Genomic DNA, 72,089 nt, shown 5'->3' on the forward strand with positions numbered 1-72,089 from the left:
TGACTATGTCCAGCTAATCGCTCTAGCATTTGGTCGATAAAAGGAAGGGGAAAGTGATCCTTCCTTGTGACCTTGTTCAATTTACTATAGTCAATACACACACGCCATCCCATGGTCACTCGGGTTGGGATTAATTCATTATTATCATTCTGGACTACAGTGATACCTGATTTCTCGGGGATAACCTGAACAGGGCTGACCCATTTATTGTCTGAAATTGGGTAAATAATACCCGCATCTAACAACTTAAGCACCTCTTTTCGAACTACCTCTTTCATGTTAGGGTTCAGTCGACGTTGCATCTCCCTAGAAGGTTTGGAGTCTTCCTCTAAATGAATCTGATGCATACAAACAGTAGGACTTATACCCTTAATGTTTGCTACAGTCCACCCTAAAGATTCCTTGTTGTGTTGAAGTACATTTACTAGCCTAATTTCCTGATCACTATCCAAATCGGAAGCTACAATCACAGGTAAAGTCTCAGATGGGCCTAAAAACACATACTTTGGAGTATCGGGTAGTAGTTTAAGGTCCAACTTTGAGGGCTCTTCTAAAGAAGGAATTAGGGTAGTCTCAGAAACTGGTAACGGTTCGAACCTAGCTTTCCATCTATCAGTGTCTAACACAGGGGTAAAATATAATAGAGCATTCACCTGTTCAATAGTGCTATCGTCGTTAAAATCTAAACCAAAATGGGATAAACAACTTTCTAACGGGTCTTCAGACAAGATGTTTGGTAATGACTCCTGAACTAAGGCTTCTATCATGTTCACCTCTTCAACACATATGTCATCTAGCTCATGAGGTTGCTTACTGACATTAAAAATGTTCATCTCCATAGTCATATTACCAAAAGATAAACTCATCACACCATTTCGATAGTTAATGATCGCATTAAACGTAGCTAAAAATGGGCGACCTAAAATCACAGGTATCTGGTTCTCTGGGTCAGGGGCAGGTTGGGTATCTAGGACCACGAAATCCACTGGATAAATAAACTTGTCGACCTTAATAAGAACATCCTCGATAACACCTCGAGGGATTTTAACAGGCCTATCAGATAACTGCAGTGTCATCTGAGTAGGTTTCATTTCACCAAGTCCTAGTTGCAAGTATACATGGAATGGCAGTAAGTTCAGATTGGCTCCTAAGTCAAGTAAAGCTTTTTCTACCCGGAAGTTACCTATTGTGCAAGCAATGGTAGGAGAACCTGGGTCTTTGTACTTTGGAGTTGTGGTGTTCTGAATGATTGAACTTACGTGACTAGCTAAAAAGGCTTTCTTATGGATGCTAAGTTTTTTCTTTCGCGTACACATATGCTTAAGGAACTTGTCATAAGCAGGAATTTGCCTAATTGCATCTAATAATGGAAGGTTTATGGTAACTTGCTTAAAAACCTCCGCTATGTCATTAAAGTTCGATTCCTTCTTTGTTGGTATTAATAGCTGAGGAAATGGGGCTCTAGGCCTAAAATCATACCTTTCAGGAACCGAATTCACATCATCAGAAACTTTATCAGTCTCCTCAGCTACTAGTCCTAAGAGGTGAGATACTGAGGGGTGAACTACAGTATGTTCACTATCGGGCATGGTTACCTTATTGTCTACAACTCTACCACTTATAAGGGTTCTAACAGCATTCAATTGATTCGATGGTTTTGCACCTAATTCATAAAATCCTCTAGGGTTGGGTTGTGTTTGACTAGGAAACTTACCTTTTTCTCTCAAAGAATCACTTATCATACCAACCTGGGTTTTTAACTCGGAAATAGCCTGACTATTTTCTTGTCCTATCCAGTAACTCGCTGACAGGGGATTCACGAGTGTTTAGAATCTTACCTCCCGTTCCAGACGGGGGATGAATCGGTTGTAGTCGACTCGGGCCACTGACTCCGATGTCTAGTGTACGAACCCAAGGTGCATAGACAATATCGTAATTGTCCTCCTTCTCTGCAAATAGTTTATATTTAAAGTACCCTTCCGTAGGGTGATAAAAAAATAATTTCCCAAAGTCCAAAAGTTCAAAAAACAAAATTACAAAAATAATAAACCCTAATACAGTTTTTTTTTTTAAAGAAATAAACAAACCCTAAACTAAAATTGTCTTCTTTTCTGTTTTTTTTCTTTAATCTTTAGCTCCAAGTCTTTATGAAATCACCAAGCTCTTTGGCTCAATTTTCTTTATGATCCAGAACCTGTAGACACAAGATAAATACCCAAAAACATAAAAAAGGACAAAAATAATAGAAAAAATTAAATAATAAAAATAAAATAAATCTAAAACCTTAAAAACAAGTCCGCGTCGGCGGCGCCAAAAATTGATGTGATTTATAGATAGTGGTAAAAGTGGTTCGATTCTCAGACTTGTGAAGGATATTAATTAGACTTAAATTCTAATATTAAAATAGAAAACTCACAAAAAATTATAGCAAACTCAATCAAAGTTGATATCAATATTAAAAGAACACTGAGGCTAAGATTCCACTATTTTCCAAATTCAAAGTGATTTAATCCAATATTTATATTCATGCAATTTTCTTGTTCAATTTGATTCTTACTATTGCAACAAGTAGATTTTCAAAAGCAATAATTGTAAATACCAAGCATGATGCATCAAGAGTCTATAAACTAAGCATACTCCATCAAAATAGATCACAATCACTCAAATAAAAATCATATTCAATAATAGTCCAAGGCAAATAATCATAATAATAATTGCAATAAATTAAATTAAATAGATTCTACTGGTTTTTGTTGGAAAAAGAGCTTCCTCTATCGCCTCAGCAATGGGGTTTAGCTCCTCATATCAAAAACAGGTTCAAAATAATAAATCATGGCTCAAAAGATGGTTTTATTGAAGAGAAAATTGAAAACAGCAGATCTCCAACGGTGTATAGATGTTACAGAAGTCACCGTTACAGTTGGTGTTGCAATACTGAAGATATACGTTACTAATCAACTGTTACAGGATCAGAAATTTAAGACCCTAGAATACGACTGTCCTGCACAGCTTAATGTTCTTCAGCTGTTAAACAACGACACTGTTCTTCGACTTTTTCCCGTGTGTCAATGTACTTCGCGTTCTTCCTCTTCAGCAGCAGCAGCAGAAACAGAGTTTGATAAAACTCTGATTTCTTCTTCTCTGGATCTCCTTAGGTCCCCAAACTCTCGACACCCCTTCTATATGACCCAAACCATCTATTTATATCAAAAGTACCGATTAAATCTCTCCCAAATCTTCCAAAATCTCTTTCTTTCTCTTCACGTCCAAGTTGCGACAATTTCTTGTTTTAGAATTTCTACGCGTTTCCGAGCTTTCCTTTTTATTCTAAAATCTTCCTTAGATAGATATAAATATTTGGGAAGGTTTACAGCACTTTAATCTCTTTAAAATTCCCTAAAACAGGTCACACACGTGACTTTCCATATTTTCTGTTGTGATAAAAATCCGTCGATTGAGCCAAGTCTAATCGATTTCAACACCCATATCAGATTCCTAGACCCATAAGGAGTCTATCCTATGAAAATCAGAGGTTTAATCGACCTCACACTCCTCCGAATCAGGAACCCTAAAATCTGTTCTTCACTGCACCTATTTTCCCACCAAAACCTGGTTTTTGAAATGTTGAAGATGGTTGCCCCTTATCCAGGGTAGGGGTGCAATTAGCAGCTGCCTGGAAATGGGATACCCCTTAGTAATTAGGTTACCCCTTATCCAAAGTGAGAGTCCGAATAGCAAATGTCCTCCGGGTGCTTTCCGACAACTTTTCGAGCCAATTTTTTCCAAAAATGTTTATTGGCCAAAAATATCTACAAATAAATAAAACACCATAATAAGTACAAAAATGAGCCCTAACAATATATAGAATCGAGAAAAATCGGACACAAAAATGTGTCTATCAAATACCCCCAAACTTATTATTTGCTAGTCCTCGAGCAAAAATAAAATAGAAATAAAATCCTAACTCACTTTCGCAGGCATCGCGATTGGATTTAGCGTATGCAATAAGCCTTTAAACCCCTAGGTGTCCCTAGTGGCAGAGTGTTGTCTCCGGAGGGCTTACCAGAGGTATACCCACAAAACCTTTATACTCCAGACCCTAGCTATCTACACAGAACCTTGGAAGGCACTAAAGAATCTCCTTGGTTGGCATACTTATTGACTACAGGAGGAAGTACCCTGATGCGAAATTCCAATTGTTATACACGAGTTTGCACTCAAGCATACTAAAATTCATATATAAGTGACAGAGCTCTACTCAGATAGTTGCACTATGGACATCAATATCTGGAGTCGAAACTAATCATATGGATAGATCAAGAAGATGTGTATAGAGAAAAACACAGATGGTTTTGATGTTTACTAGGTGAACGGTGTTTCTCATATCTGTCTGAAGGCCTCCGCCAAAATGAACCTATCCTAATGGATTGAAATACCGGTCTGACTAATATCAACACACTGGCATATACAAGGGTTCCAGTGGTCGAATTTATTGAATTTATTCCAGATGGTCTGATGGTCTGGTCTCTCTTTTTTTTTATATATATATATATCTTAATCACCCTAATTCACCCTAGCATTGGTAACAACTTGAATCGTGAGCCCCACCTAATCACTTAGAGAAACATAGTTTAAAAACAAAACAAAATAAAAATAGAAGTGAAAAGGACTCAACGAGATATGGTGAAACTATCATGTTATTTCTAACACCTGAGCTCTGTGTTTTATGAATAGACTCTTTAGATGTTGCCATCTAGTCAGATTGGTTCCTCAACTCCTACAACCAAAATGCTTCCATCCACTTATATTGGGTAGTGCCATCCTTAATAGGGATAACTTTCTAGGCTCTGGAGTTTGTTTATTGCAACGAAAAGGTAACAAAAAGTTCTACCCCACCCCCAAACTTAAATCTAACATTGTCCTCAATGTTTCTAATCAAAGAACAACACCAAAAATATAAGTAACATGAGGAAATAGTAAAGAGAGAAGTCGGAAAGATAGTACCTGGGTGAAGTGTAACCAAAAACCTACAATAATATTATACAACATACAAAATGGCCTCGATGGTCAATCAAGGTAAACAGGGTAGGGCTGTCAACGGGTCCGGGTCCGGTTCCATAATGTGTTGGCCCAGAACCGTACCCAGTAAAGGTCACGGGTAATCACCGGGTCCGGGTACCCATCGGGTAAAAAAACAAACTTATGTGAATTCCCAATTTTATGGCTCCTGAGTACTGAAAAAGGATTATTCAACACCTGAAAAGTGACCATCTTTAACATACATACAAAAGTAGAGTAAACTTGAGCTTAGAATCCTTAGATTAGGAAAATCAAAGTTACTTTCCTAGCTATAAGTAAGAATCTGCCAGTATATATGATAAATATAAAATACAAAAGTTGGCAGACATGTTTTTAGCCGATAACTGCTCCATCAGTAGATTCAGTACCTGCCCTAATGGCTAATATAGTCTGTCGTATTATAACCACAAAAGTTGACAGACATATCATTCTATAAAGTGTAGAAGCCCCAAAAGATAAATGCGTTTCCTTCACAAGTACATATACAAAAAAGAAGGATGTAGTTCGCACTTCGCATGTTCTTTGGCTATGACTATATAATATACATATACCAAAAAGAAGTTTCAACCAGTTCACTAAAGATTTCACCATCATATTTCCAATTGTTCCTGCAAGAGAAACAAAAACAGTTGATCATATTCCCAATTGACCAAAAAGAAGTAACCATAACACAATCAAAGACCTTGCCTGTGATGAAGCAAGAGTTGCTTCCGTGATTGCACTCACCAAATATACAACTAGATAGGGCCAGGACCACAAGCAAACATTAAAATTCCCAAATATACAACTAGCTAGGACAAATATTGTATAGACAGACACAAGTCAAACTTTCTTACGAATGTATTTCCTTATACTGTACTACTACTAATCACATTTGGACAAAGTTTAAGGAAATACAAATTTGTGCATTCCAAGGTTAGCTGGTTATTTTACCTTAAATTGATAGTTAGTCAGTTAGACAATGTGCGATGTTGCATCATCATCGTCTGACTCGAGCTCCTCCATTGCCTCCAAAAGAGTCTGAAGTGAAGTACTACCTAACCCAAATCCCTCATCTAACACAATAAAATAGTTAGTTGACGTACAAGAACCATAGTAAATGAATCACTAACTAAAATTGATATAATAGCAAACATGAATTGAATATGTTACTTACTCTTCAGCGCACTTCTTATCCAATCTTGTGTGCATATCAGAGCTTCAATTGTTTCTGGAAGCATTGAAGAACGAAATTTATCTACAACTCTACCACTGGTGCTGAAAACAGATTCAGAAGCCACCGATGACGCAGGAATTGCTAATATATCACGAGCTATCACTGCTACAATTGGATACATTGGTCCATGAAATTTCCACCACCCCAAAACATCAAAACTAGAATCATTCAGATCAATACCACTTCCTTTTATAATAGGGTGAACATCAGCTGATAGGTATTGCTCTAGATCTGTGCGAACAACGTCATGTTGTGAACTTTCTTCCAGAAATGCCGTCAAACCTTTCCTTCTAGAAGTAAAAGAACTTTGAGAAGATGAAGTACTACCGCTACTACCAACTGAATCTTCCATGTTCACTTGATTTGTCGAAATGTTTGCTGAGTATACATGAGCTGAAGAAGCATAATGTGTTGCATATTCATTATACAATCTTTTCAAGACTTCCATAACTTCTAACTTCTTCTCCTCGCTGTTACCAGGATATATTAATGGGAAATAGTAATCCAATAATTTCATTTTAAACCGAGGATCTAAAATGGAAGTTATTGCAAATGTTTTACTAGTAAGTTGCCAATATCTTTCTAACTTTTTCATCTTATTCACTGCCATTTTTGAGATTAATGCATCATCGGAATCACACCACTCACAAAGTTCTAAATACAAAGAACAAGCAGTATCAAAATAACGATTAACTGTCACGTATGACGTACCTGAAAAGAGAATGGTGACTTCATAAAAGACCTTCAAGCAAATTGAAAGACTACTTGCATTCTTCCAGTCTTCACTCGTTGGAGCAACATTAAGAAAATCATGTTCAATCTTCCCGAACCGGTTAAATGCTTCCCGAAATAGAAGTGATGTTTCAAGCATCAGATAGGTAGAATTCCACCTTGTATCAACGTCTTGAATCAACTTTTTATCAGGAGCATTGACTTGCAAGCAAACTTCTTTAAATTTTTGTTGTCTTTGTGGTGAACCTCTAATAAATTTCACTGAATTTATAATTTTCTGTATTTCTTCTTTAATTTGCAGCATCCCATGATCAACAATAATGGCAACTACATGAGCAGAACATCGAACATGGAATAATTCCCCATCCAAAAGTAATCCATTATCTGGTTTTAGCTGAGCAAGAAGTTCACTTACCACGACTTTGTTAGTTGAAGCATTATCCAGTGTAATTGAAGCTATCTTCCTATCTATATTCCACTTATACAACTGCTCCATCAGTACCTTTGCAATGTTAACTCCAGTGTGTTGCACATCCACAGCGTTAAAAGATAAAATTCTCTTCTGAATCTTCCATTCTTCATCAACATAGTGAGCTGTCAAAGCCATATAACCTCTATTCTGAGTGGTACAAGTCCACATATCAGTAGTAAGGCTTATGCGACTCTGTACCTTACTAAAAATCTCGTACAAATGCTTCTTTTCCATTTGATAAATCTTTATGCAGTCTGACTTCGTAGTGTTCCGCTTCACAAGTTTAATATTGGGTTGTAATGAAGTCAGCACCCTTCTAAAACCAATGTACTCTACAAATGAGAAAGGGAGTTCATGCAAGATAATCATTCTTGCAATACAATCACGAGTTACTTCTTGGTTAAACTTAAAGTTGTAACCAGCTACTGACCCATCTTGTGTTTCACTAGCTTTCAAGAACATTTGGTTAATTTGTTGTAGTGCTCCTTTGTACGCCATACAACTATTTAGATGTTTCCTCAAACTGCTTGTCCCATTTTTGCTCTCCGCGCCAATATTCCTCTTGCAGTGCTTGCATTCTCCGTGTGTTTTCCTTTTTATCAATACCTCTTGAAATTCAGCCCAATACTTTGAGGTTCTTTTGCGTTTACGTGTAGGTGACGGAACCACATCTGTTGTTGCCGCTTCTATATGATCAGAATCAGAATTACCAGAATCACTTGACTCACTGGCTACAGTTTCTACTTCTTTCGGCTCTGCTGAGTTTACAACTTTACTCTTCTTTGCAGCCTTCGAAACGGCAGCTTTAGGAGGCGGCATACACGGGGATTTCGAAACGGTAACTTTAGTCTTCTTTACAGGAACACAATGATCACCAACACTACTTCCTGTTTGACTTTTCATGTTGCCTCTGCAAGGAAAACCCAACAAACATCTGTATCAGCCTATCAGGTGTCATAAAGTATAAACGATAATAAATTTAACAAGCATATACAGTAAGAAAAAGACAAATGTTCCAAGCATATACGCATAAACAGCATACGCATCAACCACACACAAGGAATTAGTAGTTTATGACTTAATTGCCAAAATGGCAGTAGAAGACTTGCTCTTGTGCATGTTTGCTGCAAGCTACTGAAAACACCCAACCTTCGAGTTATCATTGATTTCTCACAAAAACAACAATAGAGTTCACATATCATTGAGATTTGAGATTACAGGGACACCCATTCAAGCATAATAAGTTTGCCTTGTTTGTGCAAGAGAAATCATCAAGAACAAGGAAAAAAAATTAACATATGCAATATAAGAAAGCTTAAAAAATTGTAACAAATTTTCAGAATCATAAAAAATTGCACATTCACCAGTAATTCAAAATCACTAAAGTAACACCCAATACTGCAAATTAAAAAATTCTTTCCTCTTGAGTAAGAAGAAACAAAAGGGGTAAATTCAAAACATCCATTCACCATTCACAGATTCAATAATAACATAAACAAACAAATTAAAACCTAAAATATCCAATTTCATAGACAAAATGTTACCATAATCATCATCATAATAATCCATGTTTTCAAAATCCCCAAATTCATGAAACCCTAAAACGAAAACATAACTCATAACAAAGAAACCCTAAAAACAAGATAATAATAACCTGAAGAGAGGATCAATGAACCACCAATCAATCAATCAACGTTCTGCATAACATCATCAGTAGTAAACTTGGTACCCTTATCTTTATCAGCAGCAGCTCTACCTTTGGCCTTACGATCCAAGAGCGACTTCCTATCCTTATCAAGTCTGAGCTTAGTAATAACACACTTTGATGGATTAACGCCAACATTAACAGTAGATCGGAATGGGTGGTGAGCTTAGTAATAACTACTTCTGCATGCAGAGGAAGGAGAAGAAAGTAGATCGGAATGGGTGGTGAGCTTCTCATCCTTTCCTTTATATATGACCTAATTTTCGCTGGGTATTTTACACAATTAGCCTTTATGAAAAACCCGAATACCCGCGGGTACCCGACGGGTAGGATCCGGATGGACCCGTTCATAAACGGGTATATATGGGTAATTACCCACCGGGTCCAAAGTGGTTAATGGGTCCAATTTAAGGAACCGGAACCGGACCCGAACCCATCGGTTCCGGTTCCGGACCCGGGTAATGGGTACCCATTGACAACCCTAAAACAGGGTCCTCCAGAGGGACCTCCTCAACATCACCTGTAGGAAAAGGCTCTAAAAAGGGCTTCAATCGCTGACCATTAACCTTTGAAGAACTACTACCATCTGGTGTCTTAATCTCAACAGCGCCATGAGGAAAAACAGTACGGACCACAAAAGCACCGGTCCACCGAAAGCGCAACTTCCCGGGGAATAGATGCAAACGAGTGTCATACAGAAGAACTTTTTGACATGGAGAAAATGACTTTCGTAAAATATTCCTATCATGCACAAGTTTCATTTTGTTCTTATCCTCCTTAGAACTATCATATGCATCTCTACGAATCTTGTCCAACTCATTGAGATGGAGCTTTCTTTGAGCTCCTGCCTTGTCAAGTGAAAAGTTTAAGTTCTTAATATCCCAATAGGCTCGATGCTCTAACTCAACAGGCAGGTGACATGCCTTGCCAAACACTAAACGATAAGGTGACATTCCAATGGGTGTCTTAAACGCAGTACGGTAAGCCCATAAGGCATCAGTAAGCCTCGACGGCCAGTCTTTCCTATTTGGATTAACTGTTTCTCTAGAATACGTTTAATTTCCCTATTGGAAACTTCTACCTGACCACTAGTCTGAGGATGATATGGGGTTGCTACTTTATGGGTATTACCGTATTGTTTCATTAAAAGAGCAAATGGTCTATTACAAAAGTGTGAACCTCTATCACTAATTATAGCTCGCGGCGTACCAAAACGTGTAAGTATACTCTCTTTCAAAAACTGGACTACGACCCTGTGGTCATTCGTTTTACACGGAACCGCCTCAACCCACTTACACACATAGTCTACGGCGACAAGTATGTAAAGATAACCAAACGAAACAGGAAATGGACCCATACAATCAATGCCCCACACATCAAAGACCTCAATCACTAAAATAGGGTTCAAAGGCATCATATTTCTACGGGAAATGGTTCCTAACTTCTGGCAACGCTCACAAGAAACACAATGACTATGGGAATCTTTAAACAACGAAGGCCAGTAAAATCCACATTGCAAAATCTTAGCAGCAGTCTTCTTAGCACTAAAATGACCCCCACATGCATGTTCATGACAAAACTAGATAATACTAGACTGGTCACTCTCAGATACACATCTCCTAATAATCTGGTCCGGACAATACTTAAAGAGATAAGGATCGTCCCAAAAGAAATGTTTAACCTCGGCTAAAAACCTAGAACGATCTTGCTTACCCCAATGTTGAGGGGTTCGACCAGTAATAAGATAATTCACTATATTTGCATACCAAGGTGATTGGGAAACAGAGAACAATTGTTCATCACGAAAGCTATCCCTTATAGGAAGGGAATCACTAGGGGAACTAACAACTAGCCTAGACAAGTGGTCTGCTACTACATTTTCTGCACCCTTTTTTTCTCTAATGTCTGGGGAAAATTCCTGTAACAATAGAATCCATATAATCAATCTAGGTTTGGTATCCTTCTTAGATAAAAGGTATTTCAAAGCAGCATGATCTGTATAGATTATGATCTTAGAACCTAATAGGTAGGACCTAAACTTATCCAAGGCAAACACGATGGCTAAAAGTTACTTCTCGGTAGTTGTGTAGTTCATTTGGGCATCATTCATAGTTTTGCTAGCATAATAAATCACATGAAGTAATTTGTTTTCTCGTTGTCCTAAAACGACGCCTATAGCATAATCTGAAGAATCACACATAATCTCAAAGGGTAGGTTCCAGTTAGGTGCCTGGACTATCGGGGCAATAGTGAGTAAACTCTTAAGCTTCTCAAAAGCCTCTAAACAAGCATCATCAAAGACAAACTTAACATCTTTAGCAAGCGAATTGCAAAGAGGTCTAGAAATCAAGCTAAAATCCTTAATGAATCGATGGTAAAAACATGCATGCCCTAGGAATGACCTGATATCTTTTACGGTTTTTGGGACATGTAAAGTCTTAATAAGGTCAACTTTGGCTTTGTCTACCTCTATACCCTTTGAAGAGACGATGTGCCCTAACACAATTCCTGATTTAACCATGAAATGGCATTTTTCCCAATTAAGCACTAAATTTTTTTCCTTACACCTAGTCAACAATAATGTCAAATGATGCAAGCACTCATCGAAAGATGAACCAAACACTGAAAATCATCCATAAAGACCTCTAAGAACCGTTCTACCATATCAGAAAATATGCTCATCATACAACGCTGAAAAGTTGCAGGGGCATTACATAGCCCGAAAGGCATGCGTCTATACGCAAAGGTACCAAAGGGACAGGTAAAAGTGGTTTTCTCTTGGTTTCTGGGGCAATAACGATCTGATTATAACCGGAGTAGCCATCTAAGAAGCAATAGTGACTATGTCCAGCTAATCGCTCTAGCATTTGGTCGATAAAAGGAAGGGGAAAGTGATCCTTCCTTGTGACCTTGTTCAATTTCCTATAGTCAATACACACGCCATGTGGTCACTCGGGTTGGGATTAATTCATTATTATCATTCTGGACTACAGTGATACCTGATTTCTTGGGGACAACCTGAACAGGGCTGACCCACTTACTGTCTGAAATTGGGTAAATAATACCCGCATCTAACAACTTAAGCACCTCTTTTCGAACTACCTCTTTCATGTTAGGGTTCAGTCGACGTTGCATCTCCCTAGAAGGTTTGGAGTCTTCCTCTAAATGAATCTGATGCATACACACAGTAGGACTTATACCCTTAATGTTGCTATAGTCCACCCTAAAGCTTCCTTATTGTCTTGAAGTACATTTACTAGCCTACTTTCCTGATCACTATCCAAATCGGAAGCTACAATCACAGGTAAAGTCTCAGATGGGCCTAAAAACACATACTTTAGAGTATCGGGTAGTGGTTTAAGGTCCAACTTTGGGGGCTCTTCTAAAGAAGGAATTAGGGTAGTCTCAGAAACTGGTAACGGTTCGAACCTAGCTTTCCATCTATCAGTGTCTAACACAGGGGTAGAATCTAATAGAGCATTCACCTGTTCAATAGTGCTATCGTCGTCAAAATCTAAACCAAAATGGGATAGACAACTTTCTAATGGGTCTTCAGACAAGATGTTTGGTAATGACTCCTGAACTAAGGCTTCTATCATGTTCACCTCTCAACACATGTGTCATCTAGCTCATGAGGTTGCTTACTGACATTAAAAATGTTCATCTCCATAGTCATATTACCAAAAGATAAACTCATCACACCATTTCGACAGTTAATGATCGCATTAGACGTAGCTAAAAATGGGCGACCTAAAATCACAGGTATCTGGTTCTCTGGGTCAGGGACAGGTTGGGTATCTAGGACCACGAAATCCACTGGATAAATAAACTTGTCGACCTCAATAAGAACATCCTCGATAACACCTCGAGGGATTTTAACAGACCTATCAGCTAACTGCAGTGTCATCTGAGTAGGTTTCATTTCACCAAGTCCTAGCTGTAAGTATACATGGAATGGCAGTAAGTTCACACTGGCTCCTAAGTCAAGTAAAGCTTTTTCTACCCGGAAGTTACCTATTGTGCAAGCAATGGTAGGAGAACCTGGGTCTTTGTACTTTGGAGTTGTGGTGTTCTGAATGATTGAACTTACGTGACTAGCTAAAAAGGCTTTCTTATGGACGCTAAGTTTTCGCTTTCGCGTACACATATCCTTAAGGAACTTGGCATAAGCAGGAATTTCCTAATTGCATCTAATAAGGGAAGGTTTATGGTAACTTGCTTAAAAACCTCCACTATGTCATTAAAGTTCGATTCCTTCTTTGTTGGTACTAATAGCTGAGGAAATGGGGCTCTAGGCCTAAAATCAGACCTTTCAGGAACCGAATTCACATCATCAGAAACTTTATCAGTCTCTTCAGCTACTGGTCCTGAGAGGTGAGATCCTGAGGGTGAACTACAGTATGTTCACTATCGGGCATGGTTACCTTATTGTCTACAACTCTACCACTTCTAAGGGTTCTAAAGCATTCAATTGATTCGATGGTTTTGCACCTAATTCATGAACTCCTCTAGGGTTGGGTTGTGTTTGACTAGGAAACTTACCTTTTTCTCTCAAAGAATCACTTATCAGACCAACCTGGGTTTTTAACTCGGAAATAGCCTGACTATTTTCTTGTCCTATCCTGTTACTAGCTTGTAGACTCTGTTCTACGGATAACTGAAATTTTGCAGTTTGCTGAGTTAACAAGGCGAGAGATTCCTCTAAACTTAGGATTTTCTTATCTGACTGATTCTGAAACTGAGCTAGTCCTGAAGGATTCTTAGTATAGCCAAAACCTGGGGGAGCATTAGAATTACTAAACTGACCTTGACTTTGGCCCTTAGACCACGAAAGGTTCGGATGGTTTCTCCAACCAGGATTATAGGTTTCTGAATATGGGTCAATCTTTTGACGGTTATCAAATCTAGTGTATTATAAAGAGCATTGGCCTGCTCTTCAATATTCTGGCCTTCCCAAAAAGGCTCCACTCTACCACTAGTCTGGCCCACTTCTAAGGCTTCTAACCTTTTTGCTATAGCAGCAATTTTGGCATCTGATTCATAGCCTCCTTCTACCCTATTAACGTTTCCTCTACTTAAAAGAATTGTTTTCTGGGGTGCCCTACTATTTTCCCATTGCTGGGTTTTTTCGGCGATTTCATTAAAAAATTCCATCGCCGCATCAACAGTTTGGTTTTCAAATCCACCAGTGCATAGAGACTCAACCATGGTCGTTGTGGAATAATCTAAACCCTCATAAAGGATCTGAACTAGCCTAACCTTTTCTAAACCATGATGAGGACACTGGGATAATAAATCATTGAACCTTTCCAAATACCTATATAAAGATTCTCCCTCTTGTTGTGAAAATGTGCATATTTGCGTCCTAATAGACGATGTTTTGTGCCTAGGGAAAAACTTATTGAAAAAGGCAGATGTAAGTTGTTCATATGTCTCAATTGACTCGGAGTCCAAACTATACAGCCACGACTTGGCCTTATCTTTCAGGGAAAATGGGAATAACCTAAGTTTCAAAGCATCATCATCTAAGCCTCTAATTCTTAGAGTACTACAAATTTCCTCAAAATCCCTAACATGGTAATAAGGTTTTTCATTTTCTTTCCCTAAAAAGATTGGGAGCATCTGTAAGGTCCCAGGTTTCAGTTCACAGGGTGCCTCCGTTTCAGCTAACTTAATACACGAAGGACGAGTAGTCCTAGCTGGATTCAACAAAGCTTTCAAAGTTGCCATTTCTGGCGCTATCGGAGCAGCAGGGATTCTCTCCTCAGTCAAAGGACGTTCAAAAACAGACTCTTCAAAAGTCGGACTTTCTAGATTAAGGTAATTGAGACGCTTCGAACTACTAGGTTTCTCTTTAACAAATCTACCTAGTGCGTCTCTTTTACGTTCAGACATACAATAGAATTTTCTAAATTGGAAGGGTAAGCAAACACAGAACAAGGCCGACTCAACCAAATCAAACCTATTGATTTCTAGCAAACAAAAAGCATGATGGCTCCACTTATATTGTTTCTAGATCAGCTTCAAATCCTTCGAACGGGAATTCGTTACAATTTAAGCAAACCCCTATGGAATCAATCCGAGTTAACGTAAGTTGAATAGAGGCGAGGGAAGCTCGGTGGAGCTTTGATACCCAAGGCCTCACCGGTATTACAAGGCGGAGCAGTCACGCATTCAACTTACAGAAACCGTCAAGAACTTCAAAGTATGCTTAAAAGAATAACCAATATTTTTCGAATGACTTTCCTGTTAAGCTCGTTACCCTATCGGTCTCGTTCTAGTCAAAATTTTAGGCTTAGGTTCGCGTAGGTTACGTGTTCCTAAAGCGGGCAAGAAGAGAACGGTGATGAAATCTGAACCCTTATCTTGTATGGCCAGGCCTTTCCCTTTACTAGAAAAATAAATGTCCGTATTCAGTCCTCAACATATATGCATACGAAGGAGTCCAGTAACTCGCTGACAGGGGATTCACGAGTGTTTAGAATCTTACCTCCCGTTCCAGACGGGGGATGAATCGGTTGTAGTCGACTCGGGCCACTGACTCCGATGTCTAGTGTACGAACCCAAGGTGCAGAGACAATATCGTAATTGTCCTCCTTCTCTGCAAACAGTTTATATTTAAAGTACCCTTCCGCAGGGTAATAAAAAAATAATGTCCCAAAAGTCCAAAAGTTCAAAACAAAAAAAAATTACAAAAATAATAAACCCTAATACAGTTTTTTTTTTTTTAAAGAAATAAACAAACCCTAAACTAAAATTGTCTTCTTTTCTGTTCTTTTTGCTTTAATCTTTAGCTCCAAGTCTTTATGAAATCACCAAGATCTTTGGCTCAATTTTCTTTATGATCCATAACCTGTAGACACAAGATAAATACCCAAAAACATAAAAAAGGACAAAAATAATAGAAAAAAAAATAAAATAATAAAGATAAAATAAATCTAAAATCCTAAAAACAAGTCCGCGTCGGCGGCGCCAAAAATTGATGTGATTTGTAAATAGTGGTAAAAGTGGTTCGATTCTCAGACTTGTGAAGGATATTAATTAGACTTAAATTCTAATATTAAAATAGAAAACCCACTAAAAATTATAGCAAACTCAATCAAAGTTGATATCAATATTAAAAAAACACTGAGGCTAAGATTCCACTATTTTCCAAATTCAAAGTGATTTAATCCAATATTTATATTCATGCAATTTTCTTGTTCAATTTGATTCTTACTATTGCAATAAGTAGATTTTCAAAAGCAATAATTGTAAATACCAAGCATGAAGCATCAAGAGTCTATAAACTAAGCACACTCCATCAAAATAGATCACAATCACTCAAATAAAAATCATATTCAATAGTATTCCAAGGCAAATAATCATAATAATAATTGCAATAAATTAAATTAAATAGATTGTACCGCTTTTTGTTGGAAAAAATAGCTTCCTCTATCGCCTCAGCAATGGGGTTTAACTCCTCATATCAAAAACAGGTTCAAAATAATAAATCACGGCTCAAAAGGTGGTTTTATTGAAGAGAAAATTGAAAACAGCAGATCTCCAACGGTGTATAGATGTTACAGAAGTCACCGTTACAGTTGGTGTTGCAATACTGAAGATATACGTTACTAATCAACTGTTACAGGATCAGAAATTTAAGACCCTAGAATACGACTGTCCTGCACAGCTTAATGTTCTTCAGCTGTTAAACAACGACACTGTTCTGCGACTGTTTCCGTGCGTCAATGTACTTCGCGTTCTTCCTCTTCAGCAGCAGCAGCAGCAGCAGAAACAGAGTTTGATAAAACTCTGATTTCTTCTTCTCTGGCTCTCCTTAGGTCCCCAAACTCTCGACACCCCTTCTATATGACCCAAACCATCTATTTATATCAAAAATACCGATTAAATCTCTCCCAAATCTTCCAAAATCTCTTTCCTTCTCTTCAAGGCTAAGTTGCGGCAATTTCTTGTTTTAGAATTTCTACGCGTTTCTGAGCTTTCCTTTTTATTCTAAACTCTTCCTTAGATAGATACAAATCTTTGGGAAGGTTTACAACACTTTAATCTCTTTAAAATTCCCTAAAACAGGTCACACACGTGACTTTTCATATTTTCTGTTGTGATAAAAATCCGTCGATTGAGCCCAGTCTAATCGATTTCAACACCCATATCAGATTCCTAGACCCATAAGGAGTCTATCCTATGAAAATCAGAGGTTTAATCGACCTCAAACTCCTCCAAATCAGGAACCCTAAAATCTGTTCTTCACTGCACCTATTTTCCCGCCAAAACCTGGTTTTTGGAATGTTGAAGATGGTTGCCCCTTATCCAGGATAGGGGTGCGATTAGCAGCTGCCTGGAAATGGGATACCCCTTAGTAATTAGGTTACCCCTTATTCAAAGTGAGAGTCCGAATAACAAATGTCCTCCGCGTGCTTTCCGACAACTTTTCGAGCCAATTTTTTTCCAAAAATGTTTATTGGCCAAAAATACCTACAAATAAATAAAACACCATAATAAATACAAAAATGAGCCCTAACAATATATAGAACCGAGACAAATCGGACAAAAATGTGTCTATCACCATGGTCAAGAAATTGGCCCCCCTACCATCTTCTTTACCTTAAGTACAACAGATTTTTAGTAGCCTGAACTGTATGATCTTCTTGACCTTGAAAACACATTGGAAACTCTTAATCTAATGGATACAAGACGAGAAAAAGGAAGGTTTTTGAATGAGAATCCACTTGTTGTGTCCTGGTTCTTCCGGAAAAGGGTACTTTTATTTTTCAAGGAGTATTTGAAGAAGAAATGTTTTGTGGCCGATCATTGGTATATGTTTGTGTGGCGAAATCGAGGGAGTGGCCATGTCCACATTTTATTGTGGTTGTAGGATGGACTAGAGGTTTCTCATATTGCAACGGATGATCAATTACGTCGTTTGATATGCGAATACTTTGGACAATATGATGTGCACAATGACGACAGATCCTACATTCTTTATTGACATATAGAATCATCCTTATGCAAGGAAAGTTTCTCTGGATTCAAATTTAGATGACGATGAAGATGATTATGCATTCTTGTGAATTATGTTATGCGACCCACTCGATGTGGAGACTATTGTTTGCGCATAAGCAAGACAACGAGGAAATAAATGTGTCAGTTTAAGTTTCAATTTGAGATGCTATCAGAATCTAATTAAGCTTGTCGAGGAGCTAGAGAATAGAAATATATACAGATTTGTTAGACGAGAAATGAACTATTGTTAAATTTTCACAACCAGGCAGTTTTACAAACATGGAGGGAAAATATCGATTGGTCAGCCATGACAACAACAAAATCCGTTACTTAGTGTATTGGCAAGTATGCAGCAAAATCTGAACCAGCTTCCAAGAATTTCATTGATACTTTATGTGGAATTATTGATGACCATAGGCAACCTTGTCGCGACTCCACATCTACAATAAAGAGATTGCTCATTAAAAATGCATCGGAAAGGGACATAGATGCCTAAGAAGTTTGCCACCTTTTAATGGATTGCACATTTGCAAGAATCCTCACGAAGAATTGTTGTTTTGAGTTTGAGAGAGACTAGTTTGTTCTCCTTACAACTTCGTTAGAGACGAGATGGTGATGATGGACAACCACATGCTAGCCTAAGTTTCTTTGCCGGTATTTGGAAAGACCACATCAATTTCAAAACGAGTCGTTAATTGAAATGGAAAAGATACATTATTTTGCTCGCAGAAAGAGGTGCAAATATCGTGATGAGGTTGTTGTCAGGATTTTACCTGAATTAGTAGGGAATATCATGCCAAATACTGAGTAATGTGAATATTTTTGTAGACGACAAGTATTGTTTTATAGTTGTTACAGAAGTGCTGAAGAAGCAAAAAGAGATTTTCCGACGTGGTCGGAATGCTATCCTGAACTTAACTGCACCACTGAAAATCAACATATAGATCTTAGCATGGTGATGGATGAGTTTGAAGACGAAAATGATCCAGAAGATGAACCACTGGAGGATCAGATGATGCTGGTAGCAATGACACCTAATTTTGGGCCATCATTGGATACTGATCTCGGCTCACGGTATTTTGATTTCAAGCATAATTGGTCAGAAGGATTGCAACATTACCATTCTATAGCCGATGATATGAGATTTACCCACACGTTGTGACAAGTAGCGCAAGAGGAACATTCAACTACAAGTCCAGATATTCCTCCTATTATTTTGTCAAATCAGCAACATGAGGCTCTTGAGTTGGTTCTACACTCTTTAAGAACTTGTTCAACCATTCGTTTGATTATCAAAGGAGGAGCATGGACTGGAAAATCAGCTCCTATTAATGCCATCCTTCGTTCAACTAGGGATTTTTTTCAGAAATGATAAATCTGTACGGATCATGGCTCCCACCGGTGTAACGACTTTCAACATCGGCGGAGCAACCATTCACCATGAGCTGGCCATAACAGCGGATAATAACCATTCATACAATAAGTTGGAGACAAAACTATGTGGATGTATGCAGGTAAATCATTTATCTCAAGTCCCCTTTTAAATGGTTGCGAAGTTGCATTTACCGGTAGCATCTACACTAATAGCACTGTTACCTATTACTTTGATTATCACATCACCATTTGTTTAAGCTCTTCCCAATAAATATCTGTATTTATGCTTGGACTTTTCAGCATTTTTTGAGTTAATACTTTGAAGTGGTGCTTGCCTGGTAGAATAGTCATAAATACGTATGTCCAACATAAGTACCAGAATCAATAGTCATCTACCCATTTGCATGAAGAATTTTTCAAATACGAAGTGTCTTTATTACATATCCAGTTAAAATTATATTCAGATACTAGAAGTAGAAACAACTGTAAGTGTATGCAGGGTTAAAAAAAAAAAGGAGCTGCCATATCCCAGCTTGGATTTTGGATTAGATGTACTGGTAATCTCGTACCCTTAAAACCAATGCAGACAAGTTAATGTCCAACTTCTGTTTGGCAAGAAGATGCTAAAAATAACATGCTCTGCACTGCACCAAAACTTGCAACTTTGACTTTAGGTACTTTCGATTCAATATTAGGCTCAACAATTTTGGCATGCTTGAGAAATCAAAGTTCAATTATAACTACCACATAAAACGCATCAATGAGAGTTTTTCTGTTTAGCTATCATGTCTGGTAGACTAATTTACATATCATAATGTAAATGAATATAAATAAGTAGGTTTACCCAAAAACAAATTTATTTCAAGGCCATTTAATATTTTTTTGGTATTTATTGGTTATAGCCATGGACGTATCCAGGCAGATTTCAAAGATACAAAGTTGATTATTATTGATGAATACAACATGATTGAAGAAAGATGCTTGCGAAAATTGATCTTCGATTGAGAGACATCTTCGCTAGAAGTGAGCCTTCTGAAAATGGTTCTATTGTGCTCATCTGCGATATACGACAACTGCAACCAGTTTTGACACTTCGGTACATGCTCAAGGTGGGCGAGATTTGCAACTAACATGTTCTTTCTCTTACTTTGTGTTTGAGCAATGAGTCTGACTTGACACGGTATTTCAACAATCGGGGGTTGAAGACTCACTTTTTAGAGATACATTATTAAGATAAGCGATGGTAGATGTACTCTTCATGATTGGCAATGTTTAACACAAGAGATTACACAATGCTAACAATCGAAAAGAAAAACAACTTCAAGCTTGCACTTCATTCATTTCCCAACAAGTCTGATGTTGTTAGCTACAACTTTCAACGTCTTAAAGAACTTTGGGTACCCCGTTGCAAACATTTCTTCGAAGAACAATTATGAAACAACTAAGAGTGCAGATTCTCATGAATCTAAAAGGTTGCAAGACGATGTGTTGTTGTCAGAGGGAGAAACGGTAATGTTTCATAAAATCTTTCCACACAGTATGGTTTGGTTAATGACTCGACGAGAACCGTTGTGGATGTTGTGTGTTTAGATGGGGAAAAATCACCAGTAGATATGCCCGTAGCTGTTATGGTGAAATTTAACAAACACATCGGTCCACAAGTATATGACGGATCAAGTGTAATTCCAATCACAACAAGTTGGATATCATCTTCGGGTGACATGTCAGCAGACGCATTTACTGCTCATTTTATGTTGGGAAATCACGGTGCATAAATGCTAGGGATTAACACTTGACCAGGCAGCGGTGAATATAGGATCTAGAGAGAGTCTTGGTTTGACATTTGTTGCATTATCACAGACAAGAAGATTTTTGGCTCTTGCAGATATGTTGGACAGTTGACGAGCCAAAGTATTGGGCATGTTTTTACTAAACAGAATCCAGATTTATCAAAATTTATTTCTTGACTAGAGTCTAGAAAATATTTATAAAGATAATCTTCAATGGTTTGAATTCATTCATATTGGACTTAGAAAAAAGCAAGCAGTCATCAAGATACAACCTAAGTAGTTTATCAATGTAAGAAGACATGACTTCAGAGGATAATATATAAAAATAAGGAGATAAATGATCTTCTTGTATAAGACCCTCTTTCAGGTTTAATCAAGCCAGTTGGGACACTATTAATGAGAACATAATATGGGACAGTGGCGATACATTGTATAATTAAAGATATTCAACGCTCCCAGAGAGCAATTTGTCTGAGGACCTTTTATATAAACTTCCATTCCATCTTATTATGGATTTGGACATATCAAGTTTTATAGCAGCTAGACCTTCATTAACCTTATAATGGTTAACAGTAAAAAGAACCTCATTCACAATGAGAGTATATTATCTTGTCCAAATCTGAGGAAGAGAAACTCATTCTTATCTTTTCTTCTTCTCTCTTCTCATTATTTCTTTCTCCGTGTTTCTTCTTCCTTCTTTTTTCTTCTTCCATGTTCTTCATCTAGCAGAGATTTTGAGAGATGGAATTTAAGTTATGAGACCGTGAGGATTATGTAGAGATCAAGGCATGTATGATAATAAGGGTGTTGATTCGATTGTGAAATCTAGACTTCAGAGGAAAAGTGAAAAAGAGAATCATAATTAAGGTTTTAGATTTCGTGGTATTAATCATTGTATTGAATTTCTGATAGACGAAGAGTAAAGCGGTTATTGATTGATTGACGAGGTGGTGTTGTTTTGAAGATTAATTTGAGATTAAAGGAGATTAGGGTTTATGTTCTTCCCCAAATTGAAGAATTTAGGGTTTTGGAGTTAACTGAATCACAGAGGATGAAATCGAGGATATAAACGATTGATTTGAAGTGGGTTTAACCTGAATTGGAGTATGATGTTGAAGAGTAACTCAGATTTGAGGATAAAAGTTTGATTCTGATTGATGAAAGATTGTTGGAAGTTGGTTGTGGTGAACTGACAGATAAGGAAGGAGATCGTGATGGATTTCTCAAATAGAATCATTTAGAGGTAATTGTTCTTCTCAGCTAACTTTGTAATGTTATCTACTTTCATTAATGAAGTTTTGAGTTATGAGTTGTTATTGGAGATGTAATGAAATTGAGATTGAGATACTTACAGAATGAAACTGTGAGTATGATGAGAAGATATTGGTTGTCTGAAGTTGATGTTGAAGTTGGTGTAGAATATGGTTGTGTCTAAGGTATGTTTGAAGTTTCAGTTCTCAGGGATGATGATTTTGTAATGGTTGTTTGATGTGTGATGATGTGAACAAAAGAAAGAACTTTTAATGTTGTGGTGATGCTTGGTTGAAGTTATAAAATATGTGGATATAATTTGGCAGAGTTGAGGTAATGGATGAGTAGTATGCTAGGGGTGTTTGAGCTACAAATTATGATATGTAGTGGTTTGTGAAGTTAGAGATGTTGTTGGTACTGAGATGAAGTTGCAGGTGATGTTGGTTTAGTAAGTTTAGGGTCTTGGAGATGCTAAGGGAGTTGAATTGCAGGGTTGCTATTAATTGAGTTGCAGTTAACATAACTAGTAGAGGCTCAGTTTATTGTGCATATATGAGGTGGTTATGGTTTTAGTTACTGCAGATGTAACTTATGGATGTAACGGGATTGTTTGACATTACAGTTTAGAGTTTGAGTTGAAGGTGTTGCCTGTTGTAGTTAGAATTGTGGTTGATGTTTAGAGGAATATGTTAAGTCGAACCTTTTTAGTGAAAGCTTGGAAAAGCTGCAATTGCAGGTAGGCTTAAATCATAGTTGTATTTGTATTTTGATCTTGAAGTTTTTTTTGAATGAATGAAATGTATTATCTTTATATGAACTTATGTTCTTGAGACTTGGACATTTTAGTCATCCCAGTCAGATAATTGACTGATTCAACCTTAGCTGAACCTTTAGTCTTACTGAGTCAATCATGTGCTGATTCAGTGATCCCGATTTGACCCAGTACTGACTCAGTGAACCTTGAATGAGTTAGTTCCTTGACCATTTGACCATGACCTTGACTTGACTTAGACGTTGACTGTTAATTGACCTTTGACCGTTAGTGACTGTTAGTTGACTCAGATGGACTGGATTTTAGTTAATGGACTTGTTTAATGGACTTGGGCTTATGGAAGCTTTCCTAAGTAGACATTTTGGACCTCTTGTGGTCCGAACTAGCTTTTGACTTCTTCTACAAAGATGTAGATATTCATAAGACTTAGATAATGGACTTTAGAACCAACGTAATTCAATTAGTAAACCTTAGATATGTTAAAGATAGATAAATAAAAGATGTAGAATCTTAAATGGGACTAGAATCATTAGAAAGACTTGTATGATTCTTGTGTGAGCCTTTTGGGTAGATTCTTAGAGTTCTTGTGTGATTAATAGTTAGACTATATTAACAACGATCGATTCAGAGGATGAACCAGTGGATCGTGGATCTCGAGGTAGGCGTGGTTTGTCATCAAAAGAGGTGGGAATACATTTGACTCTTTTGTAACCATTGTTGTTTATTTTACATAAGTTTATATTTAACAAACCATGCATTGTCTGTCTATGCATTCCATGCTTTATTTAAATTGCATTATGATAATTCTGTTGATTCTTTTGAATCTTTCCGTTAAATGGAAAGGACTTGTAAGGTATGTCAATATGAATTGTTATGGGAAATAAGAATTTCCACGTGTGGTATATAGGATACGCTCCTTCACATTTATACCTAGAGCTTTTATGATATATTGGTCGACAGTTTGCGAGTTCGGAATTGCCGACCTCCATATTTACGATTAGGTGTGGATTTGCGAGTTCGGAATTGCACAACCATAGTATACATTGTTTGAAGAAGGAGTTTTTCCATATACATGTTTGTTTACTTCTGTGAGGATATGCTCTTTCGCATTTATATCTACATGAATTCAGCTTTTATGCTTATATCGGTCGACAGTTTGCGAGTTCGGAATTGTCAACATCCATATTTACGATTAGGTGTGGATTTGCGAGTTCGGAATTGCACAACCATGGTATACATTGTTTGAAGAAAGAGCCTGTCCATATTCATGTTTGTGAATCTCAGTGACTTGGTCACTATTTAATGTCTGGGAAAATATTATTGTTTTTATTAATCTTGTTTATGATTACTTAGAAGTTAAATGTTAATTATTCCCACTTTCAGTTTTCAGAGACAGATCAGAGTTGCGCAGCGAAAGCCACAAGTGTTGACTCCGTTAATTAGTTAACTTCTGTTATGTTTATTATGTTGTTTATTGCATTTGTAAACTAAATGACTATTGTATATGTATCATTTGAGAGAAGTTCATGTACATGTATTCTGAGCGGGGTTAGTTTTGGAATAAGTTTTGTAGCAGATTTCTTAATTGAATGTTTAAGTATTTGAATTAGATTCGTAGTGCCTCTTTATTTAGTTAATCTCTTGGATTAGTCAGATGCTAGCTTAGGAGGCGCTACAGGCATTTACCTGATTGACGGATCCAACATCGCCGTTAAGTTGAGAATTTATTGATTCATCACTATAATAATTACCTTGAGTAGAGATAACATCCAAAGAGACAACCTCATGAGGATAATTATTATAGACATCATGACTAGACGGAGGGTGGTAAGATGGGTCAAGATCCTGCTCTTTGGGATTGATCAGGCTGTACAAAAGATCTTTCTGATTGTTATTCAAAATTGTAAGAAGGTTCCCAAAATGGGTAATTGATAGAGAAAGGTTGATATAGTGGCTCGGACCATTATCAGCTGATGGTGGAACCACAATGATACTAGCTTAATCATGTATTGCAACTATGGTACGCTTCCCAGCATCATTCGTTGGATTAATTTTCCTTTTAAGATTGACAAGAGCATCAAGTTTAGCAGCTAGAAATATAACTTCTTCTCTGGATAAAGGGGAAGGATGAGTTGATATAACAACTAATTTGAATTTCTTCGCTAATGCTGATTAAGCATACTGAGTTTAACTGACCGAGTTAATGGTTGATACATTCTGAGTTTGGATCGGTTTCGAGATAACCGAGAGATATTTGTCAAAAAATTGTTACAAAATGGTATTAAACATTCCCAACGTCATAGATCTTCAATACTGGGGATCTGGGGTTTTGCTTGCTCATATGAGTTGTATCCGAAGAGAATCAGAATCAGAAGAGTGAGTTGAATCCTCAACCGCAACAATTTTACCTTTGTCAAAATTAGCGTAGATCGGAGTATCCTTCAAAGTATTCATGAAAATATTGTTCCTCATTATGATTAGCATATCTAACAGTAGACATTGAATCTAACACCCTCATTTTTTGTATGGCGCATGCTCAGAGATGCGGCATTGGCTTGAGATGAAGCTTCATCTCAAGCATTCGTTGCGTATTAAGAGGAACATTATCCTGAAGACAATATGGAGCCAAGTATGTCGCACTACTTGAACTATATTGGCAAAGATTCGATGTCGCACCAAATGGTGCATCAGGCCAGTTGGGAGGATGGCCTTGAGCAAAGTAACAGTAACATTGAAAGTTACGCAGATTAATAACATATGGCCAATATTGCACGACAATGGTGTGTCATGCTAGAGAAGGCTGGTCGAGATAATGTAGAACTATCATGACTGTAAATATTAGAGTTGGCCTGTGGTCCAGATCGAAAACAAATCTATCATAGTCGGTTATCCGGGGGTACACGACAATGGCCATGAATAATGAAGCAAACACGTCAAAGTGGTTCCCAAGTTTAAGTTATAGAAATGTCAATAAGACACGTATAGGGAGAGCTAGTTGGTTGAAGGTGTATATGCATACTATGCACAAGTAAGCTTCATAACTAGATGGAATATCATAAATGATGCATTGGCCTCATTTATAGCTGTGTAGCTGCCAATGGGGAATGTGATGTGAAGGCATCACTATGCCATGCCGCGGACTAAATATGCATCACCTTGATGATTTTTGATGGAACGACCTACGAAGACGAGGCCATTCTTGCTTTCCACCACGTGGATGAACTACAGTCAATGCTTGATCCCTTAAGAGTGGGGAAGGTTACGTAGGCATCCGCAATGAGTTGCAGCACTTGCCTTTTATATCATCTGGATAGGTATTGCGATATAAGAGATGATTGTGGCTAAACTTGATGATGAAAATTGCATACCGTTTCCTTGGATGCTTATACTTCATATCAAGTCGTTCGACGTAGGAATGCACCAATAACGAATTGGGCATGGACAAGAAAGTAAGAAAATATCGGTATGCAAGTTAGTGGAGCTTGCATAATCCTAAAGAAAGTATGGCATGAGCCTGATTGATGTACCCTTGGCACGAGCAAAATCAGTGCATGCTTTCAGCAATGCCTAAGCTAGCAAGGAAGCTGGAAATAAGCTTATAATGGCTTATGAGCAAGTTCAAGGCATGTACTATGCCTAGAGAAATGGCTCTAAAGCCAACTATGCATGGAATAATGCATTGACATTAGCCTCTACGGTTTTAAAGCCGTTGCATAATAGGGGTAAGCTGGAACAGTGTGGAAGCTAAGTTAAAGGCAACATGCCTGATAAGAATGTTTGCAAAGGAAAATGGACGTGCATTTGCCTGGCGTGAAGAGGAGTTTTGAGGCCCGGTCAATAGCATCAGAGTGGCGCAGCAGGAAGTTAGGTCCTGCGCGCCCGAGTGCGTTAGGCGTAATTTTTCGGTATATCTCACTGAACTTGAGGAAGATAGAATAGGTTGTGGAGGCATCCACCTTGAAACAATAACACAAGGTGGTGGAATTTTCTAAGTTGATGATTAACTAGAGTATCCTGCAGGTTGAACCTTCTTTTCCTTAGCTCAATGATACGACAAGAGCGACCAAAATACCTTGGAACCATATAGTATCTACACTCAATGAGAAATTATTCAATTCTTCCCTTAGTGACATGAGGAATACCAGCTGGTAAGGGATTTTGAACAGAGATTCTTAACATACACTTTAACATCTTCTTTATAGGGTGATTACCATAAGGATCATTAGCTTCGACTAATTCTCCGAGTCTAAATTAGAGTTTCACGAGATCCTCAAATTTTGTGTACTCTTTAGGAACATTTTGCATTAAATACCAAAAACTGAAGGGGTGTAAATGTGCCCATGGATTCCTCCGACAAATGCAAAAACAACAAACATTTTGCATTATATTTATCCAATATGCAATCACCGCAATATACCTGGGAAGAAAAATGTCACATCTCTTCATAAATTGTCTTTTCGCCAACGAGGTATGGAATGGTTTTTGGGGACCAAACCATGCAGAATTTCAAAATTGCAATAAATTTGGAGACATGCTTAAAATGGTTAAATAACATTATCAATAGGGTGCATGAGATAACCATATGTGATACTGGATGTTGGTTTATATGGAAGGCTCAATGTAACTCTATCTTTAACAACACGAAAATGGATGTATATCAAACTGTCACAAAGATTAAAATCACCTATGTGATTATCACAAAGTTCATAACCTTCAGGATCACATTTTGAACAATGTTAATTATATAGAGAAAAATGATACTCTTCAAAATAGAAATTTCGCTTTCAAGGGGAGGGGAAATTTTGGAACTACTAATAGAGTTTACACTTTGAAACATTCAAATTCCCTTAATACCTATACTGCACTCATTGCTCTAGATTTTATAGGAATCTGCATTAAGGTTAGAGGATATCCCGGACATCATGGACATGATGAATACTAGACATAGAGTAACATTGTCCTTTCACTGGGCAAAAGAGATAGAAATACCGCCATTTGTGTTGAAGATATGAAAATCCTTAAAAACTTCAAACCTTTTTATCAAGATGTTGTGCAAGGAAGATTATAAGTGTGCTTTTATGCTGATTACCAAGGAAACAATGGTGATGTACCTTACATGTTTGCTTGGGCAAAAATTGATCTTCACCTCAAACAATCTCGATTGAAGTTGATAATCTCCGCAGTATCTTCTCCCAGCTCACAGAGGGGTACCTGCAAAACAAATACTTCGACGCTCAAGTTAGCCTCAAGTATTTTCCAGGTGAGTTTTTTAGGGTTTGATCGCATACCTTTGTGTTGCTTAAAACCGATTACTTATAGGGAGGAACCCTAACTGATAAGGATTGAGATCTCTATTTTGCGCTGCCTTATCTAATAACTCGTCAAGAGTTCATTCTGCGATAAGTATGAAGAGTTTTAGGATGCCACGGTTTCGCTTAAGTGGACCCATATTCAATGAATTCTAGAGGAAAATACTGGGTACACACATCGCCCCCTCTTAAGCTCCAACTTGTTGAGGGGTTAAGAAATTTGTCTGAGTGATCTAGTCATCTCCATTAGCTATGTAGTTGAGAACCATGTCGCCCCCATTTGCAGCTGTTGTAGCTGATTTGGAGTATGGTGTATTTGCTGCCACTACTTGCACGCAAGTGCGATTTTCATAAGAATGACGAGACACTTCCTTGCCCTCAAATATTTTCATCACCACAAAAACCTGTACCACTATATCTAGTGCAAAAGCATAAAATCAATCAAAAGATTCAAATGCAAGATGGTTTCCGAGATGGGATATATGTAAGGAGTCGTTGGACGCAGATTTGTACGTACGTGCCATTCCCTGTATATTAGTGTCCGCATCTGCACATCTTTCAATAAGAGATATTTTGATGACTCATGCCAATGACCAAACACCGTAGATACGAGGAGTTCATGAAAACAGAAATGGACAAGGCAATAAGATTTGATAAATTCTTATACACAAGATGATTATAGCCCACGATAGTGTCCTCTGGACTGATTCTTTCGAAGTGTCCTGGATCCACAGGTCTACCACCGTCTAATATACACTTAATTTTCGCCCCCACTAGCATGCAGCTTATGAAGTAAATTTGTGCATTATAGGGTGACTACGCAAATGTCATCGAGTTGGAGCCCAGGATTATAACAGTATACTCTCGCTGCATTTTGGTCCTCAAAATTTTGTAAAGAAAATGTCGTGGGCTTGCACCCATGCTAGCTCTCAATAAAGAAACTAATCCTGTGCGTTGGACACATGTTGCAGTTGCTTTTGTTGTTAGATGCGTGGCTGAGCGGATCTCATAGGTTTTTGGTTTTCCTTGATCCTCCTTAGTGTGAAGCTGCAAAAGAGAGATGCCATCCGCCCCGGTGCGTTCATAGCTACACTTTCATGGATTTGATAGCGTTGTGCTTGAGCAGCGTGGGAAGTATAAGACGACTGCTCCTCTTGCAATTTTATGCATAGTGTGAGTTGTTCTATTTTCTTCTCCGTGTCTGGTATCGTAAAGACAACATGCTACGTCCAGCACTCTGCAATGAACGGAAAACAACCACAAAACCATTACAAGGGTGTCAACATCATGGCGTAAAAATAACAATTAAAATTGAGCTACATCTTGAGTGAGCTGCGGACATTTACACCGTACTGAACTAGATGTTTAGTATTGCCTATCGGGATAAAGTAAAAGTGATCTTATTGTAGCCATTCAGTGCACATGAACGGAAAAAGAGCAAGCTACTCCTTGTAGAAAGGATTAATTTTAGAATGACTCCACCCACAGTCATAAGAGACGGTAAAATGTCCAATATGAACAACTAGTAAAAAATCAATTACTTATTGTCCTAATGATGTACAAACAAAGATAGGTGTAGATATACACCGTGGGCTTCTTTTGTTTTCCTTAAGCATTAGTACTGACAATTTAGAGTTACTACTATGAAGATTACATATTAGACAGCGTGCATAAATATATACTTCTACCACATTGAATATCAAATACTCCTTCTCTTCTTTTTTAATAGACCACTTTTGTTTTTAGCGAAATTTAAGGAAATTAAAAAAATTAATCATTGAAAGTGGTCTTTATGACACTTGTCAATAAAAGAAGTGAAGTGAAATGGTCTCCGTGACACTTGTTAACAAAAGAAGTAAAGTAAAGTCGTCCACATGACACTTGTCACCAAAAAAAGTTAAGAAAAAAGTGGTCCCAAAAAATTAAAGTAACGTTTGACTTTTCCAATTAAGAAACTGACATATTTTTTTGAAACTTTTATTTATAAAAATTGGCGGGAGGGAGTAGATATTTTATGTTAACGCTTATTTCAAATCATAGAACCACGATGTGAAGTTTCCACTAGGGATCGCTATATAAACCCCAACAAAAGTTATTGAGTATGATCGGCAATAAGTAAAGATCTCATTTATATGAGGTGCCCTGTTATCAACCCAAAATATAGATAACCAACAAATAAAAAGACAGAGAAACGCAAACCCAATCTACGCATGAGAAGAAGGAGATGAGCAATCAGCGATCATGCATGGATTATATTCCGTCTGTGTTTGATCCACGGTAGACCATTGAAAACATGACTTCTTGAATCGATGCAAGAATAAATTTATCCCTTTAGTCGGCGGCAAAGATGTTTGGGTAAAAATTGATCTTCACCTCAAACAATCTCGATTGAAGTTGATGATCTCCGCAGTATCTTCTCCAAGCTCACAGAGGGGTACCCGCAAAACAAATACTCCGAAGCTCAAGTTACCCTCAAGTATTTTTCAGGTGAGTTTTTTAGGGTTTGATCACATATTTTTGTGTTGGTTAAAACCGATTACTTATAGAGAGGAACCCTAACCGATAAGGATTGAGATCCCTATTTTGCGCTGCCTTATCTAATAACTCGTCAAGAGTTCATTCCGCGATAAGCATGAAGAGTTTTAGGATGCCACGGTTTCGCTTAAGTGGGCCCATATTCAATGAATTTTAGAGGAAAATACTGGGTACACACAATGTCATTTTAGTCAATGTAAATGAAATAAATAGAACCCTAAACTCAAAAACTTTCAAGCCTGTGTCCGGACTACAATCTCCTGTCTCCAACTTACTGGCATGGAGATATTTTGGAAATTTTAAGTTGTAAGTTGAACCCCAACCAAACCCTGCTTCTCTTTAAAGCTGGTCAGGCTCTTCAATATTGCATATAGTTGCATATATCCGACATAAGCTCTGCCTATTTTTCTTTACTCTGCCTATTTTTCTTTAGAGAAAATATTCCAATATTGCTTTTTTATTCCATTTCCCTATAATGAATTTTTCAGAATTTAGAGTAATTTACATGGGCGGGCACCCCGTCAAGCCCTAACCTAACCATAAGGTCCATACGTTTCTCTTCTACTCGAACTCGACTGGACAGCCACGAGCAGACCTCCACCGCCAAAGTCTTAAACCCCATACGGCCATACCCACTTCTTCCTCTCTAACAACAACCATCAGTGCCACCATTTTCAGGTGTAAGAAGGTATGTTAAACCGTATTACTTTCCCATTCTTCTTTAATCCTGAAAATGTGTTTAAGTTTAACAAATTTGAAAGTTAGTGTTTTATAAAATTGAATCTTTTTGGGGGGATTTCTATAAAATTAGGGTTAATTAGATTGTTTTAGATAGTAGGTTAGGTTAATTTTGATAATAGGGTTTGGGTTTAATTAGGTTTATTCTGCTTTATGGATGGACTGAGCTTGCTTTGAGTTATTCATGTGTGGATTGGCATATTCCTTGCGTTCTTTCTCTACTCTAATATTGTACCCCTATTGTTCCTTTACCATTTTAGATTTTCCCTGAATTAAAAGTCTAAATGTGATATCAGTTCAAATGTCATTAGGATGAAATGCTAATGTTTTGGATTCCACCCACTTAAAATGCTAATATTTGGCGTGGATGTTATATTGTTTTACATGCTTGTAAAACAAAGATTCAAAAAGAGAATGAAATGCCAGCAAAACATTTTGAATTCCATCAGCTAATCTTTCTTTTGTGCAAGTAATAAGGTGGTAATGGCAGCACCAATTAACTGATGATAGTGTGGTGGTGGCGGCATTTGTAATGATAGTAGTAACTGGTGATGGTAATAGTTGTAGAATCAGATAGCATAGTAGTAGAATGGTTGCACGTTTGAATACACTAATTATACATTGTTTATCTGTATCTAATCAATAAAGATTTATTGCAGGTGCAGCCGTGCATGTAAGTGTTGCTGCTTCAGTGAGCATCTACAGAGAGACTTGTCTGTAGATGTTTCGGAGCAAAAATTCCACAAAGAGAGAGAGCGAGAGAGAGAGAGAGAAGTGAAGAGATGTTTCGGAGCAAATTGACTTGTCTGCTTCGAAGAAATAAAACCATAAACCCATTCTCTTACGTTGGAACCTCCACTTCTTCTTCTAGGGTATCAAATGAACCTTTTCGCCTCTCACACATCTTATTATTTTCATCTAAAACCTCTTGTACATCTTTCACCAGAAATGCTGCTTTCTATGGCTTCAGATCTCTTCACAAGGTTTGTATTATTTCTCTCCACGGAAATACATTTTGATTTGTTGAATCTGCTAGTGATGTGGGTTATGTTCTTTATCGGGTGATTAGGGTCTGGTTACTCGTTGTTGTTTTTTTCATTTCCCAATCTAACTATTGTCACTCACATATTAGACTCTTGTAAAGTCCAGCAACGGAGATTAATGGATGTCAATACACAAACACTGAAGAAGTTCCATAAGAAACCCCTGACTTTTTTCTTGTGCATAACATTGGCCATATAACATGTGTTATGCTCAATGCGGTCAGTAGTTAGTCAAGTACAACCGAACACTAAACTGGACCAGCTTCATATACCTAGACCTTGATTATCAAAAAGCCTCAGTCCTCAACTGTAAACTATCTTTTAGATTTTGTTCAGAAACCCGTCTTTTCGCCAATAGTGTTTTTGTTTTGTTTACACAACCATTGCATTGCTCACTGTGAAAATACAGTTGACATAAATATAATTTCTTAGTTTATATAATTTCACTGTTTGGCTGCAATCGCGTTGGTTATATGTAGATGATGTATTTTTACACCATTTAAATTGAATTTGTAGTTTCATTGTGTTACCTAATGTTTTAAAGAAATTCAAGCAAATTTACTTGTTAAGTGAGTAGAACGGTGCCCCCCTGATCCCGTCTGTTTAAGATAGCACCCATGCGTCCTATTTAATCTTGTGCCTCTGATTATGTCCCTAGGATGGGAATTGCAACCTGTTCTGTCGTAAAGAGTAGCTTGCTAGCATTTTTTTTTTTTTAGTTTATTGGCAGACTGGCTGAAAGACATTAATGTACTTTCAGGGATTTTCTTTTCCATCTTCCAGGAGAATGTGCACAGCTGCTTCCATCTCTCCTTCAGCTAAGGAAGGAGTAAAGTTACTAGTTACCGCAGGACCTCATGCTCAGAAAATGGTTGGGATTTGGCTTTTTGGGTCAGCTGCATGGGTGTTTAGTATGGTGATACTTGGTGGGGTTACACGGCTGACCCGCTCAGGTTTATCTATGACTGACTGGAAATTCACTGGTGGTCTCCCTCCTATATCTGATGAAGAATGGCTGGTTGAATTTGAAAAATATAAGCAGTCTCCTGAATATAAGCGGTTAGTTTCGGCATTGCCATTTTTTCCTTCTTTTTTCGAACTAGCATTTGAAATGAAACCTTGAATTACTTTAAGCTGCAGCGGATACATTTGTAGAATTTCTTTGTTTATTCTTTCTGGCATAGCACATTTTACACCTGTTGCTCTAGACCTATAGCCCCGCATTTTTGAGAGTGAGTCTTACACCCTGCATTGACAAGCCATGACTTTATTTTTTACCTTCGACCATACATGTATACGTAGAACATCTCTTGTCAAAAGGATCTATGTACTTGATAATACATATGGGTAATCCATAACTGAGCAGTATAATTTCATGATGTCATGCTATGTCAAGTAGAACTAAGAGATTTGCTATCTTATGGTTTGTCTACAGAGTAAACAGAGGGATGAATATTGAGGATTTTAAATTCATATATTGGATGGAATATGCACATCGCATGTGGGGAAGGGGTTTGGGTATCATGTTTGCTCTGCCATTTTCTTATTTTGTTCGTAAAGGATACATGACTGTCCAACTTGGTGTGAGACTTTCTGCTCTATTTGCACTTGGTGCGGGGCAGGGATTCATTGGCTGGTGGATGGTTAAAAGTGGTTTAGAGGTAAGAAGCATCATCTTTTATTTATTTTCAATTTTGTGCTGATCAGTGTTTTGGTATTGAGTGTTAGTTTGTGGAAGTAACACGTATGTACCTGTCTATGTAGGAACCTGCTTCTGAATATATGCAGCCAAGAGTAAGCCCTTACCGCCTTGCAGCTCATCTTACCTGAGCATTTGGTATATATTGTGGCCTTCTCTGGACTGGTCTATCAGTTGTAATGCCTGAACCACCTAGTGATACTGTAGCTTGGGTTCGTGGGGCTGCTAAAATCAGGAGACTTGCCATTCCTGTTAGCTTTGTTGTTGGAATTACTGCCATTTCAGGAGCCTTTGTTGCAGGGAACGATGCGGTATGAAGAAGTACTTGCTTGCTCATGTTCTGTTTTCGTCTTTTATAACTGTACGATCGATAAATCTAGCAGTGGTTGCACAAAAACATGCCAGCTTCATGAACATATTTTTCTATGTCAAGCTTTTTCTAGCTGAGACTTCTGATTACTCGATTTGTTTGCTTGTATTGAACGGGTATACTCATGCTTGATTGCTGTTGTTTGGCAGGGTCATGCTTTTAACACTTTCCCCAAGATGGGTGATACATGGATTCCAGAGGATATCTTGAGTATGGAACCTATAATGCGCAACTTTTTTGAAAATACTGCTACTGTGCAGGTAACATATCCTTTGCCTCAGTCACAAACGCCAAGTCCTGTATTAGATGTCATTGTTGCCTGTTTGTGTTTGTCTGTGCATATCGTTTCTGAGCTGATTATATTGAGTCAAACCTATCTGATTATATAATTTATATAGAGTAGAACCAATTGATAAACATACTCTCTATAACAGTGTAATACATAATTATTCAAAGAAACTGTTGGTGAAAATAATAGACAAAGGATGATTTAGTCTGAGTACAGCATTCTTACTAGTCGTACGTTTGTTTTTCAATTCTTACAATATATTCATTGTGTCTTGACAATTTTTACAGTTCGACCATCGTATTCTTGCAACTGCAACACTGCTATCAATTAGCGGTTTGTGGTGGGCTACACGTAAATTGGACATACATCCTGCTATACGCTCGTTGCTCGGGAGCACGATGGGTATGGCAGCTCTTCAGGTATCTATCTGTGTTTGATCTTGTATAGTTTGTTTGGTGGTTTCCTTTATCCAACGTTACAGCCTTGATAATTTTATAAGTAGGCCTTGATAATTTTGTAAGTAGGCAAATTTTGGTGGATGTAATATTCAACTGAGGTAATTGCTGCAGGTCACTCTTGGAATATCAACACTTCTATCATATGTTCCAGTCTCACTTGGCAGCGCCCATCAAGCCGGAGCATTAACTCTGTTATCACTTATGATACTATTGAGCCATACAGTTCGAAAGCCATCTCCAATCCTTCTAAAATCTTTAAGTTCTTCTGTTACAAGAACAGCTAATGCTGTTAGGTCATAGTTTCTGTTTCCTGTTAAATTATTCATAATGTGTATTCAACCATTCACTTTTGTAATCCCCATGTCTTCTGCTTCCTCCTTCACGTTCTTGGTTGAACTCTGGCTTGATCTTTTAGTTAGTGGAAATTGCCTGAAGTGCCCAAGAGATTAGATGTTGGGAAGAAAACTTTCACTTGCTCTAAAATTGATTGATCTAAATAATACTATATCCATCTCAGCGAGGGGTGATGGGTTTTTGTGCACATTCTTTACGTGAACACTTTACGCTCTTAACTAGAAAAATGAAGGGCCAAAATATGCCCTCCGATTGGAACATTGAACAGTGCCATATTTCCGTTCACCGGCCGTCCCGTCGGAAAAAGAAAAAGAAAAAAAAACATTCCCTATTTTCATTCCGAAATTATATCTTATTAGTAGCAGACTAGCAGTCAGTAGTACCAAAAACCCTACCCTGTCAGACACTTTTCTTTGAAGGTAAAACCTTTCCTCTTTCATCTTCTTCTTCATTTGGATTTTCTTTTCCTTTGAATTTCTTACCTACTGTTTTACTTCTTCTCAATCATCTCAAACTCTCTCTCTCTAGGGTTTTTCTGTGGGTGATTCCTTTCTAGGGTTTTGGAAACTGAAGAGAGGAAGCTTTTGGGTTGAAAGTTGCTGCTATCTCAAGCTTCGAAGGTGAGATTTATATGTCTAGCTAGCTAAATATCTTGTAGATTGAATTTCTTGAATATTTTGTTGGATTATTATAGCCCTAAGTTTTGAATTTGGGAAAAGTAATTCCATTATTGTAGTGTCCTGTATCCTAGTGTTGAGAAAATTAAACCTTAACTCATGATGACTAATTGTACCTTATAGTTTCAAACCTTTTTTTGAGAGTAATCCTGATTCGAATCTGAAAACCTTTGATCTGACAATGTATATCTATGGCTTGTTCTGAATAACTAAAAAATTCTAAAACACTGTATGAAACATTCAAACATGGTATTCATGTTTCTTTCCAAATGTTTTAGAATTTGTTATCAGTTATTCTTTTTAATTCTCATTCAAACTTACTTTAGTTCGTATAGCTTTGGAATTTTGTTCACTTCAATTTGGAATGGATTAAATTTTGGGAGATGCAGGAAATCCCAAGTGAGTTCATCTGAGGGTACCTCATTTAGGATTCTAAGTTTCTTTGATTACAAAGAAGCTTATAGACTGATTTAGGGAATCTTGATGGAATAGATTTTCCAAGTTTTGGAGCCTTAACAAAGAGATGGAAGTAAATCTATTTTTGACTTCTACGGTAATGCTTTTTGTAGAATAATGCTTTTTTAAGAACCTAATATAGTGTGATAGATCATATTATGTTTGTATGTTTTGTTCTTTCAAATTATCTGTGCGGCTATGCAAGTAAACATAATATGTCCTAGGAAAGTCGTTCAAACATTGTTGTTACCTAGTTCAAGCCTTCAAGGTTTAAGCTTACAGTTATACATCTGTTTTTTTCCCCTGGTAAATTATATTTCAGTATTTTACGTCCATTGTATTAGTAATCATTTCTGATTTCATGTTTTCCACCATCTTGTTAAAATTTTGAGAGTAAATTCTGTATTGGGGCGAATGTCCAAATTCTAACCCTTAATTTGGTTTGCTCATGTGATCAGCATGTCTCTATCAACTTCTCTTTCCACCTGTACAGCACAACGGGTTGTTCCTAAATCAGCAAAATGCTACCGAGAATGCTCCTATACAAATTTCACCCCTAATCAATCAGTTCTTTCAAAACCGCTTCACAGTAATGACAGAGCACTGTCAAGTCTGTCCCTCACTATGAATTCATCAAAATGTCAAGGAAACGGAAAAATCTTACGTAGTGGTGGATTCCAGTGCCATGCTTTGGACATAAAATCACCTTCTTCATTTTTAGCTGGGGAGAAGTTTCAACTCGATGATGTCATAGAGGCTCAGCAGTTTGATTTAGATATCTTGAATGCCATTTTTGAAGTTGCTCGTGAAATGGAAAATATTGAGAAAAGATCAGGCCAAAGCGAAATTTTGAAGGGATATCTAATGTCGACTCTCTTTTATGAGCCATCAACAAGGACCAGGCTTTCTTTTGAATCTGCTATGAAACGATTGGGTGGTGAAGTTTTAACAACAGAAAATGCACGGGAGTTCTCCTCAGCAGCAAAAGGAGAAACACTAGAAGGTAGTTCTCTTTATATTTTTATTTCTTTGCTTGAAGCGTCTAAATTTTTTATTTGTCATTACGCATAGCATTTCATTCTCACCTTGGATCTCGACTTGTAGATACAATACGAACTGTAGAAGGATACTCGGATATAATTGTAATGAGACACTTTGAAAGTGGTGCTGCTAGAAGAGCAGCTGGAACAGCTAGCATTCCTATTATCAATGCCGGGGATGGTCCAGGACAACATCCAACGCAAGTATGTATATCATTCTGCTTGGAGTTGTTATCCCTAATTCCATATTCTTTAAGTGTAGTACTTGCCATGTATTTCATATTGGAACATGCCATTGCATATTGACTTGGAAATCTAATGTAGAATCTTTACTTGACCATTTGTACTGTCATATCACTAGTGTAGAGCTAAATTACCTTCATGGCTTCATGTCTAAGAATAAATCTTGTGAAAACATACAGGCACTTTTGGATGTGTACACTATCGAAAGAGAGATAGGCAAACTGGATGGCATTAAAGTTGGTTTGGTTGGAGATCTTGCTAACGGAAGAACAGTACGATCACTGGCTTATCTACTTGCAAAATACCGCGATGTGAAAATATACCTTGTCTCTCCAGATGTAGTAAAGATGAAGGTATGTGTGACCATATAAGAGCAAAATTAATCATGCTTCCAGTATCTGAATGTGAAATAAATAATAGCTGCAGATATCTAATTTAAACTTCCTTTACATTTTGCAAGAGTTTGTTACTAGAAAACCCGGAAAGAGTTAATATGTTTTTTGCTGTAGGATGACATAAAAGACTATCTGACATCAAAGGGAGTTGAATGGGAGGAGAGCGCAGATTTGATTGAAGTGGCTTCTAAATGTGATGTGGTCTATCAAACACGTATCCAAAAGGAACGGTTTGGGGAGAGGATTGATCTGTACGAGGAAGCTAGAGGGAAATACATTGTGGATAGGACAGTGTTGGGTGTGATGCAGAAGCATGCTGTAGTTATGCATCCCCTTCCAAGGCTTGATGAGGTAAGCATATGGATATTGTCTATAACCCTCATCATCTTTTTCATCTTATCTTAAATAATTTTGATTGCTTATGTATGTTACTGCTGAACAGATAACTGTAGATGTTGACGCGGATCCAAGAGCTGCCTATTTTAGACAAGCGAAAAATGGTCTTTATATTAGAATGGCTCTTTTGAAGCTTCTACTTGTTGGATGGTGAAGTGTAGAATTCCCACCTTAAGATTTTGATAGTGTTGCTTACCGAATCTTGTTTATGCACAGGTAAACGAGGTTTTTGATAGGTAAAAAAATAAGAGGATAATTTGCACTTTACTGTTTTCTTTTGGCTTCAACTAAGTCGAATGAGTAAGCAAACCAGTGAGCAAAAGAATTTTATCTGATTCTTCAACTTCAACATTATACTGCATTTTTTTTCTTTGTATCGTAGCCAATGATCAAACACCAGCTCAGTTGATGTAGAAAAAAGCTCCGACACCAGGCCAGGTTTGTTACCTACTTTTTTTTTCACCAAACAAATGTGTTGAGGTTTCATTGGTTTGCAGACCATGTTAGACCCTAATTAGAGAATAATTAACTCTTTAATCTTGAAGATGGCATTATCTTATGAAATGGCTGTGAGATCACATCTACAATACTGCATTTGGCTTTTCGTCAACTACCCAAAAACCATCAGTGAGTAGTAGTAACTGCAAAAAAAATTAAGAAACGTCAACAAAAATGGCCGCCGCGGCTGGACCACCATCATCAACTCAAACACCGATTCAATGGCACTCCCGGAAAACCCTCCATATTCGCAGAATCCGTGTAGCTGTACCAGCTGATGTCCCTTTTATTCACAAATTGGTCCATCAAATGGCAGAACACACTTATTTGAAGCAAGCGAAGAGAAACTAAGCACAACTCTTTTCAGCTCACCCCCTTTCAAATCGTTCACTGTTTTCATTCTTGAAGTTTCAAGATTACCGTTTCCGAATGATCAACATTCTGTTTCCAAGTTGAATCTGATGTTGTTGTTGCTGGTTTTGCTTCGTTTTTCCCAAACTATTCAACATTTTTTAGCAAAACCGGTGTTTTAGATTGAAGATTTATTTGTTACGGGAGGAAAGGGTTTGGGAAAATGTTATTATCTGTTTTAGCTGCACAAGCTGTAAAAATAAGGTATGGACGTGTCGAATGGTGTACTTTGGATTGGAACACTAAGGCGGGTTCCTATGGGGGTCGCAAACTGGCTAGTTTTTCAATTTTTCACCCACTATGGAGCTGGCAAACCAGCAAACTGGCCTGGCTAAGTGGCAAATTCTCTACCAAGCGATCGAGTCTCGACCGCTCGGTTGACACTACAACGAACAATCGATTCTCGCCAGCTAGTGATGTAGACTCGGCAGCTCAATGTATCCCATCCAACAATCCTCAATTCATCAACTTATAAATACAAAATTTCAATTTCATTTCAACTCATATCATTTCTTCAATCTGCATTCTTCACTCCACAAACTCAATATGTCAGTTCGCGGTCGCAAATTTAGCTTAGCTGAAGATGAATGCATTTGCAGGAATTATGTTCTTGTTAGGCAAAATCATGTTAATGGTGTACATCAACACCAACAACATACTGTATGACAAAATATATTTCAGAGATTTCAAGAAGAAAAATTGAACCTGAATAATCGAGATGCAAATTCTTTGTGTCATTACTTCCAAGTAATCATTAAGGAAGTGAACTTGTTTGTTGTTGCACTTATTCAAGGCAATCAAAACCGAGTAAATGGTCAAAACGAATTTGATGTGCAGCAAATGTGTCGGGTTGAATGGTGCAAGAGAGTGTGAAAATATTTTCAATTCGGTAGTTGTTATCAAATCTTGAGAGTGTTTCCCAAATATGATGCATTTAGATTAACGATTGTATGATGCATTTAATCTTAATCAAGATTTAAATTTATTATCAAATCTTAATTAAGTTATGTTGAATTTTAAGATATTATTAACATATAAACTAGTGCATCTTTCATTAAGTTTCATGATCTAATATTCGAATTTTAATTTACATAAGTGCCTCTTTCATAAATCTAGATAATTAGCTATAAAATAGACATTCATATCTTACAATAAAGACATAAAAAAAATTTAGGGACAATGTTCTTCATCTCGTTTATCTTCTTCATTTCACCAAACTTCCAATCAATGCGCTCACAATCGGAGTTTCCTTTGTTTGTCTTCTTCTTTGCCTTGAACTTTTCATTGCATTTTCTTAGTTGCACGTTCGATTTGGTTAATATCCAAAACTTATAGACTTATTTTGGTTTTTACCCATTTCTTTATAACTGTCACATATCTTACTAACAACGGCTTCAAGCACCAATCCCAAAAAATCAAGCTGGGTAGCTAAGCCAGATTGGGTTTTAAATTTTCGTCATTTGAAATATTTTGGAAGAAAAGATAGAAAACATTTTGCATAAAAATTTTGGTGTAAATTTTTTTTTTTTTGAAATTCACATTTTTAAAACGATAGAGAATGAACCGTTGGAGGTTGAATACTCACCGAATGGTAGAGACTACCCCATAGTCGATCGAGTCTCGATCGCTAGTCTTTCCCATAGTGGCGCGGCCAGTTTGCCAAGACAGCTGGCATGGCATATTGAAATGACGAGGGTACCCAAGTACACCACAATCTTTTCGCTTCAACCTATAAGTCATACCAAGTGTGATCGTCTATGGACAAAGTCGAGAGAATACAACAACAAGGTATAAACTTGATAATAGTTAATATTAAATCATTGCTCGGTGATAAGTGCATAATTCATATGATTTTAGTGTCATTCCATACTTGCTTTAGCTATTATTCTTGCATATTTTCGTATTATTACTCTCGTTTTCTCTTATTTTCCTCTGATAGGTGATTCATCCAAAAAGAAGCTACAAAGTGCTGAAAAGAGCTATTAAGAGAAGTATTTTAAGTATCCAAGTACCAAAGTCCAAGAGAAGTGGAAGAAGTACGACGAAAAGGAGCAAAACTCTCAAAATCAAGAGACATGCCAAATACAGATCTTATCTCATTCAAATTAAGGATTTCTCATCACCATCTTGAAGATAATTGAAAGATAAAAAGAATTCAAAAAGAATGAGGTCATTCCGAGTTCGGATGAAGAAGTTGTGGCCAAAAAAGTTTTTATCAAATACCGAAGACAGTGAAGTCCGCGAACTGGGTTCGCAGACTTAACTCCAAAAATATCTGCTGGAATTTAAAGTTTGCGGACTGGGTTCGCAAACTTAGCAAGTGGAAAACGTGTATGCATACATTGGAAAGCCTAAGAGCACGTTTGGTTTCGTTATATCGTGTTTTCAGGTCGGGTACTTGATGGCCAAGCAATGTAAACCTATAAAAAGGTATTAGGTCATAGAATCTATCATCTCATATTATACCTTGTTCTTCATTAATATTAGGGTTTACCCCTTTAGGAGGAAACTGGGTAATTGTGTAATCATGAGAAACTAAACCTTTGTTGATTAAGGATTTATTCAATGTTCTAAGCGAGAAGCTTCATTAATAATACAAATCTATTGAGAGTTTTTATCATCATCGTTTGTATTTATCATATCTAGGATTTATGAATGATTCTTAGATTGATTTGGGATGCATACTAGATTAGTCTATTGATCGTTCTATTGCTAGTGGAAGTTATGAGATAAGTAATAGTCGATTAACTCTCTACACAAGTAGAAATCGCGAGACCTTACAGAGGGATTCTGTGGAGGAATCGTGTGTGAAGACAACACCAGAAAGTAAACCTTGATCTAAGAGTTTAACTATTGGAATCAACCTAAATTCATAAAGCTTAAGGCGTTCGTTTGGATTACACCTTGAGTGATATACTACTTGTTGGTTCGTTGGATAGAATCTGGTAGTCGAGAACTTCTGTATCCAGTGATTGAAGGAGTTTTGGGGATAACACTGATCTAGCTGTTATTCTACGGTTGGTGATGAATGGTTCTTACGAACGATAAATAAGTATTCTAATCCTGTTAACGCTTGGTAACGGCGAAGGATTCCTTAACCATCCTTTTCTTCTTTATTGTCTTTCTATTTATCTTACAACCAAAATCCCCTATTGTTATTTACTTTATCTTGCTGATCAAATAACCTATCAATTACACAGCTCTCTGCGGGAACAATCTCTTACTACCGCTATATTACCAGTTAATTAGTGGAAAATATCTTTATTAATTTGTTGCATTAACGACATGCATCACTCGGTTCAACCCACCAAGTATTGGTATGCCAAGTTTGATCGTCATATTTTAGTATCAAAACTCACTAAAGTTGCTTTATTAACTGTACTAGAGACCAACTTCGTTTGGGTTAGACTAGAAAGTCTAGGAATGTTGAGACATACAAGTATTACTTTGAAGATCGTGAAGACATATCGACTACAATGAAGACATCATCCTTCCACTTGAGGTATTGTGATACTAACTTGACTTGTTTCCATTCCTATCGTTGCTTTCAAGTCGTTTAAAATTAAAAATCTAACATGCGAGGTTATATTCAATACTCTAGTATTAGACTTGGTCATTTTAGTATGATTAAAGTGTCAAGTATGAATATTTGATTATGAAGTATAACATTTATCTTTTGAACTTCGTAAATGTGACATCGACATAATATATGTAACTCGTTACTTGATTACGTATTAGATATAGGTGTGATTTCATCCTAGAAAACTATGTTTGATTATATATGTTTAAAGGAAGTACATATATACGAAACTTTTTTCGTAATCGAGAGGAAATCAATAGGCGTTTTGGTCCAGTTTTCATTGAAGAATATATTGGATGACTAATTCAAATCCTAGGTAATAACTTTGGTATAACCGATCTTGACTTATGTTGAGAACGATGGTAAAACCGATCTTTACCTAGTTTTGGATATGAGGTAGAACCGATCCTGACTTATGTTGAGAACCTTGGTAGAACTGATGCTTACCTATTTTGGGATACATGGTAGAACTGATCCTAGCTATTGTTAGGAGTCATGACAGCCGATCCTTACTTACATTGAGATACTTGGTAGAGCCGATTCTAGCTATTGTTAGGAGTCATGGTAGAACCGATCCCTACCTATATTAGGTGACTTGGTAGAACCTATCTTAACCTATGTTAGGAGTCATGATAGAACAGGTCCCAAGAGAAAAACCGATCCTTTATATTCACATATTACTTTACAGTTTTGCGTGAGTTTGGATTTAGGGTTTGCCAATTAGGAAAGTTCCAGATGTCGACATAATTTGGACATGAGTATGATTCTTATCTTTTATTGTCCAAAGATATTCCTTGATATTCAAGGTGATCCCAATCCGAAATATTGAGAATCTTTTAATTAAGTATTTTAGATTATATGCTTTTGATTTTCCATCAAATCAAAACATATCTCTTGGAAAATTATATTAGTTAAGCGCTAAACTAATATCAGATATTCTCGAATGAAAGATTTAGATTACAGGTCGGATATTAGTCGGAAATAGGAAAACCGAAATTAGGTACTTATTGCATATCTTGAGAATTGGTCTATAAATAGTTGAATTTACATTTCTAACAAACTATCCTAAGAGCCAGGCAAACTTCACGTATGTTTTTTCTGGTGGAGTCAACTATCTGGAGAGGAAAGTACCCTAATTATTCGAAATCTCTTTCGACCGCTCGTTTAAAGATATATGTGGGATCAATAAGCTCTACGAGTACCATTGGTGGGAACTATATAATTGCATTGTTATTTTAGTTTTTGATTATTGATTTGATTGACGAATGGTTGTTTAAACTTTGATTGCACCTAGTTTGAATATTTTTGAGAGCATTCTCTGTTGATATAAGGGTCACTCAAACTAGATCAAAGTATTGATGGGATCTTTGAACTGTTGTTAGATATAAAGACAACTGGAGATCATCTATTGTTAACAGACGCCATTTTGCGTGTGATCGATCATAATAGATTCAAGTTTGTGGTGTGCAGGTACATAAGAAGGAAACTGGGAACAAGAAGATTTTTCTTATTGGTTTTCGTATCTCATGATTTTTGTACACATCTTGATCGGCTTGGATCCGATTTAGATTATATTTATCTGATCATAAAATCGTTTAGATCGGAAACTATAAAGTGTTATCAAGGAAACCAGATTTTCTTCTCAGGGAACCCTCTGCGGATAACTCCAAATCAATTCAATAAGGTCGAGGATTTTATATTTCTCTTTCATTTTCTCTTCTTCTTCTTTCTTCTTTTTATTTCTCTCTTCTCTTCTCTGCTTCTCTTGTTCTTCGGTCGAGTGAGGATTTGAGAAATCAATTTAGTGACTGGGAGATCGAATAAAGAGGGGAAGGATTATGTAGTAATTGTTGGTGGTGGTGTTCGATTGGTGTTTGAAGAAGATTAAAAGAAATATGAATCCGGAAGAAACAGAACTAGGGTTTTAGTTAGATTCTGAATTGGACGGGAATTGGTTGGTTTGCAGAGTTGCTAGTAGATGAAGTACGATCGGGTTATTGTTTAATTGATTTTCTGAAGTTGATTCGATAAGTATTGAAGAACTAGGGTTTTTCTTATATAATTGAATCGACTACAGATTTAGAAGGTGGGTTTAATTTGGAAGATACAGATTGATTTATAAATGGGTTTTGTGTATTAATAACAAAGAACAACATTTGGTATTCAATTTACGATTCATAGTGAAGAAAAAGTAAATTAGGGTTTCGTGTTCTTCCCCAAATTAGAAGTTAGGGTTTCTGAGTAATTGAGGATGGAAATCAAATTAGTTAAGAGATGGGTTTGGATGATTGAGAGGATTATAGTGGAGTTGCTAGTGAAATCTTAATCTCAAATGATGAAATTGGTGCTGAGATTGATTGAAGTCTGGAAGACGAGAAAAAGGTAAATTGAATTAGTTTTCTTGTTGATGTTTTTATAATTATATGAAATTGATTACGAATTTAAGAAATTAGAGATTGATCTTGTTATAATTTGGATGTTGTGAACTGTTGGTGTTGAAGTTGATGGAGATAAATTGAGTGCAGGTTATTATTTGTGTCTGAGGTTTTGGAAAACTGCTGGGTTGCTTTGGCTGTGTTTGTGTTGGTAGTAATGTGATGAGATGGAGGAAAGATTAAATTATAAATGGAGGTTGAGTGATTGTGTTAAGGAATTATAACATGAGTTAATGAATGAGTGTTGTTTGAGTTGCAGTTGAGGATGATGTGTCTGGGAGTTCTTATTATTGTTATGATGATTGTGTTGGTGGCCATGTAATAAGGAATTGAGCTGTAATGAAGCTCATATGTATGGAGTATGAGTTATATGTAATTGGAATTGTAATTAGTAATGTTTTGATTTAAGGAAATTGATTTGCATAGGTAGGTGTTTGTGCTGAGTTACAAGTTGTAGTGGCGTTGTTGAAGCTACAGGGGATATGAGTGGCTGGTGGAAGTTTAGGAACTGTTTTGAGATATGGAATAAAGTTACAGTTACTACTTGTTAAGCTGGTGGAGATTTCTTTGGAGAGTTTTCTTTGTAGTATTGTTTGCAGATTGTGCAGACATGAATGAAGTGAGTTATAGGAATGAAGGTTTGGTGAGTTTGTGGAGTTGAATCTCTCTTGTAGAAGCTTAGAGATGCAACTGCAAGTAATTAAGCAGTGATTGTGTTTTTAATTTGATTCTAAAGTTTGCTTTTGAATTTATGAATTGAAGTTGTACTTGAGTTATGATTTATGCAAGATTCTTATCCTGAGTTCTTTCAGCTAGCTGAGTCGACCTAGTGTTTCTGACTCAGTCTATCTGACTAAGTCAATCGTGATTCTGACTTACCTGAATCAGTCTTGTTGACCGAGTTCACTCTGTAACCAGGTTTTGACCCGTTTTGACTCAGAGACTTGACCATTGACCCTGGACTTTGCCTTGCCGTGGACTGTTAGTTGACCCCTTTGACTATTATTGACTGTTAGTTGACCCATATGGACCGGGCCTTGTGTAATGGGCTTGTTTAGTGGACTTGGGTTTAGGTTTAGTTTTCTTATTTTGATGTATTGGACCCTTGTGGTCTGAATTAGCCTTTGGCTTCTTCTACAAAGTTGTAGACATTCTTAAGACTTATCTAATGGACTATAGAACCAACCTATTGGATTAGTAAACTCTTAATTATGTTAAAGATATAGAATGAGATACTATAATGGGCTTAGAACCATTAGATATTTCACTTAGCTTATAACTGGAACTTGTATGAATTACGTTATGAGCCTTGTGTGAGCCTTCTGGTTAGATTCTTAGAGTTCTTGTGTGATTAACAGTTAGTCTATTAACAACGATCGATTCAAAGGACGAACTAGTGGACCGTGGATCTCGAGGTAGGCGTGGCTTGTCATCAAAAGAGGTGGGAATACGTTTAACTCTTTTGTGACCACTGTTACTTCTTTTACAAAAGTTTATGCTTCACAAACTCATGCATTTTCTGTTTCTGCATTCCATGCTTTATTTAAATTGCATTACAATAATTATGTTAATTCTATCGATCTTTCCATGGTTTGGAAATGAATTGTAATGTTTGTTTGTCATATGAATTGTTATGGGAAATAAGAATTTCCACTTGTGGTATATAGGATACGCTCCTTCACATTTATACCTACTTACTTTCTGCTTTTATGATATGGCTAGGGTGATACACCATAGTATTATTATCTAGGTGTGGAACTGGTTGACACCATATTATACATTGTTTGAATAATGAGTTTGTCCATATACATGTTTGTTTATTTCAGTGACTTAGTCACTTTTTAATGTTTGGGAAAACATTATTATTTTCCAAATCTTGCCCGTGATTACTTGAAAGTTAAATGTTATTCCTACTGGGCACCTCTTTTGAGGATGTGCTCACTCTTTCCCACTTTCAATTTCAGAGACAGAACAGAGTTGCGCAGCGAAAGCGTCAAGGATTGAGTTCGTTAGTTGATTAACTCTCGTTATGTTTATTATGTTGTATATTATATTTGTAAACTAAATGACTATTTTATATGTATCATTTTAGAGGAGTTATTGTATATATGTATTTCAGAGCGGGGTTAGTTTTGGGTTAAGATTTGTACCAGATTTCTCAATTGAATGCTTAAGTATATGGTTTACATCCTTAGTTCCTCTTTATTTAGTTAATCTCTTGGATTAGTCAGCTGCTAGCTTTGGCGGATGTACAATTTGTTTGCTTAGAGTACTTATAATGATCCATGTACCTTGCTTATCGTTCATTTCTACCTAACTTGATCTGTGTTTAAGGTTCTTAAATGTTTAGGCATGAAAATAGTAGTTCGGGATGTTTGGACTTCATGGTACACATACCAGGGATGCATACCATCATTTAAAATAAATATCCAGAGATTTTAGTACGCAAACCCGTTTGCATACTTCTCCAGGTCACGAAATTTCGTTTGCAAACCAGTATGCATACTGACCTGTAGACGTCGTTTTTCGGTAAACTTGTTTTGGCCGTAACTTCTTCGTCCGAACTCGGAATGACCTCATTCTTTTTTCATCTTTGAATTATCTTCAAAATGGAAATAATAATTACTGAATTTGGATGATTTAAGATTGGTCTTTGTCCCAACTCTTGTTTTTGAGTGTTTTGCGCTGTTTCGTTGCACTTGTTTCACTTCTTTTGGACTTGGGCACTTGGATTCTTGGAGTACTTATCTTCTAAGTTAATTTGTAGCTTTTGGAAGATTATATTTCAGTATTAATCTTTATTGGTTTCAGATGTTGCAAAAATTGTTATGGGATATGTGTGTTTGCATCCGTGAACTGTGATTGTCCCATATTCGCTCAAAAGTTAAGTCTATCATATGTCTTTATTGATAAAAGATAGAATGAAATTTTGACAATAAAAGTTAAGCTCATTATGTAATTATGCAAATATTGATGGAAGATATGATGAACTTTTGATTGCAAAGATTAAGTCTATTATATGTCTTTATGCAAATATTGATGAAAAATAGAATGAATGTTTGAATATTCCTCAGTATTGGTCTTTCCATGATCCACATCTTTGTGTAAGTAATGTGCGGCTCCGTAAATTCTCTTATGAGAGTATTTCCAATTAAATTAATCACGGGTCCTCTTGTGGTTAATTTAATTGAGTATTCTGGATATAAATTCATGTTTCATGTAATTTGTTAATGTCCAAAAAAATCCTTCTTTTTTTGTAAAAGTAAGGTCGCTCTTGTTGTTCTTTAGGGAATGACATTTTATGGGGGAGAGTTCTTAATTGAACTTGTGCTTAATTGTCAAATCTTTGTGGGGAGTGTGGTTGTGGAATATTGCAGGAGTTTTCTTGTATCTTTATTAACTCCTTGATGAATGCATTTAGTTTCGACTATATAATTACATCTAAACAAAGTTGATATGTTTTCTTTTGGTTATGAAGTATCTCCATGAGAATTTCATTAGGATCCCACTAGTTTTCGTACCTTTGCCAATTTATATTGACAAAAAGGGGGAGAATTAATGTGTAGTTCACACTACAAATACATATGGTTTACGGATCATTATGTAAGGGGGAGTGGTTTTCATGTGAGATGAAGTATTGACTAAGTGGGAGTGATACATATCACCATAGTATTGTTGTCAAAGTTGTCATGCAATTGGACTTTGATGTTGTGTAATAATACTATGACACTGTATAACAATGCGAAAACATCTTATTTTTATATATTATTATAGTTACGGATCTTCAAAAACTATGATGCTGAGTTGAACACGTTCAGAATCACAGGAGTACTTGGAAGTGAAGAAGAATTTGAGTAATGTTGAAGAACCAAGGAAATCAAGCATTTGGATGAGAAGCTACAAAGTTTATTTATTTTTTACTCCATATGTGTTGATAGTTTTGTCACTAAAATTGACAAAGGGGAAGATTGTTAGAACACTGCTCGGTCGAACTCGCAAGCGTTGCTATCTCAAGATTGTTTGTCAAGTTTAGCTGCCAAAACTATAAGTCTTGATTTCTAGTCTAATTATAGCTAAGTCTCGGATTAGGATAAAAAGTGTAGTTGAGCATTAGACTTCACGGAGTTCAACGATTGAAGAAGAAGAACTACTAAGTGGAGCTTGTGAAACTTCATCAACAAAAGGTATGTGGATACTTGAACTCATCTATCACTGAAAAGTCTATATACTCTATCTTATATTTGAGACAAAAGTCATATAGCTACATAGATTTTGATTATACACATTTGATATGTCGAGCTGAGTTTAACTCGCTTACATATTTCTTGAAATATGTGTTGGTAAGATTTCACTTTAACCAAGTTCATCTTATATTTTTGACGAAAGTCAAAAGATGATCATGTGAAAATCGCCTTCTAACATCTTACATGATTTGTGTGAGACAGTCATTTGATGTAGACTCGGAATGTTTCGTATTGATCATTCGATCACTTGAAAATTACTTTAAAGCTAAAAGTTTGTGTGAGACAACTATTGGGTAGATGAAAGACTTATTTTGTGTGAGTTATAGTATGCATACCCATATGCGTATTGGCGAAGTCAGTTGAAGTCCGGGAACTTTAGTATGCGTACCCGTACGCGCACTATATTCAACTGAGTTCGGATGTGAACGACAGTATGCGTACCCATTTGCATACTGGCGAACACAGTCCAAGTCCGACTACTTAAGTATGTGTACCCGTCTGCATACTTGAGTAGGTTATGTTCTAAAATCGGTTTGTTCATGAACTAATACATTTATATAATAAGGAATAAAATCTTTTTCAAACAGTGGCTAAAATTTTCATGAATTGATTCGAGTGAATCAAAATCTATTTTGCTTCAATTGTATCTTTTATACTTCTGTGAGAATATAAACAATTGAAAAACTCTAGAACTAGAGTTTCATTTGAGTCACTTGAACTAGTTATGGTTAAGATGAATATGGTTGATATGAAAGTGTTCATATGGATAACTTCAGTTAACTATTGTTGAGCCAACAAAGGTGTACACGTTTAGGTACGGTTACTCATATCAAAATGAAGTCACTTTTCATTTGTGTATACACCACACCATATTTCGCGTTTAGTAACGTCATATTTCAGTTACTAAATGGGGTTGTAACACAAACCATCCATTACAAAAGGGGGTGTAACAAATTTTCCTAACGGACATGTCGCCGTTACTCTGAGGTTGTAACGGATTCCATAACGGAAAGTATGCCGTTACCAAATGATAATTAGTAACCATGGTAGGATCGTTACTAAATTTTTACTACAGTTACAAATATATTGACTAAATCAACATTGACCGACTCCTATTATCCTGGTAAAAATTTAGTAACACCTTGGTGCAGTTACTAATTTTTTTGTAACTAAAAAAAAGAAGGCCAGTCTTTGTTGACCTGGTCAAAATTAATTCCCTACCATTTTATTTTACCCTGCAAGTACCCTATCCCCTTGAATTGTTGTCACTCAATCCAATTCAATTCAATTCAAATATTCATTCTTCATTCAAAAGAAGTCATTCAAATATTTATTCAAACATTCATTCTTTCTAAATTCAAACATTCATTCATTTTATAAAGAAGCAGACATTGTTCGAATCATTATATATGTTAATCGATTTGTTCAATGATACTTAGATTCATGATGAGTTCAATTGTCAGATGATAACTGCGAAGTATAGGAAAATGACACTTTTCTCATCTAAAAATCTAAGAGTTCCAGCATATATACCAATAAGATTACCTGAATCCACTTGTTTCTTTATTCAATATCCATTTGTCCTCAACAACCCTGATAACTGCTTCATTTGCAAGCAAGAAAACAATGGATTTAGAAATAAAGTTTCACAAACTCTCGCATAGCATATTGACACAAGACAAAACATTTGAACATGTTGGACTTCATAATACAAGACAAAAAGAAACACACAAGACTGAGTACTGATACAACTTAGTATCTCTATTGCAACAAAATGGATGATTGATGAAACTGTAATGATTAATTACCCAATACCCTCTTCTTCAGTTGTTCATCAAACAAGATTAGACACCACCAGAAATGGCTAAAGTTCTGCAAAACCAGTGCCGGAAACTTATTCCCCTACCAGAACCTGGAAGCAAACCAACACTTGTGCACAGGTTCTTCTGATGCTGCTATTTATCCATTTCAGCTTCTGAATTGCAATTGTACTGTCAAGAGAGATCTTCAGTGCACATTCAACAGCTATTCTGAATGATGCCAAAGTAAACAAAAATAAAGTAAGTGATAAGGTACTAAGAGATACCGAAAAAAGAGGCCATGGACTAACATGTTGATTCCAACAAGTTTTAAACAAAGAGTATGAATATATACCAATTGTTGGACAAGGAATGAGGATGTGGAGACGACAAGGAGATAGAAACATACCTTGACTAGCAAATTACTTGTGCTAGTAATACCTTGACTAGCAATTTGTTTCATCAGTCTTCATTTGTCTTTATAACCTTGATCCAAAGACCTGCACATATAACACAATGATTACAAATGGTAGGAAAAAGAGAAGAATACATTTAATGCTTATAAAAAATCGATAAAAACAATAGAAAATAGTTACCCCATATTACCCATATCTTGATCATCGTCGGCCATTGATGATGTTGTCTTAAGAGAAATCTGTGTTCTGGATTTTAGGTTTTCGTCGTCGCTTCAAACAAATAACATAAATCAGAAAAAAGATCAATCATCTCTAAAATCGTTAATTGATCAAAAATCAAAAGGTATACGAGAACCCATTAAATATTAGAAAATCAGATAAATAGAAAACTTACGATGATGATTTACCTTTGAATCGAAGAAGAGAGAACATGAACAGAGTTACAGAGACAAAACTCCTTCTTCTAGTTGTTGATTTTAATGAATCTTCTTTGATAAAGAGAGAGAAAAAGATTGATAGTAAGAGACCGCGACGGGGATGAAGTTTTCTAGTGAACAAGCTTTCTTGTTCAATTTTTCTTCAAGGAGGATCGTTCAGGTTTTCTTCATGGAGGCTGTTGTGCTTGTGGATGAATGAAAATGAAAGAGAAAGACGATAAGTTTTAGAGTTAGTTACATCACACATGTCTGTAACACGTGAAAATGTTGGCCCAAAAAATCTTTCAAGTCAGAATGATTTGGGGCTAAATATAATTCAATGTGTTACCCTTCACATGCACGTTTCACATGATTTTTTCTAAGCAGTTGCTAATAGTAACAAGCAATGGGCCGTTACAAATCATCTCTAAATTCGTAACCGAAATAAAGTTGTTACTAAATTTTAATAACTGAAAAATCTGCTTACAAATTAGTAACGTCCACATTTACATTACTAAATTTAGTTACTAAACGCCAACTATGGTGTAGTGGTAACAAGCTATGTTCGATCTAATGGTTGAAAGATATTAGCTCGAGTTTAATCAGGTTTTCATCTAACGGTGAATATTGAATGCTTTGTTACCAAGGTAACATTGATTGCAAACCCTAATTTGAAAACTATATAAGGGAGAACTCTAGCAACTAGGAAACTTAATCCCCACACTCATGTGTGATACTAGTTGCGACTAGAGTCGATTCTCCTTTAACCTTAGGTTTTTCCAAAACCCTGTAGGTTAGCGACTTGAAGACTTTATTGTGATTGTGAAGCCAGACCCAACTATTTTCTATGTAGTTGCGTGTTCTGATCTTGTTTTTTTCTATCGTGATTGAGTACTATCTTCTCTAAGATTGGCTCGAGATTTGATCTCTGATAGGCAAGATAATAAGTAGTCACAAACATCTTCGTCTCATCGTTTGTGATTCCACAATATATTTTTTCTCTACCTTACGTTTAAGATTATTGTGAGGTGGTTGATATTTCTAGGATGTTCTTCGGGAATATAAGTACGGTATATCAATTGGTTCATGTTCACCTTGATTTATCAAAAGACGGAGCAAAACTCATTGGTATATCTGTGGGAGACGGATTTATCTATTCAACAGAATTTTCTGTGTGAGACATATTGGTTTATCAAGTCTTCGACTTTGGGTCGTAGCAACTCTTAGTTGTGGGTGATACCAACTAAGGGAATCAAGTGCGCATAATCTGGCGTGTTTCTAGATATGTAAGGAACGTGACTGTACCTTGATCAGTGTGAGATTGGTTAGGGCTCAACTACGTTTCAATCCGAAGTTAACTTGGAGTAGGCTAGTGTCTGTAGCGGATTAATACAGTGTGGTGTTCAAATCTGGACTAGGTCCCGGGGTTTTTCTGCATTTTCGGTTTCCTCGTTAACAAAATTTGTGGTGTCTGTGCTATTTCTTTTCCGCATTATATTTGTTTATATAATTGAAATATCACAGGTTGTGCGTAAGTTCAATCAATTTTGAATCCAACCTTTAGTTGTTGATTATATTGATTGACACTTGGATATTGGTTTTTGATACCATCCAAGTTATTTCTTATATTCAATCGGGCTCGCAAATTCCTATTTGTTTGATTGCGGGTTGAATTAAGAAACTGAGATATAACTCTTGGATGTACTTTTCTTAAGATTGAGTCTGACTATCTAGTTAATTATCTTGAAAGTATATTGGAGTTTTTCCATATAGATTGCTAAACGAAATATTGGGTGTGGTTGTTATATCCCCCCTCCCCCCTTTTTCAGTGGTTTCAACCGGGCTATGCTTTAACACATTAGCAGATGCTCAAAGACTTACTCTTTAAATATGTTTTGCATTTATATGACTTATATCTGCATCGATGAATAAAGTCTTAAGTGTTCAAAAGGTATATTTTCCAAGAACTATCATTGTATACACGGTTCATGGATCCGGACCACTGTGTATATTCTTCTATGTGATTCCAAAACAAACTTCTCACATGCTTACTTGAAACCTTAATTAGAGTTTCATCTAAACATAGAAGGTGTTTGCTTTTATGTCAAGCTATCTTATTTTGAATTATAAAAAACCCACGGTCTTCAACATCTATAAATATAGACACTCTTTGAACTATGAATTTCAATCACTGACACTTTGTGATAACGCGGGGAATACAAAATACACCCAACTTTTTCGTTCGGCAGCCTGTATAGACAAAAATTAACACAATTGCAAGAAGACCAACTTAATGATATTTGACAATATGTATTAAGTAAATATCTCAACCTCTATTCAATCAGTATGTATATAGACACAAGATCCGTGAACCTGATTGTTAAGCAGAGTACTTGGACGATCTCAAAAATCAATATCCAAGATCAATCTAGTTGTATCCAAATAATTCGATCAGAATAATGCCAAGTTGATAAACTTGTTATCTATCTTTCAAGATAAAAATTCTACAAGAAACTAGTCTCATAACGATTATAATTAAGAGAACTTATTTATGTAGATTGAATACGTACAAACCTGGTTAAATCCAATTATAAAGATAAACAATATAATGCGGAAAAGGAAAAACACAAGACACTAGAAATTTTGTTAACGAGGAAACCGCAATAGTAGAAAAACCCAGGAACCTCGTCCAGATTGAACACCACACTATATTAAGCCTCTACAGACACTGACCTACTATCATACTTCAGACTGGAATGCAGTTGAGAACAAATCCACCATCCAAGCGATTCAGTTACAGTCGCGCTCCTTACGTCTCTTGAACCTCGCAAGGTTCTACTCACTTGATTCCCTTAGCTGACGTCCTTTATAGCCCAAGAGTTTTTTAAACCGAAGTGAAGAATTTTGATACCAATCTACCTCTAACAAATAAGATTATTTGATTTCCGTTTAGATCAAAGATCAATGTGTGGAAATCTGTTTGCAATAGCAAGCTAGCAAACATCACAAATCCGAAACTTATGACTCCCGAAGAGTAGACTAGATTCTTAACCACCTCTCAAGAACAACGTCGAAAGATCAACTAAGATCAGTATTTAGATATCTATCTTGAGGAATCACAAAGTCAGAGAAGAAGAAACTTTGTGACTATTATTTATCTTTCCTGAAAGCGATTACGAAAACCTCGATAACAAAAAAGCAAGATTAGGATTCAGAAACTATCAATGTAAAGATAGTCGGACCTGGCTTCACGAATACCTAAGCGAAGTTTTTATAGTCGTAAACCTAAAAGGTCAGTAGAGGCGACTCCAGAATCAACTAGGACATAAAGTGTCAGGGATTGATTTTCCCAGTTGACAGATGTTTTATTTATAGTTTACAAAGACCAAGGTTATCTTAGAATTCAAGCTTAAGCAGACAAAATAGGTCTTCAAACTACAATAAAATATTATACACACAGGTTCGGTTAAACCGAGTTTAGTAACCATATATAATGAATGTTCGGTTTGGCAAGTTAGAAAAAGAAGTTAACTAAATGCTACTTGATGTTCACTTAAACACCTAAGAAATGAATCATGATTCAAACACCTAAGTTTTTTAATAAACCAATGAAGTCTTAGAAGTGTTTAATAGAGTTCTAGTAATTCTAAACATATCAAATAATAAATCAGGAAAGTTGGTACAACGGTTCGTGAACCGCAAGGCTTGTTCACGAGTCAGGGTGCAACGGTTCGTGAACTGAGTTCGCCAACCCTACTAAACTCCAAAACTCAGTTGACCGCATTTCGTGAATTGGGTTCGCCAACTTCTAGCCAATTAATACAACTTATATATATTCAGTTCACCAGCCAGGTTCGTGAACTGTTCTCGACTGAACTTATGGTTTGCGAATTGAGTTTTCCAACCTTCCTGTATTTCTGAATCTCAAATATCTATGGTTTGCAAATTAAGTTCGCCAACCCACCCTGAGTATAAATTCAGTAAGTTCATATATCTCTCTTTTAATGATTGAAACATTCCCAAGTGATATAATCATTTGCATGGGAAACATTTAATTGAACCACAAATTAATTCATAGAACCAATATTGTTAAGGACCTTTGAACATCCAATCGCTAAATCATATTTTGATATTTTTTACAAGACAATTTTGACTCGAAACATCTTCTTTGTGAATCATATATATCTAGATCAAAAAAAAATCCCTTGTGTAAAATTGAAGGAACTAGAGAAATGCAAACTGCATAGCGAAATCAGTTCTAAATAAAACATCAAAGAAATTTTCTAGTTGTATATGATTATTATATTCATGGTTGATGGTTTCTTTCAAGCAATGTTGTCATCATATTCTTGTACACTTCTCTTATCCATTTTAAGTTTTAGATTTTCATTTTAAAGTGATTCTTCTTCAAAATTTACTTAGAAGAATTCAATATATATATTCTTGGTGTTTGTAGCATTATATGTTTAATTGTATGTATACAAGAGTGTCATCGATTTAGTTAATACAGAGGTTTCTTTCTCTAATGATTGTATAGTATGCTAAACTTCATTGATCTTCAGTCTTCAAGGGTGATCTATGATAATCAACTACAATTCTAACCTATACTAGAAATAAAGATATATCAAAACTTGTACGTTCAACCGATCAATGCTCTAACAATCTCTCCCTTTGTCAATTTTAGTGACAAGACTATTCAATACATATGGATACAATAAATAAACTTTCCAGCTCAATCCACTATGCTTGATTTCCTTGGTTCTTCAACAAACGTCTTGAATTCTTCGTACTTCAAGTTCTGTTAATGTTCTGCATGTGTTCGTTTAGCATTTTGTTGTTAAAGATCCGTAATAATAACAAATTATGAGTATACTCATTAAAGCTTTTATAGATTGTGGTAAATACACTCTACTTTAAATGATGAGGGTACCCAAATACACCACATTTTTCGTTTCAAACTATAAGTCCGATACCAAGTGTGATCGTCTATGGACAAAGTCGAGACAATACAACAACCTGATATTCACTTGACAATAGTTACAGTACAAGACCGATTGACTATATGATCAATGTCAAGTGATTAGGATTTAATGTACAAGTGTATTTACTTTTAATTATAATAAAACAACTATAATTGCGGAAAGTAAAAGTAAATGAGACAACAAGATTCTGTTAACGAGGAAACCGCAAATGTAGAAAAATCCCGGGACCTAGTCGAGTTTTGAATACACTCATAATTAAGCCGCTACACAAAGTACAAAGCCAACTTCGTATAGTTGAGACCAAGTAATCTACCCCTAGTTACTTAGTTCCCTTAGTATCCCTGCGTTTACGACCTACTGGTCATGCACGTGAATTCCAAGATATGAAAACACTATCTAAAGTTGCTTTACCGATGTAATTTCTTAAGCACTCAACTCCTTTTGATCGTCTTCCAAACAGTAAAGGAACAAAGATGTTTGATAACTACTCCAATAATCTTTTAGAAAAGATTTGTTGAGTTTCGACAAAGGCTCTTCCGTTTAAACTAGTGAACTCCTTTGTCGGGTTAGATCAATCCAAATCAGTAACTTAGATTTGGATTCACAACTATCATATTTGGATATTGAAGAATACCACCAAATGATAGTTTCTAATCTAAATGACTATATGATCAAGTCTATCAAAAGGTAAACTGGATCTAAGTCGGATCGCAGTCGATCAAGATGTGTGCAAAAATCACGAGATACGAAAACCAGTAAGAAAAATCTTTTTGTTACTCAAATCTTTAATTTCCTTCTTATGTACCTGCACACCACAAACTTGAATCCACTTATGATCAATTACACATATAACGGAGTCTGTTAACAATGGATGATCACAAGTTGTTTTTAGATCTAAAAACAGTTCTAAAGATCCCGTCAATACTTTGATCTAGTTTGAGTGACCCTTTTGTCAGAAGAGAAGGCTCTTAAGAATAATCAAACCAGGTGCAATCAAAGTTTCAACAACCGTTATTCAATCAAATCAATAATAGAAAACTAATATAACAATGATATTATCTAGTTTCCCACCGACGTTACTCGTAGAGCTTCTTGATCCCACAGGAGTCTTTAAACGAGCGGTCGTAAGATATTTCTCCTAATTAGGGTACTTTTCTCTCCGGATAGATGGCTCCACCAAAAACAACACGAATGAAGTTTGTCTGGATCTTAGGATAGTTTGTAAGAAATTCAAACTCAATTATTTATAGACTAAGGTTGTTTGGACAACAAGGAAATTCCAAAACCGAAAATATTCTTAAGATATGCAATAAGTACTTAATTTCGGTTTTCCCTATTTCCAACTAATATCCAACCTGAAATTCTGAAATCTCTCATTATAAAATATATAATATTATTTTAGCACTTAACTAACATAACTTTCCAAGATATATGTTTTGATTTGCTGGAAAACCAAAAGCATGTAATTGATAAAATCTTAATTAAAAGATTCTCAATATTTCGGATCGGGATCACCTTGAGTATCAAGGAATATCTTTGGACAATAAAAGATAAGAATTGTATTCATGTCCATTATATTTCGACATCCAGAAATTTCCTATTTAGGAAATCCTAATTACAAACTCACACAAAACCGTAAAGTGATATGTGAATATGAAGAATCGGTTTTGCTCTTGGGACCGGTTCTACCATGACTCCTAACATAGGTTAGGATTGGTTTTTACCAAGACTCTCAATAACAGTTAAGATCGGTTTTGCCATGTATACAAAAATAGGTAAGGATCGAATCTACCGCATATCCCAACATAAGTTATGATCGGTTCTACTGCATATCCCAAACTGGGTAAAGATTGGATCTACAATAAATCTCAACAAAAGTCAAGATCGGTTATACCAAATATATTACATAGGTTCGAATTGGTCATCCAATGGATCTTCAATGAAAACTGGACCAAAACGCATATTGATTTCCTTTCGATTACGAAATAAGTTTCGTATACAAACTTCTTTTAAACATATGTAATTAAACATAATTTCGTAGGATGAAATCACACCATATATACAATACACAATAAAGTAACAAGTTACATGGATTATGCCGATGTCATATTTACGAAGGGCAAAAGATAAACGTTATACTTCCAAATATTCTTCCTTGACACTTTGATCATAATAAAATGACCAAGTCTAATACTAGATTATTAAATATAACCTTGCATGTTATGTTTTCAATCTTAAACGACTTGGAAGCAGCGATAGGAATGGAAACAAGTCAAGTCAGTATCACAATACCTCAAGTGGAAGGATGATGTCTTCATTGCAGTCGATACGTCTTCACAATCTTCAGGTCTTCAAGGTAATACTTGTATGTAATCTAAACGAACTTGACTCTTGTAAATTTAATTAAGCGGCTATGATTGAGTTTTGATACTAATATATATGACAACCAACCTTGATATACCAACGCTTTGTGGGTTCAACCGAGCAATGCTCTTACACATATGAGTGGGTTTATCCACCCCCTGTAGGAGCTGAACTAATGCTATTAACCTCTATGAAGAAATAGGTCCTCAAGTTTTTCAAGAATGGAGGAATTGTAGGTTGTCCGGTGATGATTTGAATGGTTATGGAAGTGGAGGTAAATAGAGAGGTTTTTGTTTCGTGTTATGAGTTATCACTAGTCTAATAATTTCATAACTTAGTTTTGTTATGTTTATATTTTGTTTCCCATTTGTTTTGAAAGATACTGATAATGGAAATGGTGGTTTTGGTTTGAGATTGTATAATGCTGAATTATAAATCCAATTCATTGATAATACAAAGTTTTGATGCGCAATATGCTAATGTATAAATTATGACAGAAACCATTATGTATAAGTTTCATAAAATCAGTAGAGTTGATTTACATTTTATGGATGCCTTGAAGAGGTTCAATGGAGCTTCAAATTAAGCTTTCTCGATGAAAAACCATCAACTGATATGGATCTATAAGGAGTGGTTTCAAGGGTTCTCTTGAACTCAAACTTGAAGCAAAAAAAAAATGCGTGAAACCATTTGCGCAACATTTTTCTTTTTCTTATAGAGGATGTTAGAGCACTTACCGGTCGAACTCGCAAGCGTTGCTATCTCAAGCTTGTTTTTCAAGTTTAGGTGATCAAAATTATAAGTCCTGATTTCTAGTCTACTTATAGCTATGCCTCGGATTAGGATAAAATGTGTAGTTGAGCTTTAGACTTCACAACGTTCATCGATTGAAGACGAAGATCTACTGAGAAGATCTTGGAGGAACTTCATCAACAAAAAGTATATGGAGACTAAAACTTATCTATCACTCAGAAGTCTATTCTATTATATCTCCTATTGAGACAAAATCGTATAGCTATATAGACTTTACATTATACACAGTTGATATTTCGAGCTGACTTTAACTCGCTTATATCTTTCTCGAAATATTTGTTGGAAATATTTTTTATTTAACTACGTTTATCATTATTCTTGGCGAGTTTAGTTGGAAACTAAACAATGAGTCAAAATATAATCATGTGAAAATTGCCTTGAAACATCTTACATGATTTTTGTGAGACAATCATTTGATGTAGACTCGGAATGTTTCGTATTGATCATTCAATCACTTGAAAATTACTTATAAACTAATAGTTTGTATGAGACAACTATTGTCGTCTTCTAAGGATGTTTCAATGATTGAAATGAGAGTTTAGAAAAATTAACCATTTCTGGATATAGCACAGTATGCATACCCGTATGCAAACTGTTGTAGTATGATTCAGGTCCCGGAACCAAGTATGCATACCAGTATGCGAACGATTTTTATTGTCAAAGTCCGGGAACCATTGCAAATGGTTTCACCTGAGTTGCGGTCTGGTACGACAGTATGCATACCCGTTGGCGAACTACCTGTAACGACCCTCAAGCTCGTCAACGCTATTAGACCGGTCAAGAGGGAATTAATTGTTAATGACTCGATTAGTTAACGTAGATTTTAATTAATAGAGTTTAATCTAACAATAATTTAGATACGAAACTAGTATCACTAGATAGGTCTCGAAAAGTTATGCGAAGTGGACTACTCGAACGTTTCAATCGGATATCGGATGAAGAAGAGATCTTCAGTTTAACATGAGGGGAAAAATAGTCATTTTTTGCATTTAAACCGCTTGACTGCCCCTATCAATCTTCTGGGTGCCTTTATAGTTCTGGTCAGCCTATCATCACCCAAACGTGTCGAACATATTTATTTTCTTCTTTTATTCTCTTTCTTCTTCTCTGTTCGTCTTCTCCGTCTCTTTGTTGATCTCAGTCTCAGAGATTTGAGCGTTTATTTGTATGAGAATTCTGGTAGACTTTGTTATCTAGGATGATTAGATGAAGAAGGTGATGTTACTGAAGCTGATGTAGTTTTGAAAATTACATAGAATGGTAAGCTAATTTAGGGTTTTGTGTTTATTGATTGTTCTTTATGAAATCGTTTCGTTTTAATCGATTATAGGATGGGTTTGTTGTTAATTGAAGTGTAGATGTATATATGAAGGTTAATTTTGATTTCATACAAAATTAGGGTTCATGTTATTCCCTAAATCAACCGGAAATTATAATTCATGCATATTAGGGTGTCTGAAATGGTTTCTGCAGATGGAGAGGATGAATTGGTTAGAGGATTGTAGTGACAGTGTGTGCATGTTTTCTCCACTCAGACAGTGTGTGCATGTTTAATTCTCTCAGGTGTTATTTCAATGCTTGTAATAACTCTATCATTTATTCTGTCTGAGAATTAGTCTTCCCTGAATCTGTATTGAATGTGCCTTTAGTCTTTATGTCCGTACATGTTGAGTGTTGTGTGACAGCCTGTATTGTCTTGTTTCTTTATAATAAGGATGATTCCTTCTCTGGTCAGTTAATGAGAATCAACCTTTGAGCTTTGTTCTAACTCAACTATGGTATCAGATAGAGAAACAGAGTTTCTCCTGTAGGATCTTGGTCACCGTCTTTCCGCTACTCTGCAAATTCTTCTCAAGATTACTCTTCTTCATCATCAACATTTATAAATCTCAGGTTTTCTTCCTGTAATTCATACTTCTGTTCTTACTATCTTTCTTGATCTTGTTTGTTTTCTTTTCCAGATATACTTTTTGTTGTTCTTGCAAATCTTGAATCTTCCAACCTTTTTTTTTATCAATTTCTATGGAAAATCCAACTTCTTTCTCGATCTCAAAGGTTCCATTAAACCAGTTAACCAGTATTGTTCAATTAAAACTCAGAGATGACAATTTCTTAACCTGGAAATCTCTTGTTCGTCCTGTTATTCGAATATTCAAGATAATGAAATACCTAGATGGATCTTTTCCTTGTCCTGTTCAATTCACATCTTCCAGGAATTAACTAAACGGAATTGAGAATCCACTTTAATCCGACGGATGGATGATGATGCAACTATAATTTTGTGTCTCAATTCAACAATTTCAGATTCTGTGATTGCATATTTTGCTTCAGTTTCATCTTCTTTTGAGTTGTGGAAGTGCATCAATAATCATTTTGCGCGTGTCTCATCAACTCATTCGATTCAGTTGCGCACAAAAACTTCTCTATATCAAGCAAGGTGACAAAACGATTCCTTATATTATAAATGAAATTAAGCTACTTTCAGATCAACTAGCAGCTGCTGGATCTCGAGTTTCATATGATGAATTGGTTGTAGTCACTCTTGCTTCCTTGTCTACTGAATATGCCTCATTTGCTACATCTATCCGTATCAGATATCCTCCTATGACTAGTGTGGAACTTCATAACTTGCTTCTCAGTGAGGAATCCATTGTTTCTGCACGATCTAAAGCTTTACATGAAGAAGATGCAAATAGAGCCTTTACTGCTCAGTATAGCATTTTTCGTGGGTCTGGTAGAGGTTTTAATCGTGGTTATCAGTTCAATAACTTCTGAGGTCGTGGTAGAGATCAATTTTTCTCAGGAAGACATTCGTCTCAAGGTTTGTTACCTTCTCCTTCTTCTCCATCTGTCTCTAGAACAGCGGCTACAGATCTATCATCAGGTGATCGTCCAACTTGTCAAATCTGCCGTAAATATGGACATGATGCTCATGAATGCTGGAATCGTATCAACTTTGCATATCAAGGCAATGATCCACCAAGAAACGTTCAAGCTATGCTTTCTTATGCAAATATCTTAGGTGAAAATCCATGGTACATGGACTCAGGAGATACAAATCATTTGACTGGTGATGTTACTAATTTGGATAATTCTACTTCTACAACTTATAATGGCACTGACATTGTAACTACAACAAATGGTGAAGGTATGTGTATTACTGGTTATGGTTCTAGTACCTTATCTTTCTCTTCTACTAAATTTCACTTAAATATAATTCTTCATGTTCCTGAAGCTCCACACAATCTCATATCAGTTCATAAGTTTGCTAGAGACAATTCTTGTGCTCTAACCTTTACCTCCACTGATTTTTGTATCAAGGATTTGAGATCAGGGAGGATTCTCTTCAAAGGGACCAGTGAGAATGGAATTTATCCAATCCAGAGTCACATTCCTTTCAAATCAGCCTTTTCTTTTGTTGCTGCTTCATCTGAAGTTTTTCATAGGAGATTAGCACACCCTTACTTTGAGTCATTTAGTAAAATCTGTAGAACAATAAAGCTTGACAATGTCATTTCAAAGCCAATCATGTGTAGTGAAGGTCTCATAAATTGCATTTTCAATTTCCTTTACAGTTGTTGCATCTTGATGTTTGGGGTCCTGCTCCAATTAACTCTGTAAATGGTTACAAATTCTATGTCAATATTATTGATGATTACTCTAAATGGTGTTGGGTTTTTCCCCTTACTTCCAAATCAGATTTTACTGCTATGTTCCTTCAATTCAAAACCTCTACAGAAAACCAACTTTCTACTACTATCAAAGTTATAAGAACTGATGGTGGTGGTGAATTTGTAAACCATGAACTTGATTCTTTTCTTGCCTCTTATGGCATTCCTCATGAACTCGCATGCCATCATACACCAGAACAAAATGGTGTAGCTAAATACAAACACAGACATTTACTTGATATTACTAGAACTTTTCTTATACAAGCTGGTTTACCTCTTTCATATTGGTTTGATGCCTTAGCAACTGCCAATTACACTATCAATAGATTGCCCACAAAATATTTACACTCTCTTTCTCCTTTTGAAAAATTGTTTCACAAAAAACCTGATTATCATTTTCTAAAGTCATTTGGTGTCTTTGTTTTCCTTGGCTTAAACCTTATGTCTCCAATAAACTTCAACCTAGAAGTACTAAGTGCCATCTTTCTAGGTTATAGTTCTCAAAGTAAAGGTTATAGGTGTTTGGATCCTATTTCTCATAAGGTTTATATCTCAAGACATGTTGTTTATCATGAAAAAGTCTTTCCATACACTTTTCTCACTTCCACAACTACTCTCAGTGATGTTCTCTCAAAATTTGATATGTCTCTTACCTTGCTAGATTCACCTTCATCTAACATATCATCTTCTTCATCACCTTCATATCCTCTTGTCCCCTTAATTAGACATTCGTTCTTCCACTCTTATCCCTGCTATTTCTTTACCAGTTCAGGGAACCATGACTATTAACACTCATACTATGACCACAAGAGCTAAGAACCATATCTACAAACCCAAGGTTCTTTTTTCTACTGAGCATTCTTTTCCAGCTGCTTATATGGCAACCATTGCTCCACCTACACCAACATGCTACTCTCAAGCTAAGAAGATTCCAGTTTGGTGTGTTTCCAAGGATGAAAAACATACAGCTCTTCTTCAAGCAGATACTTGGACCAAAGTACCATCACATCCTTCACAGAATCTAGTTGGGTGCAAATGGGTTTATAAGGTGAAACATAAGGATGATGGTACTATTAAGAGACACAAAGCCAAACTTGTTGCCAAGGGTTATCATCAACTTGAGGGTCTTGATTATACTGATGCTTTTAGCCCTGTGGTGAAGCCAACAACTATCATAATTTTACTTGCTTTAGCTGTGAACTTTAGTTGGGATATTAAGTAGCTTGACATAAGCAATGCTTTTCTCCATGGAGACCTTAAAGAAGATGTGTATATGGTTCAACCTCCAGGTTATGAAGACAAGGATCATCTTGAATATGTATGCAAATTAAACAAGTCCTTGTACGGCTTAAAACAAGCACCAATGGCTTGGTATGAGAAGTTTGCTGATGCTCTCATCTCTCTTGACTTCAAACCTTCTTTGGCTGATCCATCATTATTTGTTCAGAAGTTGGGATCTAAGTTCACTATAATACTTGTTTATGTGGATGACATCATTATTACTGGAAATGATGTTACTCACTGAAACAAGATCATTATTCACTTAGGTACTCTCTTCGCTATTAAAGATCTTGGAGCTCTACATTTCTTCTTGGGATTGCAAGTTACCAGAAATGTTAAAGGTTTATTTCTCAGTCAAACAAAATATGCCATTGATATTCTTCAAAAATGTAACATTGTTGGCATTAAACCTTGCACATCTCCTTGTCCTGCAAATTTCAAACTTTCTGCTTCAGATGGAGATCTTCTCGCTAATCCTACAGAGTACAGATCTCTTGTTGGATCTCTGCATTATCTGACATGGACAAGACCTGATATTAGTTTTGCATTCAATCATATTTGTCAATTTATGCATGCTCCAACTACTGCACATCTTCAAGCTGCTAAGAGAGTTCTCAGATACATTAAAGGCACTCTTGGTCATGGTATTATATTCTCTCAAGGTTTCAATGCCTTACAAGGCTACACTGATGTTGAATGGGCAGGCAATCCAGATGACAGAAGGTCAGTAAGTGGTTATTGTATCTTTTTTGGAGGAAATCCAATTTTTTGGTCATCCAAGAAATAGCCTACTCTGTCTAGAAGCAGTACATAAGCAGAATACAAGTCACTTGCATCTACTGCTGCAGAAGTACTTTGGATCTGTCATATTCTAAAGGATCTCTATATATTTGTTTCTGTTCCTCCTTATATTGCATGTGATAATAAGATCTATATTGCACTAGCCTCAAATCCAGTTTTTCACAGCAGGATCAAACATCTAGCTCTTGATTTCCATTTTGTGAGAGAATTGGTTCAGTCGAAGAATTTAAAGATTGTGTATGTCTCAGCCCTTCAACAGGCAGCTGATATTTTCACTAAAGGTCTCAGTACTCCACGCTTTGAATTCTTAAAACACAAGCGAAAAGCGCTGCAACCACTTCATTGATAGGAATTAGAAACTAGGATTTGAATTTGTAATTAAGAGAATAACTGAAGAGTTTTGGGAGGAAGACGAACTGGTGAATTGGGATTGTTGTTGGTGATTTAGAATTGGGGTTCTGTGATCAGAAGATGGAGATGAACTGGATATTGGCTAGCCAAATATTATGGTTATGGTTGTGGTTCTGTTGAACTGAATTGGTGGTGAGCCGTGATAACCTCAAGTGAAATTGTAAGTTATAATGGGGGTGGTTTTAGCTGAAGCATGGTTTGTGTTGAAATGGAATTTAAAAATGGGATTAGAGATAATCTGGTGGTGTTTTAGATGAATGATAGGTTATTGTGAGAATGAATCAACTGAGAAGTTATATTATGAGAGTGTTGTGGTGTGTTGTTGTACAAAATGGTCTGATTTAAGTGGAGTTGGATTGCGGGTGAAGTGTGGTGGTGTTGTGTTGAGTTGTAGTTGATGAAGTTATGGTGGTGGTGCCTTCTCAGTGGTGTTGAATTGTTGTTTCAGGTGACTGTGACTATTGAGTTGAACTGTAGTGGCAGGAGTAAGGAAAGACAAGTCTAATTTTACTTGAAACTCGGGTTAAAGGTATAAAGCTACCTGAACTGAAGTTTGTAACTCTGGAGTTAGTGTGATGTTGCAGGTGGAGCTGCAAATTACAATGGAGGTGGTCCAAGTTGAGGCTTAATAGTGTTGGTGCAGATGAACTGGTGTGAGTTAAATGAATTGGAGTTGTTGGTTATGAATGCGCAGATTAGTAATTGTTGGTGGATCTGTAGGTAGTGGTTTTGTTGACGGATGGCTATGAATGTATGATTTTGTATAAGAGGTTGAAATGGAGAACAACTCCAGGTACAAGTGGGTTATGCCCAGATTATGAAGCCATATATAGATGTGAAGAATATGTTTTGTCGAACTAGGAATTACATACTGTAATGTTTGATGAAAACAAGACTCTGGAGATGGAAGTTAGTTGTAACTCATAGAATTGTATATAAATAGATTGTTGTAAAGGTTGTGCATTTTTTTTTCTTCTTGATTATGCATTAGAAGTTTGTCTTAGGTGTTTGGCCTATTAGTCATCCCAGTCAGTCTAGCTGACTTATCTGACTCAGTCCATCTGACTGAATTGAATCAGTCTAACCCTGAGTTGACTCATTAACTAGACCTGACTCTGTGAACTTTGACTGAGTTGGTTTCTTGACCATTGACCCTGGACTTTGACCTTTGACTATACGTTGACTGTTAGTTGAACCATTTGACCATCAGTGATTGTGGATGAACCAGTTGGGCCAGCACTTGTGTAATGGGACGAGTCTAGTGGACTTGGGCGTAGTGCCATGTATTCTTAGTTTGATGTTTTGGACCCTTATAGTCTAAATTAGCCTTTGGTTCCTTCTACAAAGTTGTAGGTAATCATAAGATATATCTAGCGGAATATAGAATCAACCTAATTGGGATAATAAACCTTAGATATGCTAAATATAGATAATGAAAAGGTATAGAAACATAAATGGACTTAAAACCACTAGATAATTCACTTAGCCTATAACTAGAGAATTTTATGAGATTATGTTATAAGCCTTGTATGAGCCTTTTGGCTAATCTTTAGAGTGCTTGTGTGATTAACAGTTAGTCTTTATTAATAACGATTGAATCAAAGGATGAACTAGTGGATTGAGGATCTCGAGGTAAGCGTGGCTTTTCATCAAATCAGGTGGGAACTCTTGTAACCTTCTTGTAATCATTAAGATTCTTTTCAACAGCGAGCATGATGTTCCTTTACTTCTCGTGAGCATATTTGTGTGTAATTGAATGTGTATGAGTTGTGACATGCGTCACCTAGTATCCCCGCAGGGAATATCTATGGTTTCCCCATGGATCCTTGCTAAGTTAATTCAGCACGGGAAGTGTAAATATTACATAGCACGGGAAGTGCATATAATATCTATTTCAGCACAAGGGTGTAAATAGTATTACTTTTTATTTTATATGGTAAATTTATGTTTTATTCAGCACAGGAAGTGTAAATAGTACTACGAGGTATTTGGGGAAACAGTCGTTCGCATATCATACTGGTCTAATCACATAATCTATATTTCCTTTCTTAAAAGTTATAATTCGATGTTGTGTTCGGTGTTTGGTGTAAAAGGTGTTAATTACTTTCTTATATTGTTGTTCTTAAATTGGTTATATTTTAGTAGCATGTTAGTGATTACTTTAAAGTTATTTGTTTCCATTGGGCACCCCTTTGGGATGATGTGCTCACTCATTCCCACTTCAGCTTCAGTTACACGAAGAAATGGTGCACATGAAGATATCCGTGTTTGTAGCTTAAAGTTTTAGCGAACTGAAGATGTTTGTTTATCTTTATGTATGTATTCTTTCTTTCTTTGTAAAACAACACATTATTATATTCTTATCACTCGAGAGATTTTTTTCATTTATATAATATCAGAGAGTTTGGGTTTTGTTATTAGCACTTTATGTAACTATGATTCTTAAAATCGGTAATCTAGATTTGATGCTTCGATTAGGATGTAATCTTATTAGCTAAGCAGGTGATTAGGTTGGGGCGTCACAGGTTGGTATCAGAGCTCACTATTAGATCTTACATGGGCAACAATAGATAATAGATAATACTTGTTAGTGAATTAGATTAGTTTAGAACTGGGATGAGTTGCGAGATAAATCATAATCACTAAAAGCTATCAAGAACTAAAACAATATTGGATGATTGATTTTTTTTCCTTGTTGTCTGTACATTTTATGGAGTAAAATTATACATTGAACCAATTATATTATGCTTAGAAGCTGACAGAGATTTAGAGAATAAGTAGTTTATGGTTTTTCTACACTTATTCAATCCAAGACTGAAGAATTAGTGAGGTTAAATGTTCTTATAGATTCCAAATTAATTTTGAAACTTATTGAGCAGCTTTACATATATCTAGAACCATTGATCTATAAAAGTAGAAAGTTAGTGTGAGGAACTTAGATTTATCCATTTGTTAGCATTTAAATTAGTTGAACCTAAATCCACAAATTTTAGTTGTGGAAAACTATATAGTCCCGTGCTTCATTTCTTATTGCTTCGAACTCATTAGAAATTAGATATCTTTTCGCGCGTTTGTAAGTATGAGCAATACTTGCATTAAGTCGAGAGATAGTATTTCTCTATAAGGTGGGAAGTTTTGAAGATCAGAAAAGTGATTCGATTTTCGAGGACGAAAATGTATAAGGTGGGGAGAATGTAACGACCCTCAAGATCGTCAATGCTATTAGACCGGTCAAGATACGAATTAACTGTTAATGACTCGATTAGTTAACGTAGGTTTTAATTAATAGAGTTCAACCTAACAATAATTTAGATACGAAACTAGTATCACTAGATAGGTCTAGAAAAGTTATGCGAAGTGGACTACTCGAACGTGTCAATCGGATACCGGATGAAGAAGATATCTTCAGTTTAGCATGAGGGGAAAAAACAGTCAGTTTTTGCATTTAAACCGCTTGACTGCCCCTATCAATCTTCTGGGTGCCTTTATAGTTCTGGTCGGCCTTATCATCACCCAAACGTGTCGAACATATTCATTTTCTTTTTATTCTCTTTATTCTTCTCTGTTCATCTTCTCCATCTTTGTGTTGATCTCAGTCTCAGAGATTTGAGTGTTTATTTGTATGAGAATTCTGGTAGACTTTGTTAACTAGGATGATTAGATGAAGAAGGTGATGTTACTGAAGCTGATGTATTTCTGCAAATTACATAGAATGGTAAGCTAATTTAGGGTTTTGTGTTTATTGATTGTTCTTTATGAAATCATTTCGTTTTGATCGATTATAGAATGTGTAGATGTACACATGAAGGTTAATTTTGATTTCATAGAAAATTAGGGTTTTTGTTCTTCCCTAAACCAATCGTAAATTAGAGTCCATGCATATTAGGGTGCCTAGAATGGATTCTGCAAATGGAGAGGATGAATTGGTTAGAGGATTGAAGTTGGATTATTGGTTTAAGGTTCTGCAGAGAGCAATTAGAAACTAGGATTTGAATTTGTAATTGAGAGAATAACTGAAGGGTTTTGGGAGGAAGACGAATTGGTGAATTGGGATTGTTGTTGGTGATTTAGAATCAGGGTTTTGTGATCAGAAGATGGAGATGAACTAGCCAGATATTATGGTTATGGTTGTGGTGCTGTTGAACTGAATTGGTGGTGAACTGTGATAACTTCAAGTGAAATTGTAAGTTACAGTGGGGGTGGTTTTAGCTGAAGCATGGTTTGTGTTGAAATGGAATTTAGGAATGGGATTAGAGATAGTATGGTGGTGTTTTAGATGAATGCTAGGTTATTGTGAAAATGAATCAACGGAGAAGTTATATTATGAGACTGCTATGGTGTGTTGTTGTACAGAATGGTATGATTTAAGTGCAGTTGGATTGCAGGTGAAGTGTGGTGGTGTTGTTTTGAGTTGCAGTTGATGAAGTTATTGTGGTGGTGCTTTCTCAGTGGTGTTGAATTGTTGTTACAGGTGACTGTGACTGTTGAGTTGAACTGCAGTGGCAGGAATGACGAAATCCAAGTCTAATTGTACTTGAAACTTAGGTTGAAGATATATAGCTACCTGA

At 36.3% G+C, this 72,089-nt stretch overlaps 2 protein-coding genes, 1 long non-coding RNA gene and 2 pseudogenes across 4 annotated transcripts; all 5 read left to right on the forward strand.

The window, feature by feature from the left end:
• Positions 1-14,470: 14,470 nt before the first annotated feature.
• On the forward strand, positions 14,471-14,570 carry LOC113284836 (annotated as a pseudogene).
• A 17,104-nt stretch (positions 14,571-31,674) lies between these two features.
• On the forward strand, positions 31,675-36,381 carry LOC113282851 (annotated as a pseudogene).
• A 264-nt stretch (positions 36,382-36,645) lies between these two features.
• On the forward strand, positions 36,646-40,002 carry LOC113282852 (aspartate carbamoyltransferase, chloroplastic-like). Of its 2 annotated transcripts, XR_003327194.1 has the most exons (8): positions 36,646-36,812; positions 37,784-38,328; positions 38,430-38,569; positions 38,788-38,961; positions 39,118-39,354; positions 39,446-39,615; positions 39,782-39,837; positions 39,945-40,002. XR_003327194.1 is itself a non-coding variant. In XM_026531960.1 (6 exons), exons 2-6 carry the CDS (start codon positions 37,785-37,787, stop codon positions 39,551-39,553), a joined length of 1,203 nt encoding a protein of 400 aa, XP_026387745.1. In that variant the 5' UTR covers positions 36,646-36,812; position 37,784; the 3' UTR covers positions 39,554-39,734. The 2 variants fall into 2 exon arrangements, 1 of the variants encoding a protein (XP_026387745.1); XM_026531960.1 differs by lacking the exons at positions 39,782-39,837; positions 39,945-40,002 and having other exon boundaries at positions 39,446-39,734.
• Positions 40,003-45,300: 5,298 nt separating this feature from the next.
• LOC113282853 lies at positions 45,301-47,134 on the forward strand. The gene is made up of 2 exons (XR_003327195.1): positions 45,301-46,270; positions 46,414-47,134. It is a non-coding gene; the product is annotated as an uncharacterized LOC113282853 (long non-coding RNA).
• A 19,257-nt stretch (positions 47,135-66,391) lies between these two features.
• On the forward strand, positions 66,392-68,270 carry LOC113279673 (uncharacterized mitochondrial protein AtMg00810-like). The gene is made up of 4 exons (XM_026528348.1): positions 66,392-66,469; positions 66,560-67,032; positions 68,106-68,174; positions 68,216-68,270. Exons 1-4 carry the CDS (start codon positions 66,392-66,394, stop codon positions 68,268-68,270), a joined length of 675 nt encoding a protein of 224 aa, XP_026384133.1.
• The last annotated feature ends 3,819 nt before the right edge of the window (positions 68,271-72,089 follow it).

Source organism: Papaver somniferum, chromosome 5 (genome assembly GCF_003573695.1).
Source record: "Papaver somniferum cultivar HN1 chromosome 5, ASM357369v1, whole genome shotgun sequence".
Lineage (NCBI taxonomy): Eukaryota > Viridiplantae > Streptophyta > Magnoliopsida > Ranunculales > Papaveraceae > Papaver > Papaver somniferum.

What these genes read in the sequence shown, in the direction of transcription:
- LOC113282852 (XM_026531960.1), top strand. Translation starts at nt 37,785, where the DNA reads ATGTCTCTATCAACTTCTCTTTCCACCTGTACAGCACAACGGGTTGTT. An exon ending in CAGGACAACATCCAACGCAA is followed by an intron (nt 38,570 to 38,787) that starts GTATGTATATCA and finishes GAAAACATACAG; the next exon opens with GCACTTTTGGATGTGTACAC. An exon ending in CAGATGTAGTAAAGATGAAG is followed by an intron (nt 38,962 to 39,117) that starts GTATGTGTGACC and finishes TTTTTGCTGTAG; the next exon opens with GATGACATAAAAGACTATCT.
- LOC113279673 (XM_026528348.1), top strand. Translation starts at nt 66,392, where the DNA reads ATGGCTTGGTATGAGAAGTTTGCTGATGCTCTCATCTCTCTTGACTTC. An exon ending in GGCAATCCAGATGACAGAAG is followed by an intron (nt 67,033 to 68,105) that starts GTCAGTAAGTGG and finishes GTGATGTTGCAG; the next exon opens with GTGGAGCTGCAAATTACAAT. An exon ending in GTTGGTGCAGATGAACTGGT is followed by an intron (nt 68,175 to 68,215) that starts GTGAGTTAAATG and finishes ATGAATGCGCAG; the next exon opens with ATTAGTAATTGTTGGTGGAT.